At 48.5% G+C, this 72089-nt stretch overlaps 2 protein-coding genes across 2 annotated transcripts in view; both read left to right on the forward strand.

Annotated features, from left to right (window-relative positions):
- Positions 1 to 8659: 8659 nt before the first annotated feature.
- Positions 8660 to 26229, forward strand: LOC139229784 (zinc-binding protein A33-like). The gene is made up of 6 exons (XM_070861368.1): positions 8660 to 9070; positions 9154 to 9249; positions 13463 to 13696; positions 14285 to 14307; positions 14407 to 14522; positions 23964 to 26229. Exons 1-6 carry the CDS (start codon positions 8660 to 8662, stop codon positions 24527 to 24529), a joined length of 1446 nt encoding a protein of 481 aa, XP_070717469.1. The 3' UTR covers positions 24530 to 26229.
- Positions 26230 to 47496: 21267 nt separating this feature from the next.
- The window catches only part of LOC139229785 (interferon-induced very large GTPase 1-like), a 35792-nt gene continuing 11199 nt past the window's right edge, over positions 47497 to 72089 (forward strand). The window contains exon 1 of the mRNA XM_070861369.1: positions 47497 to 48451. Within this exon, the coding sequence (XP_070717470.1) occupies positions 48418 to 48451 (34 nt within the window). The 5' untranslated portion in view covers positions 47497 to 48417. The remainder of the gene's footprint in view (positions 48452 to 72089) is intronic.

The following is a 72089-nucleotide window of genomic DNA, read 5'->3' on the forward strand; positions in this document are numbered from 1 at the left end:
TCCTGTCTGCCAACGAGTTCTCTATCTATGTCAGTACACTACCCCCAATACCATGTGCTTTAATTTTGCACACCAATCTCTTGTGTGGGACCTTATCAGTACAGATACAGTCAGTAGCGCAGTGCTGGGGGAGGGGTTACTGAGTGACAGTGTGAGGGAGCTGGATTAACATCAGTACAGATACAGTCAGTAACACAGGGTGCTGGGGGAAGGGTTTCTGAGTGACAGTGTGAGGGAGCTGGATTAACATCAGTACAGATACAGCCAGTAACACAGTGCTGGGGGAGGAGTTACTGAGTGACAGTGTGAGGGAGCTGGATTAACATCAGTACAGATACAGTCACTAACAGAGTGCTGGGGGAGGGGTTACTGAGTGACAGTGTGAGGGAGCTAAATTAACATCAGTAGAGATACCGTCAGTAACACAGGGCGCTGGGGGAGTGGTTACTGAGTGACAGTGTGAGGGAGCTGGATTAACATCAGTACAGATACAGTCAGTAACACAGTGCTGGGGGAGGGGTTACTGAGTGACAGTGTGAGGGAGCTGGATTAACATCAGTACAGATACAGTCAGTAATACAGGGTGCTGGGGGAGGGGTTACTGAGTGACTGTGTGAGGGAGCTGGATTAACATCATAGGAACTTAGAAAATAGGTGCGGAAATAGGCCATTTGGCCCTTCGAGTCTGCACCACCATTCAATAAGATCATGGCTGATAATTCACCTCAGTACCCTGTTCCTGCTTTCTCTCCATACCCCTTGATGCCTTTAGTCGTAAGGGCCGTATCTAACTCCCTCTTGAATATATCCAATGCACTGGCCTCAACAACTCTCTGCGGTAGGGAATTCCACAGGTTAACAACACTCTGAGTGAAGAAGTTTCTCCTCATCTCAGTCCTAAATGGCTTACCCCTTATCCTTAGACTGTGTCCCCTGGTTCTGGACTTCCCCAACATCGGGAACATTCTTCCTGCATCTAACCTGTCCAATCCTGTCAGAATTTTATATATTTCTATGAGATCCCCTCTCATCCTTCTAAACTCCAGAAATAAAAGCCCAATCGATCCAGTCTCTCCTCATATGTCAGTCCTGCCATCCCGGGAATCAGTCTGGTGAACCTTTCGCTGCACTTCCTCAATAGCAAGAACGTCCTTCCTCAGATTAGGAAACCAAAACTGAACACAATATTCCAGGTGAGGCCTCACCAAGGCCCTGTACAACTGCAGTAAGTCCTCCCTGCTCCTATACTCAAATCCCCGAGCTATAAGGCCAACATGCCATTTGCCGCCTTCACCACCTGCTGTACCTGCATGCCAACTTTCATTGACTGATGTACCATGACACCCAGGTCTCTTTGCACCTCCCCTTTTCCTAATCTGCTGCCATTCAGATAATATTCTGCCATTGTGTTTTTGCCACCAAAGTGGATAACCTCACATTTATCCACATTATACTGCATCTGCCATGCATTTGCCAGCTCACCTAACCTGTCCAAGTCACACTGCAGCCTCTTCCGTCCTCCTCACAGCTCACACCGCCACCCATAGAAACATAGAAACATAGAAAATAGGTGCAGGAGTAGGCCATTCAGCCCTTCTAGCCTGCTCCGCCATTCAATGAGTTCATGGCTGAACATGCAACTTCAGTACCCCATTCCTGCTTTCTCACCATACCCCTTGATTCCCCTCGTAGTAAGGACTTCATCTAACTCCTTTTTGAATATATTTAGTGAATTGGCCTCAACAACTTTCTGTGGTAGGGAATTCCACAGGTTCACCACTCTCTGGGTGAAGAAATTCCTCCTCATCTCGGTCCTAAATGGCCTACCCCTTATCCTTAGACTGTGTCCCCTGGTTCTGGACTTCCCCATCATCGGGAACATTCCTCACCTGTGCCGATTTCCTTACCTGTGCCGATTTCCTCACCTGTGCCGATTTCCTCACCTGTGCCGATTTCCTTACCTGTGCCGATTTCTTTAACTCTCCAGAAGGTTTTTCTGCAGAGCCCACATACGCTGGCCTAAGCAGAACTGGAGTAAATGGCCAGAATTGGCGCTGGTGGGCAGGTTATGCCCCAAAAGACTCGTAACTAACTGAGTTATGCTGGTGAAAATTGATTGGGGAAACTGTGTTTTTTTTAAACAGGCCAAAAAAATCAGACTGGTACAAAAAAACAGCGGAAATCACTCGCAAAATTGAGCCCCAGACCTTTCAGCCAATGTCCCAAACTCCTCCATCACCAGCCCTGGCAGGACAGACCCACCAGGGGTGGCAGCACAGTGGTACACAGTCGGAACGGAGTGGCCCTGGACGTCCTCAACATTGACTCCGGACCCCAGGAAGTCTCATGGCTTCAGGTCAAGCATGGGCAAGGAAACCTCCTGCTGGTCACCACCTACCGCCCTCCCTCAGCTGATGAATCAGTACTCCTCCATGTTCAACACCACTTGGAAGAAGCACTGAGAGTAGCAAGGGCACAGAATGTACTCTGGGTGGGGGACTTCAATGTCCATCACCAAGAGTGGCTCGGTAGCACCACTACTGACCGAGCTGGCCAAGTCCTGAAGGACATAGCTGCCAGACTGCAGCAGGTGGTGAGAGAACCAACACGAGGGAAAAACCTACTTGACCTTGTCCTCACCAATCTACCTGTCGCAGATACATCTGTCCATGACAGTAGTGGTAGCAGTGACCACCGCACAGTCCTTGTGGAGACAAAATCTCGCCTTCACACTGAGGACAACCTCCATCGTGTTGTGTGGCACCACCACCGTGATAAATGGGATAGATTTAGAACAGATCTACAGCTCAAAACTGGGTATCCATGAGGTGCTGGGGGCCATCAGCAGCAGAATTGTATTCCACCACAATCTGTAACCTCATGGCCCGGTATATCCCTCACTCTACCATTCCCATCGAGCCAGGACAACAATCCTGGTTCAATGAGGAGTGTAGAAAAACAAGCCAGGAGCAGCATCCAGCATATTAAAAATGAGGTGCCAACCTGGGAAGCTGCAACACAGAACTACATGCATGTTAAAAAGGTGGTAATAGCATGTGATAGACAGGGCTAAGTGATCCCACAATCAACGGATCAGATCAAAGCTCTGTAGTCCTGCCACATCCAGTCGTGAATGGTGGTGGACCATTAAACAACTGACGGGAGGAGGAGGCTCCATGAATATCCCCATCCTCAATGATAGCGGAGTCCAGCACGTGAGTACAAAAGACAAGACTGAAGCATTTACAACCATCTTCAGCCAGAAATGCCGAGTGGGTGATCCATATCAGCCTCTTCCTGAGGTCCTCACCATCACAGAAGCCAGGCTTCAGTGAATTCGATTCACTCCACGTGATATCAACAAACGGCTGAGCGCACTGGATACAGTAAAGGCTATGGGCCCCGACAATATCCCGGCTGTTGGGCTGAAGACTTGTGCTCCAGAACTAACCGCGCCTCTAGCCAAGCTGTTCCAGTACAGCTACAACACTGGCATCTATCCGACAATGTGGAAAACTGCCCAGATATGTCCTGTCCACAAAAAGCAGGAGAAATCCAATCCAGCCAAAACCGCCCATCAGTCTACTCTCAAACAAGTGCCAGGCAATGAATATCTCCAACAGCGAGAGTCTAACCACCGCCCCTTGACAATCAACGGCATTACCGTCCCAGAATCCCCCACCATCAACGTCCTGGGGGGATCACAATTGACCAAAAACTTAACTGGACCAGCCACATAAAGTGTGGCAACAAGAGCAGGTCAGAGGCTGGGTATTCTGTGGTGAGTGTCTCACCTCCTGACTCCCCAAAGTCTTTCAGAGCAACATAGAAAATAGGTGCAGGAGTAGGCCATTCGGCCCTTCGAGCCTGCACCACCATTCAATAAGATCATGGCTGAACATGCAACTTCAGTACCCCATTCCTGCTTTCTCACCATACCCCTTGATTCCCCTCGTAGTAAGGACTTCATCTAACTCCTTTTTGAATATATTTAGTGAATTGGCCTCAACAACTTTGTGGTAGGGAATTCCACAGGTTAACAACACTCTGAGTGAAGAAGTTTCTCCTCATCCAGTCCTAAATGGCCTACCCCTTATCCTAAGACTGTATCCCCTGGTTCTGGACTTCCCCATCATCGGGAACATTCTTCCCGCATCTAACCTGTCCCGTCCCGTCAGAATCTTATACGTTTCTATGAGAACCCCTCTCAACCTTCTAAACTCCAATGTATAAAAGCCCAGTTGATCCAGTCTCTCCTCATATGTCAGACCCGCCATTCCGGGAATCAGTCTGGTGAACCTTCGCTGCACTCCCTCAATAGCAAGAATGTCCTTCCTCAGGTTAGGAGACCAAAACTGTACACAATACTCCAGGTGTGGCCTCACCAAGGCCCTGTACAACTGCAGTAAGACCTCCCTGCTCCTATACTCAAATCTCCTAGCTATGAAGGCCAACATACCATTTTGCCTTCTTCACCACCTGCTGTACCTGCATGCCAACCTTCAATGACTAATGAACCATGACACCCAGGTCTCGTTGCACTTCCCCTTTTCCTAATCTGCCGCCATTCAGATAATATTCTGCATTCGGGTTTTTGTCCCTAAAGTGGATAACCTCACATTTATCCACATTATACTGCATCTGCCATGCATTGGCCCACTCACCTAACCTGTCCAAGTCACCCTGCAGCCTTTTAGTGTTCTCCTCACAGCTCACACCGCCACCCAGTTTAGTGTCTTCTGCAAACTTGGAGATATTACACTCAATTCCTTCATCTAAATCATTAATGTATATTGTAAAGAGCACTCCACTAGTCACTGCCTGTCATTCTGAAAAGGACCCGTTTATCCCGACTCTCTGCTTCCTGTCTGCCAACCAGTTCTCTATCCACGTTAGTACATTATCCCCAATACCATTTGCTTTAATTTTGCACACCAATCTCTTGTGTGGGACCTTGTCAAAAGCCTTTTGAAAGTCCAAATACACCACATCCACTGGTTCTCCCTTGTCCACTCTACTAGTTACATCCTCAAAAAATTCCAGAAGATTTGTCAAGCATGATTTCCCTTTCATAAATCCATGCTGATCCTGTCACTGCTTTCCAAATGCGCTGCTATTTCATCTTTAATAACTGATTCCACATTTTCCCCACTACCGATGTCAGGCTAACCGGTCTATAATTACCCGTTTTCTCTCTCCCTCCTTTTTGATGAGTGGTGTTACATTAGCTAACCTCCAGTCCATAAGAACTGATCCAGAGTCGATAGACTGTTGGAAAATGATCACCAATGCATCCACTATTTCTATGGCCACTTCCTTAAGTACACTGGGATGCAGACTATCAGGCCCTGGGGATTTATCGGCCTTCAATCCCATCAATTTTCCGAACATAATTTCCCGCTTTATAAGGATACCCTTCAGTTCCTCCTTCTCACGAGACCCTCGGTCCCCTAGTACTTCCGGAAGGTTATTTATGTCTTCCTTCGTGAAAACAGAACCGAAGTATTTGTTTAACTGGTCCGCCATTTCTTTCTTCCCCATTATAAATTCATCTGAATCTGACTGAAGGGACCTACATTTGTTTTCACTAATCTTTTCTCTTCACATATCTATAGAAGCTTTCACAGTCAGTTTTTATGTTCACAGCGAACTTCCTCTTATACTCTATTTTCCCCTCCTAATTAAACCCTTTGTCCTCCACTGCTGTATGACAAAATTCTCCCAGTCTTCAGGTTTGCTGCTTTTTCTGGCCAATTTATATGCCTCTTCCTTGGATTCAACACTATCCTTAATTTCCCTTGTTAGCCACGGTTGAACCACCTTCCCCATTTTATTTTTACTCCAGACAGGGATGTACAATTGTTGAAGTTCATCCATGTGATCTTTAAATGTTTGCCGTTGCCTATCCACCGCCAACCCTCGCCAGTCTATTCTAGCCAATTTATCTCTCATACCATCGAAGTTACCTTTCCCCAAGTTCAGGACCCTAGTCTCTGAATTAACTGTGTCACTCTCCATCTTAATAAAGAATTCTACCATATTATGGTCACTCTTCCCCAAGGGGCCTCGCACAACAAGATTGTTAATTAGTCCTTTCTCATGATACATCACCCAGTCTAGGATGGCCAGCCCTCGAGTTGGTTCCTCAACATATTAGTCCAGAAAACCATCCCTAATACACTCCAGGAGATCCTCCTCCACGCATTGCTACCAGTTTGGTTAGCCCAATCAATATGTAGATTAAAGTCGCCCATGATAACTGCTGTACCTTTATTGCACGCATCCCTAATTTCTTGTTTGATGCTGTCCCAATCCTCATTACTACTGTTTGGTGGTCTGTACACAACTCCCACTAGCGTTTTCTGCCCTTTGGTATTCTGTAGCTCCACCCATACAGAGTCCACATCATCCAAGCTAATGTCCTTCCTTACTATTGCATTAATTTCCTCTTTAACGAGCAACGCCACCCCACCTCCTTTTCCTTTCTGTCTATCCTTCCTAAATGTTGAATACCCCTGGATGTTGAGTTCCCAGCCTTGGTCACTCTGGAGCCATGTTTCCGTGATGCCAATTACAACACATCCGTTAATTGCTATCTGTGCAGTTAATTCGTCCACCTTATTCCGAATACTCCGCGCGTTGAGGCACAGAGCCTTCAGGCTTATCTTTTTAACAACCTTTGACCTTTTAGTATTTTGCTGTAATGTGTCCCTTTTTGCTTTTTGCCTTGGGTTTCTCTGCCCTCCACTTTTACTTTTCTTCTTTCTATCTTTTGCTACGGCCCCCATTCTACTTCCCTCTGTCTCCCTGCATAGATTCCCATCCCCCTGCCATATTAGTTTAACCCCTCCCCAACAGCACGAGCAAACACTCCCCCTAGGACATTGGTTCCAGTCCTGCCCAGGTGCAGACCGTCTGGTTTGTACTGGTCCCACCTCCCCCAGAACCGGTTCCAATGTCCCAGGAATCTGAATCCCTCCCTTCTGCACCACTCGTCAAGCCACGTATTCAACTGAGCTATCCTGCAATTCCGACTCTGACCAGCACGTGGCACTGATAGCAATCCTGAGATTACTACTTTTCAGCTCCTACTTTTTAACTTAGCTCCTAGCTCTCTAAATTCGTCTTGGAGGACCGCATCCCATTTTTTACCAATATCGTTGGTACCTATAGGCACCACGACAACTGGCTGTTTAACCTCCCCCTTCAAAATGTCCTGCACCCGCTCCAAGACATCTTTGACCCTTGCACCAGAGAGGCAACATACCATCCTGGAGTCTCGGTTGCGGCCGCAGAAATGTATTTCTATTCCCCTTACAATAGAATCTCCTATCACTATAGCTCTCCCACTCTTTTTCCTGCCATGGACTTGGCTGCTGCTGCCCTCCCCTGATGAGTCATCCCCCTCAACAGTACCCAGAGCAGTGTATCTGTTTTGCAGGGGGATGACCGCAGGGGACTCCTGCACTACCTTGCTTCCACTGCTCTTCCTGTTGATCATCAATCCCCTATCTGGCTGTATCCACCATCTACAAGGCACGAGTCAGGAGTGTGATGGAATACTTTCCACTTGCCTGGATGAGTGCAGCTCCAACAAGACTGAAGAAGCTCGACACCATCCAGGACAAAGCAGCCCGCTTGATCGGCAACCCATTCACCACCTTAAACATTCACTCCCTCCACTACCGGCGCACCGTGGCTGCAGTGTGTACCATCTACAAGATGCACTGCGGCAACTCGCCAAGTCTTCTGCGTCTCGCTCGGTCCATGCAGAGTGGGTTGTTCCACAATGCACTTGGCAGATAATTGTGGTGGATCCGGTTGTAAGGGACACACACCGGGACCTGCACAATTGGAGAGAGGGGGATACAGTCATTCGGGGTTTAATGGAGGCAGTCACCAGCTGTAGGAAGCACATACCAACATCTGCACGGATAAAGAGAGGGGCTTTAGGGATTCGATAGTTCCAGGTCTGTACAAGCGCTCCTGTAGCACGGCCGTGCCCGGACACCACCAGCTGCAGTGAGAATTGAGCACAAGAATGTGTTTCCAGCAGTTAGGAGGCTGCCTTCTTCCCCCCACCCGATGTACCCCACTCCCCGGGAATTCAGCAAGACTCCGCCCAGTCCGCCCACCTCTCACTTTCAGATTGCCCGGGCCTGAAATATGACCAGAGGTGGCTCCAAACTTCAAATCTGGGCCAACATGTGGAGCAACATAACGGCACATCCCCAAAACCTCACATTAAATCAATAAACTGTAATAAAAAGCACATCAATGTATGGAGGGTGGTGCAATTAAATAGTTTAACAAATCCAGGATAATTATCAGTTTCTGACATATTCACATCACCTGCAAAACATTTGAAATTAGAGCAATTATTTCTACACCTTTAGAGCATGTTTCCTGGCTCCATACAACATTAAACTGATGCACAGAGTAAATCGGTTTGTTTAATACGGCCCTTCACTGTACAGAAAGCAAATGTGTGGTTTTCCCGCAACAAAATCTTTTTCAGGAAACTTACAAAAATCCTTGGTTGAGAAATATTGTCCAGCAGCGCCACCTAGTGACAGGATCCAGCTGGAGCTCAGCAACATTGAGACTGAAAGTGGGTTGAATCAGGAAGTGCTTGAATCAGGAAGTGCTGAGTGTGAACATGGTTTCCAAGCAGCAGCTCGAGATTTGGACTGAGGAGGTAACTTGTCCCATTTGTCTTGAATTCTTCACTGATCCGGTTTCACTGGAGTGTGGACACTACTTCTGCCGCTCCTGTATCACACGGTGTTGGGAAAAGAAGGAGACAAACTCCTGCCCGGAATGTAGAGAGGAGTTTCCAGAAATAAACCTCAGGACCAGTTGGGCCTTAGCCAGTCTGTCGGAGAAAGCTCGAAAATTAACCCTGACTCCGAGAGAGAAGGAAAATAAACTTCACTGTGAGGAACATCAGGAAGAACTGAAGCTGTTTTGTGAAACTGACAAGAAACTGATCTGTTTGATTTGTAGAGATGCGCGGGAACACAAATCTCACAACTTCATGCCGATTAAAGAAGCTGTTGAAATCTACAAGGTAAAATGGATTTTATCACCTGATTATTTTATCACATTTTCATAGTCCAGCCCTTTCATTCTGTGATTTTCTCCCAATCCCAGGAACAGCTGAAATCCTCTTTAGAATCTCTCACAGAGAAGAAATCGGTGGTTCTAGAAACGGAACGGAAACAGAAACGGCAGATTTCCAAAGTTAGGGTAAGGTCTCTGTCATGTATTCAACCAGCATTGTAACCCATGTATAAACTGACCTAAGTTGTACACCGTGAGAACACTGACCACTAGGTGGGAGACACTCCTAACCTGGACCTTCAGGTATAAAAGGGGAAGCTCCACCCACCTTCATCACTTGAGTGCTAAGGAATAAAGGACAGGTCACAGACTGACCTCTCAAGCATGGGCCTCATGTGCATTTATACTGTGTAGTAAGGACGTATCAATGGCGACAAGAAACTGGGATTTAAACCACCCGAGCATGGCCACTAGCAGAACAGACGAGAGGTACTGTGTTAAGGAATGGTTGGGACAGAGATTCAACATTGTTAAAGCAGCACACAGTTCTCCAGGCAGACAAGGGCAGTCAAGCATGCCCCAACATGTAGTCGAACCCAGAGGGGGAGTTCGACAGAGACAATGGCAAGCTGAACAGCGATTCACGCCATTGCAAGGGACAATGTGGCCAATAATGGGGCCATCAACACCTGTTAATGGTGCACTCAAGGACAATAACAGGGGCAGTCAGGGACGATCGACTGGCAAGGGACCTTTTGTTTCAAACTGCAACTCATGCTGGAGGCGTGGAGGCATACATTCAGCCGGAGTTTGCAGAGATGAGCAAAATACCTGCAGAAATTGCAGAAATGGACACTGGGGGATATCGCTGGAAGCTGAAGTTCAGCGAGTTCATGTGGAGCACGTATACAGTTCATACACCAGGACGCCACCGATAATGATGAAAGTGCTCCTCAATGGCATCCCAGTATCAATGGAGCTAGACACGGGTGCCAGCCAGTCCCTGATGGGTATCAAACAGTTCGAAAAGTTGTGGACATCCAAGGCCAGGAGGCCAAAATTATCGGCGATTGACGCACAGCTACGGACTTACACAAAGCAGATCATTCTGGTGCTAGGCAGCACCACGGTAGTCGTGACCCACAAAGATTCGGAGAACAGGTTGCCACTCTGGATTGTCCCAGGGGACGGTCCCGCACTACTGGGGAGGAGTTGGCTTGCTGTCATGAACTGGAAATGGGGCGATGTCAATGCAATTTCCTCTGTGGAGCGAGTATCATGCTCACAGGTCCTGGACAAATTTGACTCATTATTTCAACCTGGCATTGGCACTTTCATGGGGGCCAAGGTAGTGATTCACATAAACCTGGACGCCAGACCAGTACACCACAAGGCCAGAGCGGTGCCTTACGTGATGCGGGAAAAGATAGAAGGCGAATTGGACCGCCTCCTGAGGGAAGGCATCATCTCGCCAGTCGAATTCAGTGACTGGGTGAGCCCGATTGTGCCGGTGCTCAAGGCGGATGGGTCGGTCAGGATATGTGGCGATTACAAGGCCACCATCAATCGGGTGTCACTCCAAGACCAGTACCCGCTACCGAGAGCGGAGGACCTCTTTGCGACGCTATCCGGTGGCAAACTTTTTTCAAAATTGGACCTGACCTCAGCTTACATGACCCAGGAGCTGGCGAGTGAGTCGAAGAAGCTGACCACCATCATGACACATAAGGGGTTGTTTGAGTACAACAGATGTCTGTTCGGGATTCGCTCGGCCGCCGCAATCTTACAATGAAATATGGAAAGCCTCCTCAAGTCGATTCCAGGGACGGTGGTTTTTCAGGACGACATCCTCATTACGGGTTACGATACTGCAGAACACCTCCACAACCTGGAGGAGGTGCAACACAGACTGGACCGGGTAGGTCTGCGACTGAAAAAGGCGAAGTGCGTCTTCTTAGCTCCAGAGGTAGAATTCCTGGGGATGAGGGTAGCAGCAGACGGGATCAGCCCTACTGCATCCAAGACGGAAGCGATCCAGAGAGCAACCAGACCCTGTAACACGACGGAGCTGAGTTCATTCCTGGGGCTCCTGAACTATTTTGGTAACTTTCTTCCGAAATTGAGCACGCTGCTAGAGCCGCTACATGTGCTCCTATGCAAAGGCCGCGAATGGGTCTGGGGGGACAGCCAGGAAAGGGCTTTTAATAGAGCACGCAATTTGTGATGTTCCAACAATCTGTTAATGCTCTATGACCCATGTAATAAACTTGTGTTAACGTGCGATGCGTCGTCCTATGGTGTCGGGTGTGTGTTGCAGCATGTCAATGCCAAGGGTCAGTTACAGCCGGTAGCTTATGCCTCCAGGAGTCTGTCCCAGGCAGAAAGGGGCTACGGGATGGTAGAAAAGGAGGCGCTCGCATGTGCATATGCGATAAAGAAAATGCACCAGCACCTGTTTGGCAGGAAATTTGAGCTGGAGACAGATCATAAACCCCTAACGTCCCTTTTGGCCGACAACAAGGCCATAAATGCAAACGCATCGGCCCGCATACAGAGGTGGGCACTCACGTCAGCTGCCGATGACTATACAATTCGGCACAGACCGGGCACCGAAAACTGCGCCGATGCACTCAGCAGGCTCCCACTAGCCATCACTGAGGGGGCTACCGAGCATGCTGCTGAGATGGTCATGGCTGTTGAAGCTTTCGGAAACGAAGGCTCACCCGTGACAGCCCGTCAGATTAAAGTCTGGACAAATAGAGATCCGCTATTGTCTCTAGTCAAGAAATGTGTCCTGAATGGGGACTGGGCAGCCACGTACAGGGCACACCCTGAGAAATTTAAACCATTTCACAGGCGCAAGGATGAACTCTCGATTCAGGCTGATTGCCTACTGTGGGGAAACAGCGTAGTCATGCCCCAGATGGGCAGAGAGGTGTTCATCAGAGAATTCCACAATGGGCACCCGGGCATTGTCACGATGAAGGCAATTGCCAGGTCACACGTTTGGTGGCCAGGGATAGACGCAGATCTGGAACTTTGTGTTCGCAGGTGCAACACGTGTGCCCAGCTGGGCCATGCGCCCAGGGAAGCCCCCCTTAGCCCCTGGCCATGGCCCGCCAAGCCTTGGTCACGCATCCATGTGGACTACGCAGGTCCTTTCATGGGGAAAATGTTTTTGGTTGTAGTAGACGCCTACTCCAAATGGATCGAGTGTGACATTTTAAATTCAAGCACATCCTCTGCCACAATAGAAAGTCTATGGGCAATGTTCGCCGCCCACGGTCTACCGGACATCTTGGTCAGCGACAATGGCCCGTGCTTCACAAGCACTGAATTCCAGGACTTCATGGCAGGCAATGGAATTAACCATGTTAGAACGGCACCGTTCAAGCCGGCCTCAAACGGCCAGGCAGAACGAGCAGTGCAGATAATCAAACAGGGGATGCTCAGAATCCAAGGGGGTTCCCTACAAACCCGCTTATCATGCCTCCTGTTGGCCTATAGATCCCGACCACACTCGCTCACAGGGGTTCCACCCGCAGAGCTACTAATGAAAAGGATGCTCAAAACCCGATTATCCCTTATACACCCCACCATGAAAGAAATTGTCGAGAGCAGGCGCCAGTCACAATATCACTACCATGACAGGAATGCAAGGGCGCGATGTATTGATGTAAATTATCCTGTTTTTGTCCTCAACTACGCTGCAGGGCCCAAATGGCTCGCAGGCACTGTGGTTGCCAAAGAGGGAAATAGGATTCTGGTAGTTAAACTTACCAATGGACAAATCTGCCGCAAACATGTGGATCAAACAAAAAGGAGGTTCAGCAACCCCACAGAAGAAGCAGAGGAAGAACACGATGTAGAGTTCACTCCACCACAGGTGACCGAACACCGGAACCAAGTGGAGGAGAGCCCAGTCACTGGGCAGTCCGGACAGGCCTGAGGCACCGCAAACAGCAGACACTCAGGCCAGCGCCCAACAACCGGAGCCCCAACTCAGATGCTCTACAAGGGAGCGTAAACCACCAGAGAGACTCAACCTGTGATCCCAATAAGACTTTGGGGGGGGAGGTGATGTCATGTATTCAACCAGCATTGTAACCCATGTATAAACTGACCTAAGTTGTACACCGTGAGAACACTGACCACTAGGTGGGAGACACTCCTAACCTGGACCTTCAGGTATAAAAGGGGAAGCTCCACCCACCTTCATCACTTGAGTGCTAAGGAATAAAGGACAGGTCACAGACTGACCTCTCAAGCATGGGCCTCGTGTTCATTTATACTGTGTAGTAAGGACGTATCAGTCTCCCTGTGCTGATTTTCTGGGATCTCGGTGAGTTTTGTTCCCTCTATCGCGGTACATGATTATTTTTCACCTTTCATTTGGTAGGAACAGTCGAGCAGTCTGCAGACCCACATCACATCCGAGTTCACTAAAATGCACCAGATTCTCACTGAGAAAGAGCAGCGTTTAATCAGAGATCTCAGGGGAGAAGAGGAGAGGATTGTAGATACAATGGAGAAAAACCTTCGAGAAATTCAAGAGAATTTAAATTCTATTGAGGAGCAGCTTTCAAAGTTGCAGAAACAGATGGAGCAACAAGACGGGCTGACATTTCTGAAGGTGAGGATTATATTGCGGGTTAGTTGTAAAATAACCGACAATGTTGAAATAAATGCAGCATTTGCTGAAAAATTCTAAACTGATTTAAACCGATTGTTTTGTCTATTCCGGGTGGATCTGCTTTGTGACTGAACTAACCGGCTCCCAAACTGTCTGCAGGATCCGGGAACGAGTTGCCCTGATCTTATACTTAGCCTGTAATTATTTCTGTATTCCCCAAGAGGTTAATATTCTCCTGGAGCTCACATTACATTCCTGGTCCAGTTACATTGTGTGAGTGTGTGGGTGTGTCTGGTACGGTGGGTGTGAGAGTCACTGTGTCTCTGAGTGAGACTGGTGTTCAGTTCCACAACCTGACAACACAAATCAGATTTTCCAACTGCATCCTTTTTCTATCAGATGCTTTTAATATTTTTTGGTGAAATTTCTACTGTCTGGTTTTCAAATACATCCTCTTTCTATCTGTGTGGTCCCGGCAGTGAGAATTGGGAATTATCAGCATCTTGTAACAATGTGGGTGTAATTTCTGCTGTCCGGATATAGACGGTCAGTCTCCGTCAACTCAGATTTGTGTTTTATTGATTTCAGGAGGAAACGTGTCAGAAGAGGAGGTAGGACAAACTGTTTACTGAAACTCTGCACAATTTAGTAAAATAACTCAGCAAAGTGTTTATGGTCAATTTATAACATCAACTGTTTAATATTTACAGGACTGGTGAGGATTATTATAAACTATCATTAGCAGATGACAAGCTGTCGATCGGAAAGTTTAACGGCCCTTTACAGTACACAGCGTGGAGAGAAATGATAGACGCCATTAACCCCGGTAAAACTCTTATATTCCTTTCCCTGATTTATAAACCCAGATGAGAGGAGCCTAAACCGGCTCCCAGACCCCAGATTAAATGATCACTGATGTCCGTGTCTCGTCTGGAGGTCAGGACCTTGGCCAATATTTTATAGTCAGCATTAAGGAGTGTGTATGGTGACCATGTGGGGATAACCTTACTTTTCTTATGTATTGACATGATTGTGATGAATTTCAGAGTATCTGGTTCTGTGTCTCCAGTACAGGGTGTGGGAGGTTCAGTCGGAGGGGAGAAAGCTCTGGGATTATGGGATGTTAACCTTGGTAGGGTGGGTGTCAGTTGGTGTGAATTTTTCAGGTTAGGGCTCACTGTCTGAGATTAGGGCACAGAGTGACCGTGTGCAATAGTTCAGTCCTGCATTTTCCACCTTAGGGTATATGTGAGGAGATGAGCTTCGCCCAGAGGTAGGCAGGAACTCTGAGTCATGTAGGAGGGAAGGTTTGAGGCTCTGAGGATTGAATGGAGGATAATTGGTGCAAGTCCTGTTTACGTCCTATCACAACAGGTTAGGCGGGATAGATGGGATGCTACAGGGAGGAGTAGCTGATCCTGGAGTGTGTCTTGTGTGGGTTGAAGTAGAAGGTGAATTCCTTCTCTTTGGGGTGTGGGCCCACCATACATCCTCTAGGCCCAGGACACCACAATGATCTCGGATTGCTCCGGCTGCTGGTCTCGTGTCCTGTGTCCGCTGGGAGCTTGTCCTGTTTGGAGTGAAGAGCACAGTTTGGGTCTCCACTCCTGGTTCCTGTGCTGTCCATAGGTGGGGCAAGTGTGAGGAATGCTGATGTGGGGACTCCTCATTCGGGACACTGAACTGAAGCATCACTTTGGGTTCTCCTGTTCATCAAATTTCATTAGGATGGAGCGGTCTCCTTCTCCAGGAATGTGTATCTCCAGAGTAATGGGGAGGTTGCTGGTGATTAGTGTGACTGTCCTCTGCTCTTGGCTGAGGAGAAGGCGGCCAGCATTTGTCCCATCCACTCACTCATAAACGTGGTGTGTTCTGAGGGCGATGAGGAGGGTCTCCTGTAGAAATGCCGCTTCCACCTGTCCTTTTATGTCCATCAGTTTAGTTTTGCCGGATTGTGTGTTGAGTCTATTGTGATTTCATCATCATCGGCAGTCCCTCGAAACGAGGATGACTTGCTTCCACGCTAAAAAAGGATGAGTTTATAGGTGTTTCCATGAAGAACCTAATATTCCAGGTCCTGAACTACATCCTGAAGAGTGGAAGATGCCTGTACGTGGATTTTTTGTACGTATGGTGGCCGTTGCACACCAGCCACCACACGGGCTTGATAGAGCTAGGTCTAGGTCCAGTGGTAAGGGTTAACCAAGTCGACTGGAGACCAGCTCTGCTGCATGGACCTCGTACACAGACATATCGCAGTGTGGGCTAACTCACGCCTCTCCTGGGCCCTGATCACATCCCTCCACAGTCTCTCACCGCTCCTGCTGTATCTGCCCACGCTCCAATCAGCGACCTGGACCTTGATGACGTCACTCTTCGCTGCCGTGTCCTTCCTGCACCAGCTCGCACTGCTCCCTGAAGTGGTATACCTCCACACTGCTCCAGGGCCGCTGCACCTCCGCTCCTTTTATGGCCCTGACCTGCCGCTGGTGTTCTCACGCAGCTCGGGGCCGAGACGTAAATTGGGATTTATGGATATAATGAAGTTGGTTTGCTGTGTCCAGGCTGCTTGTTTCATGTTGTGTTTCTGAATCTGGGACTACCCGGTTGTTGTGAGGTTGGGGACAGCATCAAACAAGAAATAAGGGATGTGTGCAATAAAGGTACAGCAGTAATCATGGGCGACTTTAATCTACATATTGATTGGGCTAACCTAACTGGTAGCAATGCGGTGGAGGAGGATTTCCTGGAGTGTATTAGGGATGGATTTCGAGACCAATATGTCGAGGAACCAACCAGAGAGCTGGCCATCCTAGACTGGGTGATTTGTCATGAGAAGGGACTAATTAGCAATCTTGTTGTGCGAGGCCCCTTGGGGAAGAGTGACCATAATATGGTAGAATTCTTTATTAAGATGGAGAGTGACAAAGTTAATTCAGAAACTAGGGTCCTGAACTTAAGGAAAGGTAACTTTGATGGTATGAGGCGCAAATTGGCGAGATTAGACTGGCAAATGATACGTAAAGGGTTGACGGTGGATAGGCAATGGCAAACCTTTAAAGATCTTATGGACGAACTTCAACAATTGTACATCCCTGTCTGGAGTAAAAATAAAACGAGGAAAGTGGCTCAACCGTGGCTAACAAGGGAAATTAAGGATAGTGTTAAATCCAAGGAAGCGGCATACAAATTAGCCAGAAAAAGTAGCAAGCTGGAGGACTGGGAGAAATTTAGAATACAACAGAGGAGGACAAAGGGTTTAATTAAGAGGGGGGAAATAGAGTACGAGAGGAAGCTTGCCAGAAACATAAAAAATGACTGCATAAACTTCTATAGATATGTCAAGAGAAAAAGATTAGTGAAGACAAATGTAGGTCCCTTGCAGTCGGATTCGGATGAATTTATAATGGGGAACAAAGAAATGGCAGACCAATTGAACAAGTACTTTGGTTCTGTCTTCACAAAGGAAGACACAAATAACCTTCCTGATGTACTCGGTGTCCGAGGGTCTAGTGAGAAGGAGGAACTGAAGGATATCCTTAGTAGGCGGGAAATTGGGTTCGGGAAATTGACGGGATTGAAGGCGGATAAATCCCCAGGGCCTGATAGTCTACATCCCAGAGTACTTAAGGAAGTGGCCCTAGAAATAGTGGATGCATTGGTGATCATTTTCCAACAGTCTATCGACTCTGGATCAGTTCCTATGGACTGGAGGATAGCTAATGTAACACCACTTTTTAAAAAAGGAGGGAGAGAGAAAACAGGTAATTATAGACCAGTTAGCCTGACATCAGTAGTGGGGAAAATGTTGGAATCAATCATTAAGGATGAAATAGCAGCACATTTGGAAAGCAGTGATAGAATTGGTCCAAGTCAGCATGGATTTACGAAGGGGAAATCATGCTTGACAAATCTTCTGGAATTTTTTGAGGATGTAACTCGTAGAGTGGACAAGTGAGAACCAGTGGATGTGGTTTATTTGGACTTTCAAAAGGCATTTGACAAGGTCCCACGCAAGAGATTGTTGTGCAAAATCAAAGCACATGGCATTGGGGGTAATGTACTGACATGGATAGAGAACTGGTTGGCAGACAGGAAGCAGCGAGTCGAGATTAACGGGTCCTTTTCAGAATGACAGGCAGTGACTAGTGGAGTGACGCAGGGCTCAGTGCTGGGACCCCAGCTCTTTACAATATATATTAATGATTTGGATGATGGAATTGAGTGTAATATCTCCAAGTTTGCAGATTACACTAAACTGGGTGGCGGTGTGAGCTGTGAGGAGGACGCTAAGAGGCTGCAGGGTGCTTTGGACAGGTTAGGTGAGTGGGCAAATGCATGGCAGATGCAGTATAATGTGGATAAATGTGAGGTTATCCATTTTGGGGCCAAAAACACGATGGCAGAATATTATCTGAATGGCGGCAGATTAGGAAAAGGGGAGGTGCAGCGAGACTTGAGTGTCATGATTCATCAGTCATTGAAGGTTGGCATGCAGGTACAGCAGGCGGTGAAGAAGGCAAATGGTATGTTGGCCTTCATAGCTAGGGGATTTGAGTATAGGAGCAGGGAGGTCTTACTGCAGTTGTACAGGGCCTTGGTGAGGCCCCATCTGGAATATTGTGTTCAGTTTTGGTCTCCTAATCTGAGGAAGGACGTTCTTGCTATTGAGGGAGTGCAGCGAAGGTTCACCAGACTGATTCCTGGGATGGCAGGAGAGACGAGATCGACTGGGCCTGTATTCACTGGAGTTTAGAAGGATGAGAGGGGATCTCATAGAAACATATAAAATTCTGACGGGACTGAACAGGTTCGATGCGGGAAGAATGTTCCCGATGTTGGGGAAGTCCAGGACCAGGGGACACAGTATTAGGATAAGGGGTAGGCCATTTAGGACTGAGATGAGGAGAAACTTCTTCACTCAGAGAGTTGTTAATCTGTGGAATTCCCTACCGCAGAGAGTTGTTGATGCCAGTTCATTGGATATATTCAAGAGGGAGTTAGATATGGCCCTTATGGCTAAAGGGATCAAGGGGTATGGAGAGAAAGAAACTGAGGTGAATGATCAGCCATGATCTTATTGAATGGTGGTGCAGACTCGAAGGGCCGGATGGCCTACTCCTGCACCTATTTTCTATGTTTCTATGTTGCAGTGTTTATCGTGTCCCTGGTCAGGTTGTTGGACAGATCGAGTTGTGGGCCGTAGCCTCTCTGTCCAATTCTCTCTTCTCTTTCGTCTACTTTTCTCATTTTCTCTCCTTGAATTCTTTATCTCGCTCTTTCCCTTTCCCCCTGCGGCAGCTCCTCTCCTCCCTTCCTCTGTCCAATCTCCTCTTTCTCTGCCTCTGCTGAGTATTTTTATATAAAGTTATTTTCCCTCCTCCTCTGGGTTCTCTCTTCCCCTCTGCAGCAGTTCCCCCACTTTTGCTTCTTTTCCCTTTTCCCCTTCCCTTCTCTCTTCCCTTCCGGTGCCTGTACCTTTCCCCCTCTTCCGTTCGGAAGCCCCGCCGTAGCCTCTGGTGCCGATTCCTTGTGTGTTTCTGAAGGTCCCTGGGTCACTGTGCAGCCGCTGAGAACAGCAGGGGACCGGGGGCCGCAGAGTTCCTGGTCAGATCGCAGTGGTCAGCAGAGGTCAGAGTGACCCCAGGAGTGTAAACCCCCGGGTCAGAGCAGATTCCAATAACAGAACCTGGAACCCTTTGACACACCGCAGTTCCCGGGTATTATGTATTTAACCCTTTGTAACCTGCATCACACCTGACCACCAGAGGGCCCAGCATCCCTTGGGAGCACAGTATATAAGCAGGTCACCCATGAGGTACCTGCACTCTGAAATTGTAATAAAAGAGCTAAGGTCACTCACACAGTACTCAGTCTCACCATTTATTATGAGTGTAACAATTGGCGACGAGGTAACGAACAACCGCGCGAAAATGCAAAGACCAGTCGGCATCCTGGAGAAGTTCTCAGAAGGGGACGATTGGAAGGCCTTTGTGGAAAGACTCAGCCAATACTTTGTGTCCAACGAGTTAGAAGGGGATGAGAACACCACCAAACGAAGGGCGATCCTCCTAACTGTGTTTGGGGCAACAACCTATGGCCTCATGAAGAATCTCCTGGCCCCGGCAAAACCAACAGAGAAATCCTACAAAGAACTGTATACGCTGGGAGCACCTAAATCCTAAGGACAGCGTTTTGATGGCGAGATATCGGTTCTACACGTGTCAATGATTGGAGGGCCAGGAAGTGGCGAGCTATGTCGCCGAACTGAGGCGCCTCGCAGGACATTGTGAGTTTGAGGGATTCTTAGAACAAATGCTCAGAGACTTTTTGTAATGGGCATCAGACATGAGACAATCCTTCGCAAACTGTTGACTGTAGAAACTCCGAATCTGAGTAAAGCCATAACGATAGCCCAGGCATTTATGTCGACCAGCGACAACACCAAGCAGACTTCGCAGAACAAAGAAGTTTCAGCCAGTACTGTGCATAAAGTAACGTCGGTTTTGAACAGAAATGTACACGGCAGAACGTACACGCCGGCTGCTGTGGCCCGACTCAATCGACCCAGAGTCCGCCATCATCTGTTAATGTGAGGCAGTTAACACCCAGTTGGTGCTGCGGGGGTGATCATCGGCCCCATCAATGCCGCTTTAAGCACTATGCGTGCAATGGTTGCAGAACAATTGGACACCTCCAACGAATGTGCAGGCGAGCTGCAAACCTGCAAACCACCATGTTGTAGAGGAAGATCGATCTACAGTGGCTCAGACTGAATTGGAAATTTGTACTGAGGAGGCAGAAGTGTACGGGGTATACATGTTCACGACGAAATGCCACCAATAATGTTGAAAGTTGAACTGAACGGTATTCCAGTATCTATGGAGCTAGACACGGGGGCAAGTCAGTCCATAATGAGTAAAAAGGGCTTCGACAGGCTGTGGGGAAAGAAGGCACAGAGGCCCAAGCTCAGCCCCATTCACGCTAAACTAAGGACTTACACCAAGTAACTAATCCCTGTAATTGGCAGTGCTGAAGTCAAAGTCTCCTATGACAGAGCAGTACATGAATTCCCGCTGTGGATTGTGCCAGGGGATGGCCCAAGTTGTTTGGCAGAAGCTGGCTGGGAAAAATCCGCTGGAACTGGGACAACATCCAAGCGCTTTCGACGACACCTCATGCACCCAGATTCTGAGCAAGTTCCTGTCGTTATTCAGGCCTGGCATTGGAAGCTTCTTGGGGGCGAAAGTGCAGATCGATTTGGTTCCCAGTACGCGACCCATCCACCACAAGGCTCGGGCGGTCCTGTACATGATGCGTGATAAAGTGGAAATCGAGCTGGACAGGCTGCAACGCAAAGGCATCATCGCGCTGGTGGAATTCAACGACTGGACCAGTCAGATTGTCCCGGTACTCAAGGAGGACGGTACGGTTAGAATTTGTGGGGACTATAAAGTAAAGATTAACCGTTTTCCCCTACAGGACCAGTACCCGCTAGCCAAGGCAGACGACCTATTCGCAACCCTGGCTGGAGGGAAGACGTTCACCAAGCTGGACCTGACCTCGGCCTACATGACGCAGGAGCTGGAGGAGTCTTCGAAAGGCCTCACCTGCATCAACACGCACAAAGTTCTGTTTATCTACAACCGGTGCCCGTTCAGGATTCGGTCGGCCGCAGTGATCTTCCAGCGGCACATGGAGAGCCTGCTAAAGTCGGTTCCTTGCACAGTGGTCTTCCAGGACGACATATTGGTTACAGGTTGGGACACCGTGGAGCACTTGAAGAATCTGGAGGATGTTCTTAGTCGGTTGGATCGCGTGGGGCTCAGGTTGAAACACACAGGATGTCGAATTCTTCGGAAGGAGAATCGCTGCAGACGGCATCAGACCCACCGACGCCAAGACGGAGGCCATCAAGAACGCGCCGCGACCACAGAACATGACGGAGCTGCGGTCGTTCCTGGGACTCCTTAACTATTTTGGTAATTTCCTACCTGGGTTCAGCACCCTGCTAGAATCCTACATGTGCTATTGCACAAGGGAGACGACTGGGTATGGGGGAATTCACAAGAGGCTGCCTTTAAGAAAGCCAGAAACTTATTGTGTTCTAACAAACTGCTTGTCCTGTATAACCCATGTAAACGATTGGTGATAGCTTGCGATGCGTCATCATACGGGGTCCAGTGTGTGTTACAACAGGCTAATGATTTTGCAACCGGTTGCATATGCATCCAGGAGTTTATCCAAAAGGGCCTACAGCATGGTTGAAAAAGAGACTCTGGCTTGCGTTTACAGGGTAAAAAGAATGCGCCAGTACTTATTTAGCCTCAAGTTCAAGCTTGAAACTGACCACAAGCCGCTCATAGCGCTATTCTTGGAGAGCAAAGGGATTAATATCAATGCCTCTGCCCACATCCAAAGATGGGCGCTCACACTGTCGGCATACAACTATGTAATCCGCCACAGACCGGGCACAGGGAACTGCACAGATGCTCTCAGTCGGCTACCATTGCCCACCACCAGGGTGAAAATGGCACAGCCAGCAGACTTGCTCATGGTCATGGAGGCATTTGAGAACGAAAAGTCGCCCGTTACGGCCCGCCAGATCAGGACCTGGACCAGCTAGGACCCGTTACTGTCCTTGGGGAAAAAACTGTGTCCTCCATGGGAACTGGTCCAGTGTCCCAGTGAAGATGCAGGAAGCGATTAAGCCGTTCTACAGGCGCAAAGACGAATTGTCCCTTCAGGCGGACTGTCTTTTGTGGGGCAATCGTGTGGTCTTGCCCAAGAAAGGCAGAGACACATTTATTTACGAACTGCACAATACCCACCCAGGCATCGTAATGATGAAAGCCATCGCCAGATCTCACGTGTGGTGGCCTGGCATTGACTCAGATTTAGAGCCATGCATGCGCCAGTGCAACACTTGCTCTCAGTTGAGCAATGCACCCAGAGAGACACCGCTAAGTTTGTGGTCATGACCATCCAAACCGTGCTCAAGGATCCATGTAGACTATGCGGGGCCATTCCTCGGCAAAATGTTTTTGGTTGTCGTGGACGCTTACTCAAAATGGATTGAATGTGTAATAATGTCTGTAAGCACATTCACGGCCACCATTGAAAGCCTACAAGCCAACTTTGCCACGCACGGCTTGCCTGATGTCCTAGTCAGCGACAATGGGCCGTGCTTCACCCGTGCTGAATTCAAGGAATTCATGACCCGCAACGGGATCAAACATGTCACATCTGCCCCGTTCAAGCCCTCACCCAACGGCCAGGCAGAACGGGCAGTTCAGACCATCAAGCAAAGCTTGAAACGTGTGTCGGAAGTCTCCCTGCAGACCCGGTTGTCCCGAGTACTGCTCAGCTACCGCACCAGACCCCACTCACTCACCGGGATTCCCCCGGCCGAGCTGCTCATGAAAAGGGCACTTAAAACAAGGCTCTCTCTTGTCCACCCTGATCTACATGATCAAGTGGAGGGCAAGAGGCATTAACAAAGTGTGTACCATGACCGCAGCAAATTTGTCACGCGATATTGAGATCAATGATCCTGTGTTTGTGCTCAATTATGGACATGGTCCCAAATGGCTCGCTGGCACGGTCACAACCGAAGAGGGGAGTAGGATATTTCAGGTCAAACTGACCAATGCACAAACACAGAAAACACTTGGTGAACCACAATTTGATTTGGTCCAACAGCTACAAACAACCTGAAGAGGACACCACCAACTTTGACCCTCCAACACACACACAAGTGGCAACTGACATCACAGTTGACCACGAAACAGAACTCATTAACCCCAGCAAGGCCAGCTGCCCAACAGCCCAGTGAAGAACTGACCAACCCACCCACACCCTCATTTGTACCGAGACGGTCGACAAGGGAGCGTAAAGACCCAGATCGTCTCACCTTGTAAATAAGGGTAAAGTTGACTTCACGGGGGAGTGATGTTATGTATTTAACCCTTTGTAACCTGCATCACACCTGACCACCAGAGGGCCCACCTGTTGGAGTCCCAAGGTGACCCAGCATCCTTTGGGAGCACAGTATATAAGCAGGCCATTCACGAGGTACCTGCACCCTGGAACTGCAATAAAGGAGCAAAGGTCACACTTGCTCATTGCACACAGTACTCAGTCTCACCATTTATTATGAGTGTAAAACCGGGAATCCCCCGAATGGCCACTTTAAATAGGGAAAGTGTTTGAATAAATCACAGCAACAAACTAAACCACTCACTGTGTTATTGTAACTTTCCCCCAGCTCCAGCCTCTCTGACTCTGGATCCGAACACAGCGAATCCCTGGCTCATCGTGTCTGAGGACCGGACCAGTGTGAGAGATGGAGACAAATGGCAGGAGCTCCCTGACACCCCGGAGAGGTTTGATACCTGTCTCTATGTCCTCGGATCGGAGGGATTCACATCAGGGAGACACTACTGGGAGGCGGATGTGGGGAACAAGACTGAGTGGGAGGTGGGAGTGGCCCGAGAGTCTGTCGACAGGAAAGGGGATATCGACCCGACACCTGAGACCGGATACTGGACTGTGGGGCTGGAACCCGGAAGTGTCTATGTTGCCTTCACCTCCCGCTCTGATACCCCCCTCACCCCGAGTGGGGATCCCCGGAAGATCGGGGTGTTCCTGGACTATGAGGGGGGACAGGTGACATTTTACAATGCGGACAACATGTCCCATCTCCACACCTTCACCCACACTTTCACTGAGACACTCTTTCCCATCTTCAGTCCGGGACAGAGTGATGACGGGAAAAACTCCGCCCCGCTGACAATCTGTGGGTCAAAGGTCACTAACCTGTCCATCCCATAATTTCACACCACCTACCTGCCTCCTGCCAGTTGCAAACTGATGGTCGTCGGTCTCAGTCACAGGTGGTGCGGATGGTCCCAATGTCACCTGAGGTCAGGGCGGGTACAACCGAGTGACAATGGGGGGAATTTTAACCCAAAAACGGGTGGGTTGTGGTCGGGTGGGAAGTTAAAGTGTTAAAATCTGAATCCTGACCAGAACCCGCCTCCAACCCGTCTACTTCCGGTATTAACGGAGGCGGGACGGGGCCGGGCAGCCAATCCGCTCCCAGGAGGCGGGGCAACATTTAAATATTATAATGAGGCTGGCGTGCCTCAGATTTAACCTCCATTTTAAATGTAACTGCAGCTGGTTGGGTTTTTCAGGCCTGGTGAAAGCCGCCAGCTAATGGAAGGTGAGTACTGCTGGATCCAGGAGGTAAGCACCTTTACACTTACCTCCTGGATCCAGTGTCCCTGCCTCACCCCCTCCCCACGATCGGACAAGCCCCGAGGCCTCCGATCCCCCTCCCCATGTTCCTCCCATCCTCCGATGTCGCCTGCCTCCTCCACCCCCAGCGCCCCCAGTGCCCCCATCTCCCACTCCTGGTCCTCCCGGATATTCCGAATCCTGCCCCCGCAACACTCCCTCCTGCCCCCATCTCCCACTCCTGCTCCTCCCGGATATTCCAAATCCTACTCCCCCCGACACTCCCTCCTGCCACCAATCCGCTCCTCCTGCCCCCGATCTGCTGCTCCAGACCCCTGCTTCTCCTCTGCTCCCCGGTCATTCCAGACCTCTCCCCCCCCTCGCCCCACACACCCACTTCCAGCTCCCAAGACCCTGCTCCACACCCTGATCGTTCACTGCACCCCCACCCCTCCGTCGTCCGATCATCTACACCGGCCCTCCGATTGTTCCTCACTCCAGCCCCGCCCCCACCGCTCCTCTAACCCCCCCCGATCGTTCCCGACCCTACACAGCACACAGTACCCCCCCCCCCCCCCCCCTCGCTTCTCCAGCCATCCAATCGTCCCAACCGCTGCTCTGACCCACGATTTGCTCCTCTGGCCCAAATCAGTCCTGACTCCAGCCCCTCGATCCCCCGACCCCCCCGATCGTTACCGACACCCCACCTCCCCCTCGATCCCCCGACCCTCCGACCGTTACCGACACCCCTCCTCCCCCTCGATCCCCCGGCCCTCCGATCGTTACCGACACCCCTCCTCCCCCTCGATCCCTCGACCCTCCGATCGTTACCGACACCCCTCCTCCCCCTCGATCCCTCGACCCTCCGATCGTTACCGAGTGCGATATGGGAACAGGACGGTTAAATGTGAATAGAATTACTGGTTTTGGTGGAGGGTAAATGCTGACATGGACGGTTTGGTCAAATGGCCTGTGTCCATGTTGTAACTTCTATGTTTTTCTCTGTATACTCACTCAGACTCTGTACACTTGGGAATATGTTGTGCTCAAGGTGTGAACCAATAAAAAAAAGGTGAAGTGTGTGAGGTGGTGAGGAATGCTGTTATTTGTGGTACATTTCTTGTTCTTCCTGCCTATAGGCAACTCCTTCCTGCTCACAAAGTGCTGAGATACAAATATGGAAAGTGAAGAGAAAAAGGTTAACGGTTCACTAACAACCCAGCGCACTCACTTTGTTGGTTTACTTTGGACAGAATGACGCTGGGCGCACAACTCATCACTGTGTGCAACACCTTTCATTTAACTGCACTTTCATTTCCTGTCTCCCAATAATTGGGCCTTGTTCTTGGGTGGGGAAATAAATAGAGCAAAACTGGTATTTGGGATCCACGGGCAAAGTACGGAAAATGCCCGTCAGAGAGCTGTATAAATCGATCAGGGACCAGATATCTCCAGAGATATTCGGGGAGGGGCGGGGAGCGGGTTCTGTCGGTGTCCAGGGAAGGGGGAGACAAGTTGGTGTTTGGGTTGGGGGAATCCTTGGTCAGACCACAGTGCTGGGGGAGGTAGGCTGTGCCCTCCCTCTTCACCTGTTCTGTCCCTTCTCTGGTCCGCTGTACTTTACCAACTTGTGTTTTAGTTTAAAAGTGTGTTTTAAATTCACCCTTTCTGTCCGGATGTTTCCTGTTTCCCATCTCTGCCATTTTCTCCCCTTTGCCTCAGGGCTCTCGCTGCTTTAGTTTTCTACGTCCTTTGTCCATTTTGGGGCCTGGACTTTCCGTCTGTTGCGCTGGTTTGTTCCAATATATGCAAATGAGTTTGAGCGGGAACTCGAGAAATAAAACTTCTCAAAACAGACGCAATTTGGGCCCGGATTGCTGATTGCGTTCAAAGCGGAAATTCTTGGGCAATGTACTTTATTTATTTCTGTTACTTGCCTTAAAAGGTGAAGTAATGGTTCAGTTGTATAAGGCTCTGGTCAGACCACATCTGGAGCACTGCGCTCAGTTCTGGGCCCCACATCTCAGGAAGGATATGTTGGCCTTGGAGAGGGTGCAGCACAGATTGACCAGAATGATACTTGGGCTAAAAGGGTTAAATAATGGGAACAGGTTGCATAGACTTGGCTTGTATTCCGCTGAGCATAGAAGATTAAGGGCTGATATCATTGAGATGTTTAAGATGATTAAAGTATTTGATACAGTAGATAAGAGTAAAATTATTTCCTTGGTGGGGGATTCCAGAACAAGGGTCATAACCTTAAAATTAGAGCCAGGCTGTTCAGGGGTGATGTCAGGAAGCACCTCTTCACACAGAGGGTAGTGGAAATATGGAACTCTCTTCCCCAAAAAGCTGTTGAGTCTGGTTGTTGTTTGAAAATTACACAACTGACTTTGACAGATTTTTGTTAGGTGAGAGTCTGAAGGGATATGGAACCAAACCAGATAAATGGAGTTACGATACAGATCAGCCATGGTCAAAGTGAATGATGGAACAGGCTCGAGAGACTGTCTGTCCTCTTCCTGTTCCTATGTCCCAATGTACTTTTATCCGAACCTGATGTTGTTACATTTGTTGATCAGATTGTTCTTGTAGATTGTACCCGATATGCATGGACAGAAACAGAAAAGCATGGGTTAAGGGGTGTGTCAGCCCGGTAAAGTGAGAGGCTGCCAGCAGATGACAGACAGCATGCCGTGTTGACTATTGGTGTCTTTGGTCGTCTCCACAGATATAACCAGGTGCTGAAGGGACTCATTTGGTCACCAGCCGGCAGTGTGGTTCTGCCAAGATGTTGACCTGGTATTGCACAGCTTCCCAATCTCCAACCATGGAAGTTCACACACACCTTTACATTGTTTCAACATTGGTGGTCATGTTTTGAGAAAATATCTACTGGTGAAAATGTCCCATTTACTGTAATACGCAATGAAGGTGTCCTGATATCCAATGATAGGTCAAAAGTGGGGGTTCTTTTCCATTCCCAAAGATATTGTAACTCCCTGAACACCAGGTTTCAATTGCTGCGAGTTCTAAGTGTCAATCACACAATGAAAAGCAAAATTTCATACACTTAAGTTAAATAAATAATTGTTTCCTCTGTAACCAACAGTACCACCAGTTCTGTCCCTTGTAATTGGAGGCAACAGCATTTATGGTCACAGGAAGAATATATTCTCAAATGACAATGGGTGCATTTGAAAAGTGACTTTATTTGAACAGGAATTTTAAATATAATTTACACATATATAAATATCCAAACACCATAGAAAACAAAGCAGTCAGCTTGATCAGCAGCCCATTCAACAGCTTAAACACCCACTCCCTCCCCCACCTTAAACACCCACTCCCTCCCCCACCTTAAACACCCACTCCCTCCCCCACCTGAAACACCCACTCCCTCCCCCACCTTAAACACCCACTCCCTCCCCCACCTTAAACACCCACTCCCTCCCCCACCTTAAACACTCACTCCCTCCCCCACCTTAAACACCCACTCCCTCCCCCACCTTAAACACCCACTCCCTCCCCCACCTTAAACACCCACTCCCTCCCCCACCTTAAACACCCACTCCCTCCCCCACCTTAAACACTCACTCCCTCCCCCACCTTAAACACCCACTCCCTCCCCCACCTTAAACACCCACTCCCTCCCCCACCTTAAACACCCACTCCCTCCCCCACCTTAAACACCCACTCCCTCCACCACATGCAACAACTCACCAAGCATTCTACAACAGAACCCCCCTGACCCCTGACCCCTGACCCCCACCACCGAGAAGGACAAGAGCAGCAGGTGCATGGGAACACCACCACCCCCAAGTTCCCCACCAAGTCACACCCCATCTCCACTTGGACATATATCGGTGGTCCTTCTGTTGAATGAAAACAAAATTGTTTCCAATAATGATGACACACATTTTGGACCAACATGCAGCAATATTCCTTCAGGATAACACCCAGTAGAAATCGGTAAAATTGAGTTCAGTTTATTTTAACAGGTTGAATTTGTGGCACTGGGGCGATTTGTCTTCACAGCTCCGAAACTTGGCTCAGAAACCAAACCGTATTCGTGACGTGAAACCGCCTGATATTTCCATGTATCAGTGTGGGAAGCCCAGCCAGGAGCCAGTCCCACACACAGAGTTTCTGGGATAAGTACCGGAATGTTGGGATGAACTTTGTGTGGTCAGCTGGCGGGACCCCACTGGGAACACAAGACAAGGATGGTCCAGGGAAAGGGTGTTGGGTTCATTGTTGCTCTTAGAGAGAGAGAAAATGAAAGAACTAGTGAAAGAAATAGATAAAAAGAGAAAGACTTGCATTTCTATAGCGCCTTTCACAAACTCAGGATATCCCAAATCACTTTACAGCCAATGAAGTACGTTTGAAGTGTAGTCACTGTTGTATTACATAAGAACATAAGAAATAGGAGCAGGAGTCGGCCATTTGGCCCCTCGAGCCTGCTCTGCCATTCAATAAGATGATGGACTCAGCTCCACTTCCCTGCCCACTCCCCATAACCCTTTCCTCCCCGAACACTCAAAAATCTGTCTATCTCGCCGAAAATATATTCAATGACCCAGCCTCCACAGCTCTCTGGGGCAGAGAATTCCATAGATTTACAATCCTCAGAGAAGAAATTTCTCCTCATCTCAGTGTTAAATGGGTGGCTAAGACCATGTCCCCTAGTTTTAGTTTCCCCTATGAGTGGAAATATCCTCCCTGCATCCACCTTGTCGAGCCCCCTCATTATTGTAACATTCGGCTCAGTTCCCATGGACTTTAATGACAAATATTGTATTTCAGAACAAATCTCTGCTGAAAGTTCAACAGCCTGTTTGTAAAGATGGGAGTGGCCCGGTGAACTTTGATGGACAGAAAATCCCAACCGATCAAGGGGGATTGCTGTTTTAACAGACTACTTTGGGAAACAATGTCCCGAGCAGTCGACTCCCAACTGGTGAATGACAGGAGATGTCTGGCCCGTTGTCTGTGTGGAAATGAGCCAGTTAACTAGATCGGTTTGGAGATCAAAACCCATCACCTGCTATTAAGGACATTCTCTAGAAGGGCAAACCACTCAAACAGAGCCCAAGGCAAGGGATTGATCAGCCCAGCCGCGAAAGGAGACTAGGGTTTTTTGGGGGATAAAAGGAAGCTATCTCTTCCTACTTCGCTCACCTCATTGCCCTCACCAAGAAACGAGCATTCCACCATGGGACGGAAGGACGGAACATCACAAAGAGCTGAGCCTTGCTCTTCCACCCCAATACTGACCGCAACTCAAACTGGGACTCGAATACTGCATCAGCGGTACAGAACCAGGAGCCACATCGTACGGGAAGAAGCTGCAAGCAAGTCCACGGGCAATCGGGGTGAGCATTGTCCACACCTACATATCTTTAAGACCACTTAGCCTTGTGAAGGGGCATTGTATGTCCCAGCCAAACCATAGGGGTTTAGTCTGGAAAGGTTATTTTCTTGTGTACTGTATATTATATGTTAGGCCGTGGTAACGTGACACGGCAGGGGCTTGTTGGACAAGCCAGGGTTGTACTTTTGTGCTGTATTACACCACTATGTACTGTTTTACTAGTGGTGCGGTTGAACTTTATTAAACACCATATGGTTGAGCCCGAAAAATGTTGTCCATGCCAGATCTGTCCATAATAATCCCTAACATCCAGAACTTGTAGTAGGTGTGTTTCGTTACACACGAGCAAATGACTTACAGATATTGGCGACCGCGGCAGGACGATAGGTTGGGATTAGCTACGGACAGTTTGGAGGGCAAGAGATCCAAAACGGGGGACAGAATTTCCTCCTGCGTATTTACTAAAGTTGATGTGTCTCAGCACTGGGTGCTGGAGTTGTTACGCTGTGAGATTTCCCAGGATAGGGCCTCTGGACTCCAATTTCTCCAGGAGTTGCCCTGTTTTTTTTGGAGTAAGTAGCTTTTTTTGGAGTAACTTAAAAATCGCAAATTTCCCCATATAACTTGCTCCAGTGTAAGTCAGTTAGTTAGGTTTTTTTCTAGTTTAGTTTTTGCTCTCCAAAAGGGGGTGTGACAAGCCACTTACGCCTCTTTTGGCCATAGAAGCAAATTTGGCCAGCTGAAAGTTACTCCAAACTAACAGGCCAGTGTATGTGGCCACTTCTGTAGGCACAGAAAAACCTTACCTACATTTCAGAAATGAGTGCAGGTAGCCAGAGATAGGAGGGTGGGGGTGGGGGGGCGCAGGGAAGATGAGTTAGAGGATTCTAAAACACTAAAGACTTCACAACATCTTCAGCACAACAGCTGCACAACATCATCAAAAATAAATTAGATAAATCAGCTACAGAAAATAGAGCAGTCCTACCTTGCCGACTGCAGACTGCACCGGCTAGCCCTCCCGCCAGGGCTCGGGGTGGCAGGCACGCATGACTGCAGGGTTGAGGGATTTTTACTTTTTACAGTTGTGCCTCAATGTTGTGTGGTCCTAATGGAACATGATTCAGTTTTAATGCAAAATATCTTTTATTGGATATTTTACAGTGCACTTCAATGATAATAACAACAACAACAGCAAAGAAAGGCTGCACCCATCCCTCACCCACATCTCAGGGATAGTGCACTTCCTCATAGGGTCGGTGATAGTGGTGGGGGGCGGTGTTGGGGGCCCGGCTTGGGTCTCACCGGTGGCTGGTGCGTGGATTGAAGTGGGAGTGACATTTGAGTATCCGGCCTTTGTGCCCTTATTGCAGAAGCTAGCTCCCTCATGGCATCTGCCATCGTTTGCACACCCTCTGAAATGCCCGCCCTCACTTCCCGTCTCAGTGCTGAAATTTCACCCGACAGTGTCACTACCTCATTACGCACCCCAGTGACGGCCGCCACGAGTGATCTTGAAAGGGCATTGGTCTCCTCACCCAATGACAGAACCTGATTAACCTCTCCTGAGGGCTGCATCTCAGGAGAGACTGGTCGGCTTCTCCTTCCCCTCACCGTGGGTCTGCCTAGTGACACCCCTCCAGTGTGAGGCGCAGGGTGGGGCATTGGGTGTCCCAACATGCATTTCACCACCGCCACTGGGACCCGCGACCTCGGAGGGTGTGAAACCATGGAATGTCGCCGAGGAGCTCATGGAGGTTTCTGGCAGTGTGATGCCCTGTACTATCGACTGATCCATATCGCGGTCTGCATCCTCCCGTGAAAACATTTCCATGGACCCCTCCTCCCCCCACCCACCTTGGTCTGGAGCGCACGCATCTGGATCTTCTGGTGGATCTTCAGGATGTTGAGGAGTGTCTTCTTCTGCAAAATACAACAGAACAGTCAAATGGTTAGTAGCACAGGAGGGGGCAGGATGGGTGGCATGAGTAGTCTGACACGTAGCAGGCCAGTCAGCAGGTTGATTTGAAGGGCGACTATGCATTTTAATGACTCACCCTTATCCTCGCGTGTGGGTCCAGCTTGTGCAGAGCTGATTCTTTTTCCGCCGGTGTGACTCAGCAAGGCAGCAACCCTCTGTTCCAGGGGTGACAGTTGGTGCAGATTTGGCGGACCTCCTCCTGTTCAAGTCTCACTTTTGTTGTGGGCCAATTTATTCTACAAAGATGAAAATATTAATTTTCACACATGGTGCGCTTCTGATGGGTGGGACACATACAGATGGTCACATTTTCAATTGCAATTCAATTTAAAGATGAAGATATTACTTACACTCACTGCTTGACCAACGTCCTGCCATTTCTTTTTGCACTGGCTTCCAGATCTTGCGGTATGCACCCCTGCGGAGTATTCTTCTGCAACTAGGTTCCATCTTCTTCTCATTTCCTTGGGTGAAACTTTTGTGGGCCCACACTTGCTGATATCCAGCTCCAGCCATTTCTCCTCAATTACAGTCACGAGTTTCTCCACTTCCTCATGGAGGAAATTCTTTGTTCTTGTTGCACACTCTTGTATCATTCGTGTATTGGACTTACACTCAGGTACAGTTCTCACCTTTCTTCCACCTATCCAGCACTCCTTTCCACGCCCTCAGCCACACAAAAATCATTATTTAGACATTATCTTTATATATGGTCCATTACCAATTGTACTGAGGACGCTCTCCATTTAATTGGCCGATTGCCAAGCTTCCTGCTCCACTGCGCATGCACGCAAGCTGAATTGCGCATGCGCGCAAGCTCAAACGGACATGCGCCCCCCTGCCGGCACTCCACAAGATGCTGGGCCCAAGCCCCGGCCCCCTGCTGGCTGTGCTGAGCAAGCGCGGCCGAAGCTCCGACCCCCCCGCAGGCTCTGCAGCACCGCGCCAATGGAACCCGACGATAAGGGAGCGGCCAAATTAAAGGTACATTTTTGGTGCTTTTTTGCCCCAAAAAGTCGGCGTGCCCCCCCTCACTCCGCTGCTGTAGGCGGCTGGGGAAATGTGGGCCCACAGAGTGCACAGGGAGCAAGGATCACAAGAAGCCCAAAGAGAAAGCGATTTGGCTCTTGTGTCTGCAGAAGCAAGTTCACCTGCTCAGGGAGCAGCTTGAAAAGCTGCAGAATGAGCTCCAGGAGTCTGAGCACAGGTCGGACACACGGGAATAGCAGGGAGCAGGCTTCTAGAGGGATTGTGCGAGGAAAGGCAGGAAAGACGTGGGCAGGAAGAAACCTCCCGTAACACTGGGGAATAGCTGCAGTGCCAGGTTACAGAGGCCAAGCTCAATGAGCAGGCTCTGCGGGAGGAGAACGTGTGATTAACAGGAGGGCTGACAGCTTGGAGGCTCAGCTAAAAGATATTAAAATGGCCTGGCGGGTAGCCAGAAGTCGGGGGTATGAGGATTGAAATCACGGGCCCTGCGAGGAAACAATCCCAAGTTTGACCCAAGCTTTGTCCAAAGCCAGAGGTATGGTTTGTTTAGCCCCACCGGGGGAAGCTCGGGTAGACTGGGACAAGGAGGGCCAGGAAGCTGGGGATTGGGATCAGGACCGGGAAGCTCGACCGGTGCCGGAAGCACCACCGGGACCAGTGTGTCCTCTGAGGCAGCAGAAATACGGCCCGCCTGCACCAAACGGTGACCAGGGCCCGCCGCAGAGCGATTACCTGCTCCCTCTATCAACCCCACAACTGCAGGCCATGGTAGCGAGCGTGCCCAGGCTAAAGAAGGACGGGGACCCCTCCGTTCACTTCACGGAAGTAGAGCAGGTTGGGGGGTATCAACGGGTGTAGTGAGGGCGGGGTTCACAGGCTGCTGCTGTTTTCCCTTGACGGGAAACTATATCAGACCTTGTCCACAGCCACCAAGCTGGGGCAAGGTACCACAGCGGGGCTAAAGGAGGAGATCCTGAGGGCCATGGGGCATACCCAGGGTAGCCCGTTCTCCCGAGAAGAACGAAGATTACAGCTGGCCGGCGAGGCACCGCTGACATTCACAGACAGGCTGTGGCCTGTGTACAAAAAGGGGCCTTAGACCGAGAGCAGCTACCAGGGGAGCCCAGGAATCACTGGCTCAGGGCCCTGGTGGTGAACAGCTTGCCATGGATCAGGGCCAAGGCAGAAGCATGGTTTGACTCCGAAGACCTCGCAAATACGGAGGCCGGCGTGCTCCGAAAATTGAACCTAGAATTTAAGGCTGGTTCTGAGGAGATCAAATCAAAGGGAAGGGTCCATGAAATAAAGGCCAGTGAGGGGGGTAAGAAGGAATTATGTCAGGAAGGGGCTAGTGCCGGAAAGTCCAGGACATGTGTCGGGTGTGGGAAGACGGGACACTGGAGGCGAGTGTGCCCGGCCAAAAAAGGGGGGCCAGGCCGAGGGGGCCCTCCAGTGCCAAAGCCACAGGCCGTCGAGGTGAAGGGGGAGACCGAGGAACCGTTTGATGTTCTGGTGGCCACCCTTCGGACTGTTCTGTTGCAGGACAAAGGGAGGGTACATGCTGCCGTGAGCAGTGTGATCCCGACCACACCCGTATAGCCCCCCACTCTGACTAACGTGCCCAGCCTGAGTACCTGTGTCCCCTTACGTACGATGACTAGGGCAGGCCCTGTGAGGATGGGGGTGGAGATGGTGCAGGGGACATATTTGGTGGACACCGGGGCTTCCAGCACAGTGGTCCACTCAAAGAACCCGACCAATTCACTCAGGTCTAGCAGGGTCCTATTCAGCCTCGTGGGGTTCACGGGGAACGAGCAGGCTGGGGCAATTTCCAGACTCCTGGCCATAGAGCTAGGATCCCTCCATGCCACGTGGAAATGCGTCCTAATAAAATGGGAACAGCCAGGGTCAGGAGTCCTCGGGCCTGACCATGTTAGTCCACCAAGTTATAGTGGATTTAAGGAATCACTGCCTATGGGGAGCAGTGGGTTCCGATAAAGAAGGGGAAGTAACAGTAATCTCCAGGGATGGGGAAGGAAAGGGCAGTATGTGTACGATGAAGCCCAGGGGGATTACGACCTGGAGCAGCTGGTCGGCAATACCCCAGCCCATTATCAGGTGAACCTGTGGGACAACCTCACCTCGTTCACCACTCACAAACGTGACTGTGGCAGGGTGACCGGGGTAGAAGTCAGAGTACAAGGGGACCCCATGTCACCGCCACAGAAGCAGTAAGTTTCCCCAGAGAGGCAGAAACCGACTTGGAGACGGCACTGGGATCCCTGGTGGAGCAGGAGGTATTGAGGCCGATAACCACCCACGTAAACTCACCACTTTGACCGGTTAAGAAACCCGACCAGTCGTGGAGAACCACCGTGGACTATCGGGTGCTCAATAAAAATATCCCAGCCTGCACGCCCACAGTCGCGGCTGTTGCCGATCTTATAGGGAGCATTCCAGCGACCGCAGCTGTTATGTATGTATGTCTATGATGTACTGTAACACTAGACCTGAATGTACCTTCACCCTGTATATACCATACCAATACACCAGAGGGTGCTGCTGCTGGAGACCTAAGAGTCACCTGTACACTGCAGGTAACCCAGTATAAAAGGGAGCTCACCTCTTGGTGTCCTCACTCTAGGAGCTGCAATAAAGGACTACAGTCTGTACAGTTCAAGTGCCATACCCCTGCCTCGTGGAGTCACTAACAGAGTGCTTACATACACAATAACTGGTGACGTTACGAATTCCACGCTAAACATGTCGAATCTCAGCAACTTCCAACAATTCACTGATGGGGAAGATTGGGATGCCTTCGTGGAAAGGTTAGAACACTTCATCGCGAACGACCTGGATGGGGACTCACCGGCCACGCTGGCGAACAAGCGCAGGGCCATCCTGCTCAGCAGTTGTGGGCCCACTATCCACGGCCTCGTCAGGGACCTGCTCGTCCCAGTGAAGACAATAACCAAGAGCTATGAGGAGCTCTGAAACCCAAAGAGCATCCTCACAGCCAGGCACCGGTTTTACACTCACCGGCGGCCCGAAGGACAAGAAATTGCTCGGTATGCTGCAGATCTAAGAAGATTAGCTGCACCGTGTGATTTTGGCGACCACCTCACTGAAGCACTAAGGGACATCTTCGTTATTGGAATTGGCCACGAGGGCCTCCTCCATAAACTGCTCTCTGCAGACATAACGGTCACCCTGCAGAAGACAATCAAAGTGAGCCAGGCCTTCATGATTTCGGTCTGTGACTCCAAACGGATGATGACCTGCACCCAGGACTCTAACCCGACGAGCACAGTGAACAGAATGGTGACTTACAAAGGCAAGATTGCTGCCCCGAGTCCCACAACCCTGAGTCTGCCACATGGGACCAACCGACTAGCACCGTGCTGGCACTGTGGAGAAAACCACAGGGCCCACCAGTGCCGATACAAAGACTGTACCTGCAAAGGCTGCAACGCAAAAGGTCACATTCAGAGAATGTGCAGAAAAAGCTTTACTCACCGCGTCGCTGAAGAGTTGGCCGGTCCCCTGGGCTCCGACACTGATGAAGACAAAGCTGCTCAGCCCCTGGAAGAAGAGTACGGAATATATACCTGCTCCACCGAGAGTTCCCCGCGGAAGATGGAAGTGGACATCAACGGGGTTTCGATGGAGATCGACACATGGGTGAGCCAGTCGTTGATGAGTCAGACGGCCTTTGAAAACCTCTGGAACAATCCCGCCGAACGACCAAAACTGTCCCCAATCCAGGCACAGCTGCTCCACCTATACAAAAGGCACCATCCCAGTCGTTGGCAGCGTGGAGGTCCAGGTGTCCCATGGCGACGTGATGTACAAGCTCCCCTTGTGGATCGTTGCTGGCGATGGTCCAACGCTGCTGGGAAGAAGTTGGATGAAGCAGGTCCAAATCGATCGGAGCGATGGAGGCCTCTGGGCCCCGGCAATCGACATCCCACGCGGCCCCAAACTTGGATCCATCGCAGCACCTAGAAATCCTACTGTCCAGCTCGACTGTGTGGCGATGACACAGACTGCACAACACCGTGGTGAGATCACCCAACCCGAACGTCCAGACCTCACCTTCTGGGCCGTGGCAGGACTCCTAGGGAAGAAGATCGGGGAAAAAGGTGTATTCCCGGTGTCCGTGGCCGAACCTGGGGAGAAAAGGATCACCACAGCGTACCTCGAGGAGAGCGAGAAGATGGTGACCGCAGCACGAGGCAAAGAACCTGGAATCAAAATGGCCGCGACCAGACCACAAGGGGCAGCGTTGGAGGAGCAACACGTGACCCCGAGCGGCGAACCGGATTGGAAGGCCCCCTTAAAGGAGACTGGCAACCCAAGGCAATTAAAGGGACAGTTCCACACTAGGCACAGCGATGCCAAGGACATTAAAGTTAAAAGTGCAGTAAGCGAATGCAGGTATGCAAATGTAATGCTAAATGCTGATGCCGGAGAAACTAATGGAAAAAATGTAATGAATGCTTTTAAAAGTGATGTAAATAATGATGCCAGAAATGTTAATATGATAAATGTAACCCTGTATGGAGACACCGATACACAAGAAAGTGTTGTAAGTGCTAAATGTGATAATGTGAAGAGATATAACAGTGTAAAATCGACTATTTGTGATCGGAGCCAATGTGTCGTGCATGTAAAAAGTAGACAGTTGAAGCGCACTGGGTTCTACAGATATAATGTAAATATCAGAGGAATCCCCCTGTGGGAGACCCCCAGGTCCAGCGGGCTACCTGACCATGTAGCCTGGGCTTTTGGGACCAATGTGATGCCCCAGGAAGGGCTCACACACACCCAGTGGGAGCAGGCCCAGTACACGGACAGCGTTCAATGGGCGGGACAGCGGTCAATGGGCAGCACAGCCACCACCATTGGCAACCTGCCCCAGCTCGGCCCCACACCCCCTGGCCACCAGGGCCAGCACCGGGAGTGAGAGGCCAGAACCCTCCAGCTTTCCTGCCCGGACCCTGGGATGACCAGACTTCCACCACCAATGGAGGACAAGGAGCCCACATAGCCCTGTGGCCCTGCCCAGCACCAAACACCACCACCTACCCATTATACAATGTATGGACCTTACCCATTGCACTGGCTCCCCCACTGAGGGATCCCACAGCAGTGACACACACATGGTCTTTGTGTGAGGTGGGGGGGGGGGGGGAAATGTATGAGGCCAGTCTCAAGCACAGGGATCACACCTGGCACCCACACAACCCTCACCACAACCTTCCACAGCCCACTGCTGATCACCTCCCCTGGTCATGGCAATAAGGACTTGGGAAAGGCTATGGGGGGAGTGTTGTTATGTATGCATGTCTATGATGTGCTGTAACACTAGACCTGAATGTACCTTCACCCTGTATATACCACACCTGTACACCAGAGGGTGCTGCTGCTGGAGACCGAAGGGACACCTGTACACTGCAGGTAACCCAGTATAAAAGGGAGCTCACCTCTTGGTGTCCTCACTCTAGGAGCTGCAATAAAGGACTACAGTCTGTACAGTTCAAGTGCCGTACCCCTGCCTCGTGGAGTCACGAACAGAGGTCTTACATACACAATAACAATTACTTTACAGTGCTGGATATCTCCAATGGGTTCTGGTCCATTCCTGTTAAATGGGAAGACCAATACAAGTTTGCTTTCACGTTCAAAGAGCAGCAGTACACATGGCCATGTCTTCTCCAGGGGTTCCATAACAGCCCCTCCATATTCCACCAATGTATGGCCAACACGCTAAAAGGCTTCAGCCGACCCCAGCAGCTAATCCAGTATGTGGGCGACTTGCTTTTGTTCTCCGCCAAAGGGGAGGAGCACGGGCCACTGCTGGACGAGCTGTTGGGGCTGTTGTGGGAGACAGGGTTTAAAGTGAACTATAAGAAATCCCAGATCGGCCGGGAGGAAGTCAAATTCCTCGGGCTGACCATAAGGGCTGGTGAAAGGGCTATAGATGAGGCAAAGAGGAAGACAGTACAGGAGTTACCTGCCCCCAAGCGTGTAACCAGGGTAAGGTCCCTCCTGGGACTCACAGGGTACTGTCGGGACTTTATAGAGGGTTACGCAGCCACGGCAGCCCCTCTGCTTCGGCTCCTCCACAAGGGAGTCGGGTGGGAGTGGGACCAGAACTGTGAGGAAGGAGGATTTTCAGACAGCACCCGCACTGGGAGCCATCAACGGTGGGGAGACATTCTTTTTGGAGGTAGCAGCCAGCAGGGATAGCTTGAGGGCAATGCTGCTCCAAGAGCGTCACGGCAAGCTGTGACCCGTGGCCTACTCCTCAAAGGTTCTCACAGATGTGGAACGGGGATATTCCAACTGCGAGAAGCATCTCCTGGCCACACATTGGGCCGTAAAGCGCTCACAGCTCTTTACAGGATCATCCTGATAGTTGTACTGACCCACCACACCCCCACTCAGATGTTGTTAGACGGGACAATAAAGGACACAACAGTGAGCAGTGCCCACGTTGCTCGCTGGACTTTATTGCTCTAACAGATGAATCTGAGAGTGCAGCGGTTGACCGAGCCCAAGTTGGCAGCAAATATGATTGACCCAGGGACGGCCCACACATGGACGGTAGAAGGGGCATGGGACCTAGATGTAGGATTCTGGGCCGGGATACACCCGACAGGCCGGGACATTTACGGAGATGGGTCCAGTTCAGTGGTGAAAGGGGAGTGCTTCACCGGGTGTGAGATTTATGACACCAAGGCTAAGGTAGCGAAGGCCATTAAACTCCCCAGCACCCTGAGCGCTCAGCACGCCAAACTGTGGGTGGTGTACGTGGTTCCCCACCCCAACGAGTTCCCCACCCCCTATACCATCTGCTCGGATTCCATGTTCACCTGTAATTTGTGCATCATGTACTTGGCCATCTGGGCTCGACGCGGTTTCAAACCCGCAGATGGGAAGCCCCTAGCAACAGCACCGCTGCTAGGGAGAATTTTAGATGTCACCTGGGGAGATCATTATATGCATAAGGTCAAGGCCCACTCGAAGACAGAGCCCAGAGGGGAAGGCAACCAAAGGGCAGACGAGTTGGCCAAACGGGGCCAGGGAAGGGGTATTCTGGGATCCGTACGGAGCAGGTCCAGTAGTGGCAATCCGGGACAAGGGAGGAGCACAGGGGTCAGCTTTGGCCCCGGACTTAAAGCAAGTCCAAGCACAGGATCCCATCCTGGGAAAAAGGGAGATAGCCGAACCGGTAGAAGGTCCGTTCGGGACAGCGGACATTACCATTAAAGAGGGGATGCTGTTTAAAGGGGATGGGTGGATAGTTCCCGCGCAGCATGGAGAGGAATTCCTCCAGTTGACCCACGGGGGCCCGGGAGCGGGATCCCCAGGGCTGGAAACTACCTGGCGAAGGGGAGAGGAGGCAGGGTGGTGGCCGGGGGTCAGGGAGGAAGTCCGAGAATTCTGCGCCATTTGTTTGGTGTGCGCAGCGAACAATCCCGACCCCCAGCGCAGAAAGGTCCCCATAGGACACACCTGGAGGGTAGAGGGACCCTGGCCCAGCCGCGAAAGGAGACTAGGGTTTTTGGGGATAAAAGGAAGGCGCTTTGAGAGTTCTCTCTCTTCCTACTTCGCTCGTCTCATCGCCCTCACCAGGAAACGAGCATTCCACCACGGGACGGAAGGACGGAACATCACAAAGAGCTGAGCCTTGCTCTTCCACCCCAATACGGACCGCAACTCAAACTGGGACTTGAATACTGCATCGGCGACACAGAACCAGGAGCCACGTCGTACGGGAAGAAGCTGCAAGCAAGTCCATGGGCAATCGGGGTGAGCATTGTCCACACCTACACATCCTTAAGACCACTTAGCTGTGTGAAGGGGTGTTGTATGTCCGAGCCAAACCATAGGGGTTTAGTCTGGGAAGGTTCTTTTCTTGTGTACTGTATATTATATGTTAGGCCGTGGTAACGTGACACGGCAGGGGCTTGTTGGACAGACCAGGGTTGTACTTTTGTACTGTATTACACCACTGTGTACTGTTTTACTAGTGGAGCCCTCCCCCCTCACTGCACTCTGTAGCCCCCCCTCACCGCCCTCTGTAGCCTCCCTCATCCCCTCTGTAGCCCCTCCCCTCACCGCCCTCTGTAGCCTCCCTCACCGCACTCTGTAGCCCCCCCTCACTGCACTCTGTAGCCCCCCCTCCTCACCGCCCTCTGTAGCCCCCCCCTCACCGCACTCTGTAGCCCCCCCCTCACTGCACTCTGTAGCCCCCCCTCCTCACCGCCCTCTGTAGCCCCCCCCCTCACCGCACTCTGTAGCCCCCCCTCACTGCACTCTGTAGCCCCCCCTCCTCACCGCCCTCTGTAGCCCCCCCACCCCTCACCGCACTCTGTAGTCCCCACCCCCTCACCGCCCTCTGTAGCCCCCCCACCCCTCACTGCACTCTGTAGTCCTCACCGCCCTCTGTAGCCCGCCCCTCCTCACTGCCCTCTGTAGCCCGCCCCTCCTCACTGCCCTCTGTAGCCTCCCTCACCGCTCTCTGTAGCCTCCCCCACTGCCCTCTATTCCCCCCGCCCCCCTTCAAGGCCCTCTGCAGCACCATCGCCCCCCCCCCCCTCACCTCCACCTGTCTCACCGCCCTCTGCAGCCCGTATGTCCAAAGACAGCTGTGCTCCCGTGGGAAGGAAAAACAATAAATGTTACAATGGTGAAGAATGTTCATCTCCCACATCACAGAAGCTCAGATGCTGCACGAGCCCATTGATAATTTAGTCTCCTTTTCACACTCTGCAGCGTACAGGTTTAAACACGCAGCTGGGAAAAGCAAGAACGTGAGGCTCACTTTGCCTGACTCCAGGGTCTATTTGGGCACCAGGAACTGAACTGGTCCTGACGCCCTGCAGCTAACTGGCCCTTTCTTTGTGTTCGCTCAGTTCCTTCAGAAAGGCCTCACCACCGATCCCCAACCACTCACGGGCATTGTGGGCCATCTTACTCTACACAGAAATGGCGGACCAATTGAACAAGTACTTTGGTTCGGTATTCACGAAGGAGGACACGAACAACCTTCCGGTTATAAAAGGGGTCGGGGGGTCTAGTAAGGAGGAGGAACTGAGGGAAATCCTTATTAGCCGGGAAATTGTGTTGGGGAAATTGATGGGATTGAAGGCCGATAAATCCCCAGGGCCTGATGGACTGCATCCCAGAGTACTTAAGGAGGTGGCCTTGGAAATAGTGGATGCGTTGACAGTCATTTTCCAACATTCCATTGACTCTGGATCAGTTCCTATGGAGTGGAGGGTAGCCAATGTAACCCCACTTTTTAAAAAAGGAGGGAGAGAGAAAACAGGGAATTATAGACTGGTCAGCCTGACATCGGTAGTGGGTAAAATGATGGAATCAATTATTAAGGATGTCATAGCAGTGCATTTGGAAAGAGGTGACATGATAGGTCCAAGTCAGCATGGATTTGTGAAAGGGAAATCATGCTTGACAAATCTTCTGGAATTTTTTGAGGATGTTTCCAGTAGAGTGGATAAGGGAGAACCAGTTGATGTGGTATATTTGGACTTTCAGAAGGCGTTCGACAAGGTCCCACACAAGAGATTGATGTGCAAAGTTAGAGCACATGGGATTGGGGGTAGTGTACTGACATGGATTGAGAACTGGTTGTCAGACAGGAAGCAAAGAGTAGGAGTAAATGGGTACTTTTCAGAATGGCAGGCAGTGACTAGTGGGGTACCGCAGGGTTCTGTGCTGGGGCCCCAGCTGTTTACACTGTACATTAATGATTTAGATGAGGGGATTGAGTGTAGTATCTCCAAGTTTGCGGATGACACTAAGTTGGGTGGCAGTGTGAGCTGCGAGGAGGATGCTGTGAGGCTGCAGAGCGACTTGGATAGGTTAGGTGAGTGGGCAAATGCATGGCAGATGAAGTATAATGTGGATAAATGTGAGGTTATCCACTTTGGTGGTAAAAACAGAGAGACAGACTATTATCTGAATGGTGACAGATTAGGAAAAGGGGAGGTGCAAAGAGACCTGGGTGTCATGGTACATCAGTCATTGAAGGTTGGCATGCAGGTGCAGCAGGCGGTTAAGAAAGCAAATGGCATGTTGGCCTTCATAGCAAGGGGATTTGAGTACAGGGGCAGGGAGGTGTTGCTACAGTTGTACAGGGCATTGGTGAGGCCACACCTGGAGTATTGTGTACAGTTTTGGTCTCCTAACCTGAGGAAGGACATTCTTGCTATTGAGGGAGTGCAGCGAAGGTTCACCAGACTGATTCCCGGGATGGCGGGACTGACCTATCAAGAAAGACTGGATCAACTGGGCTTGTATTCACTGGAGTTCAGAAGAATGAGAGGGGACCTCATAGAAACATATAAAATTCTGACGGGGTTAGACAGGTTAGATGCAGGAAGAATGTTCCCAATGTTGGGGAAGTCCAGAACCAGGGGTCACAGTCTAAGGATAAGGGGTAAGCCATTTAGGACCGAGATGCGGAGGAACTTCTTCACCCAGAGAGTGGTGAACCTGTGGAATTCTCTACCACAGAAAGTTGTTGAGGCCAATTCACTAAATATATTCAAAAAGGAGTTAGATGAGGTCCTTACTGCTAGGGGGATCAAGGGGTATGGCGAGAAAGCAGGAATGGGGTACTGAGGTTGCATGTTCAGCCATGAACTCATTGAATGGCGGTGCAGGCTCGAAGGGCCGAATGGCCTACTCCTGCACCTATTTTCTATGTTTCTATGTTTCTATGTTTCAGACATGGAAAATAAAAATTAGTCTGTGCATGTTGGTGTGAGAGAGACAGGTTGTGTGCTTTATAAACCAGGGGGCCATAAATTGCGGCCTCTCTGGGTGCGTACAATATGCACAAAGCACATGCACCTAAATCCAGAACTTACGGTCTGTCAAAATGACTTTGGACAGATCACACGGATCCCTGGGAGGAGGGCCTTCGCGGGCGGAGATTTGGGCTATTTGCCCAACCCCTGCCCAGCGTATGTCCTTCAAACTCTTACGCCTGGGAAATAAGAGTTTTAAAAGATAGAAAAAATTCATTTTACTAATTCTTATGTTTAAAAACCCTGCGCATGAAATTACGTTTATGGTTAGCTCTATTAAAACATTTTTTTTTAATTTCCAAAAATTATTTTTTTTTATAAAACATTGAATTGAATTTAATTTCTATTATATTTAAAAAAGTGAAGTCTACTTTTTATTTATTTGTGTGTTTTTTTGTTTTAAAGGGTATTCTCTATGGGCTCAATTTTCCCCAGTGATTTATGCCGTTTTTTTTGAGCAGAATGCTTTTTTTGCGATAACGGAGAAAAACAGTTTCCCCGATCAACTTACACCAGCGTAACTCAGTTGTTACGATTTTTTTAGGAACTTTTTTTTCAGCCAAAAGGGCCGTAACCTTCCACCCGTGTCAATTCTGGCCATTTCGGGAAGTTTGGCCAGCTGAGAGTTACTCCAATTCTTCTTAGGCTGGCGTATGTGGCCTCTGCAGGAAAACCTTCTGGAGAGTTCAGGAAATTGGCGCAGGTAAGAAAATTGGCGCAGGTAAGGAAATCGGCACAGGTAAGGGAATCGGCGCAGGTAAGGAAATCGGCACAGGTAAGGAAATCGACACAGGTAAGGGAATCGGCACAGGTAAGGGAATCGGCACAGGTAAGGAAATCGGCACAGGAAAGGAAATCCGCGCAGGTAAGGAAATCGACACAGGTAAGGAAATCAGCGCAGGTAAGGAAATCGACACAGGTAAGGAAATCCGCGCAGGTACGTGCAGCAGATGCCCGAAGACCAGCAGTAGGAAATGTAAGAGAGAGAAGTGGGTGCTGGGGGCTGGTGGCGGGGGTGGGGGAGGGAGCCTTTTGGGTTTAGTTAGGTGAGGGGACCGGGAGGGAGGAGGACATTCGGCCTGGGATAGGGGCAGGGGAGCGGACCGGGAGGTCACTTGTTTGGGGGAGGAGGGGGGAGCGGACCGGGAGGTAATTTGGCCTGGGATAGGGGCGGGGATCAGCATCGGCGAGGCGGGGAGACACTTTAATAATTGGAGGTAAGTTGCTGCAATGTATTTTAATGTGTTTTTAAGTTGCTGCAATGTATTTTAATGTGTTGGGAGCTGGCTGTGTGTTTCACTTTGCAGCCGCAGCTCGCATTGTGTCCCTGGTTACTGTGGCAACCCGATCTTTTTGGTGCAGATCAAGGCTCCCCCCCCCCCCAAAACTAAAGGACAGGTTAGGCTGTGCCAAAATTAAGAAATCAAACGGGGAAACTTAGAGCATTTTTTTTGGCCTACTTCGGCCCCAAAAAGTGGGGGTAACTCTTTAAATCCGCCAAAAAAAAGCTTTGGGGAACTGGGAGCTCCCATGACTAGGAATGAGAATACTACACTGTGATTGGTGGTCCAGGCCCACATGATCCCAGGAAGCACTTACACTCCTGGGATAAGTGGGCCTCTGCGCTGGGTTGTGTATCTTGGCCTCGGAGCACAAGTGCTCGTTCCTCCGGGATCATCAGGCACTTTCATTAAAAACATTTGGTTGGTTGCAAGTCTAAATCATTAATTGTAACTTCACACTTCAAATCTCTGGAGTAAAGATAAAAGATCTTTATAAGCACGTAGTGAGGTCCGTCTCCAATGGCAACTGAGTTTTATGACCAATTGACATGAGATTGAAGTCTGACCACCCATAAACAAGCTCTTCACTATTCATTACATCAGTAAGAGTAAGAACATTTAACAAATCTTAATTTTAAATGTCTAAAACCAGTACAAACCCTGGCAGATGGCGTTAAGTCATTCAATCTTTTGCCGCACTGTTCCGTTGTGCGTGACACACTGCAGTCAGAACCTGTGCCACCTCCTCCCACACCAACATGCTGACTTTCCATGGCGCCCTACACTTCCCATTCCCCAGAAGCCTCTGACGAATCTCCGTCACCTCATTGAGGAGTGTGCAGAGCTCTGCCTCACCAAAGCTGTGAAACCTCTTCTTCTCATCCAGCTTTTGCCCGAACATCTTTTTCCTGTAAGTGTTCATCTCCAATGGCTTTTTAACAACAGTTCATTGCTTTCCACACCTTTATTAAAACTGCTCATTTTAATTTGCTTTTTAAAAATTGTTAATTTTTACATTACTATGCTTTTTTATAAACTGTTCATTTTACTTTGCATTTCTATAAACAGATTATTTTTAAGGTTATTTACAATTAAACTAACTTTCTATATTAAAGAGGCCATTTGAAGACTCCACGCACTTCTCTTTGACACCCCCGGCTGATTTGGTGAACGGGACTTAACTTCACTGTTTATTGTCCCGTGTGACCAGATTTTTTCATGCACCATTCCAACCGCTGCCCAGATGCCCTATAGAGGGCTCCACACTGTGTGGGCTCCTGATGACAGGAACTTGCCTCACAAAAGCCCATGAAAAGTTTATTGTCAAGTGCAAGAACCCAGTGCTCGCTGACCTACATTGGCTCCTGGTTAAGCAACGCCTCAATTTCTAAAATTCTCATCCTTGTTTTCAAATCCCTCCGTGGCCTTGCCCCTCCCTATCTCTGTAATCTCCTACAGCCCCACGACACCCCAAGATATCTGCACTTCTCTAATTCTGCCCTCCTGAACATCCCTGATTTTAATCCGCCATCATTGGTGGCCGTGCCTTCAGTTGCCGAGGCCCCAAGCTCTGGAATGGCCTAAAGCTCTCCACATCTCTACCTCTCTTTCCTCCTTAAAGATGCTCCTTAAAAACTACCTTTTTGACCAAGCTTTTGGTCATCTGACCTAATTTCTACTAATGTGGCTCTTTGTCAACAAAGAATTCATTTGGGAGGCGATTTCTCAGAAACATTCAGTAAATACTACACGCCATGGACAAGAGCGGAGGTGAACAATTGGCATGGAACTGAGGCAAAAAATCTCTCGCCTCAGTTACAAAGCCAATTGTTCCAACTCAAGTATCTTAGCTCCTTGACATTGATGTTAATTTACGACAATAGAAGGATTTAGAAGCTCATTCAATTGTTGCTGGTCTTCATCCAGTTTCAGCCCCAACTTCTCCATTGATATCTGGGAAGGGGAGGGAGGGGTGGCCATTGCCCTGTCGTCACATCATAAATGGCCCACAGAAGATACATTTTAGCCTGTATTTCATCGTAATTATAATCTTCTTCAAGGCAACATTATTTGGGATTTCACGAGCACCAGAGGAAATCATAAAGGGGTTTATGATATTGCCACACTGAGACAATCCCCCCTCTCTGCCCCCTTATTAGTATATTGTTGCCTTGATCACCTTGCTTGGTGTTTCACTCACTTGAGAGTTTCAGCCCAGACAGATGCAGGCTCGAGATCCCACGGCTGGGCTGATGTGTGCATTGTCCTTCTCCACAAGGCTTCTGTGCCAAGTCTTCCAGCCGTTAAGGACCGACTGTTCACTGGAATTTTATGAATGAACCTGACGTCAAAGGTGCCCCAGCTGGAGGAAGGACCATCAAATGGAAATGTTAACGTGCGGAGAGAATCTATTGCTAATGTGGGACTTCTGAACGGAGGAAGCGATATTTGAACCCCTTGTGCTACAGCCAGCTCTTGGTGAGGTGGAGGTCGGGGGAGGCACAAAACGGATGGTATCGTATCGATCACCCATTATACGCCCGGCCCGATATTCAGTTCCGTTGACGTCAATAGCACTCAGTATTGGGCCTGTGATATAACGGGCACCAAATGCAATTCCACCTGTTTTGTGTCCCCCCACCTAAGTCCAATTCCACCCCTACGGTCTATTGAACAAAGGGTCAGAGCTGCAGCCGTCACAGTTCCGTTGCTCCTCTCTGCTTTCTTGGTCTGCACAGACCGTTGCCTTATTACGGATGGCAACTCAACCCATTATCACCCGATTCATTTTTATTTCAGAATGTTATGACCGTCTTATCTGTATCGTTCCAAAAGAGTCTTATTTGCTTCTTGAGTCCTGCCGTGTCAGATTGTACAAAGCGCTACTTTAGAGCGTCGCAGTGGATTGGACGACCCGTATTGTTCTGTTATGTTGGAAAGTGAATGGTGATCATTTCTACCTTGTACATTGCACAAACCCATCAGGATTTTATATCTCAAGATGCATGGATGGCTTTAACACCCCGCTCACTATAATTGGTAAGGACGTATTTATAATAAAATGTATCTATATTATGTTACACTACAGAGTCTGAATCATGGGCTAAATAATACAGGGCAGGATTTTCGACTGAAGTTGGAAAATGAGTGGTAGCTTCTCAGTGAGAAGGTCGTGGGTTCAAGTCCCACACCAGGGACTTGAGCCCAAAATCTAGGCTGGCACTCCAGTGCAGTACTGAGGGAGTGCTGCACTGTCAGAGATGTCGTCTTTCGGGATGAAATGTTAAACTGAGTCCCAATTTACCTTCTCAGGTGGTCATACAAGATCCCATGGCACGATTTCTCTGATGAGTAGGGGACATCTCCCCGGTGTTCTGGTCTATATTTATCCCTCAAACCAACACCTAAAAAGAGATTATCTGCTCATTTATCTCTTGCTGTGCACAAATCGATCACCGTGTTTCCTACAATGCAACAGTGACGACACTTCAAAAGTAATTCATTGGCTGTAAAGTGATTTGGGACATCCTGAGTTTGTGAAAAGCACGAGAGAAATGCAATTCTTTCTCTTTTTATCTATTTCTTTCATTATTTCTTTCCTTTTCTCTCCCTTTCTCTTTTTCAAAGAGCAACAATGAACCCAACACCCTTTCCCTGGACCATCCTTGTCTTGTGTTCCCAGTGGGGTCCCGCCAGCTGACCACACAAAGTTCATCCCAACATTCCGGTTCTTATCACAGAAACTCTGTGTGGGGCTGGCTTCTGGCTAGGCTTCCCACACTGATACATGGAAATATTAGGCGATTTCACGTCACGAATACGGTTTGGTTTCTAAGCCAAGTTCGGAGCTGTGAAGACAAATCGCCCCAGCGCCACAAATTCAACCGGTTAAAATAAACTGAACTCAATTTTACCGATTTCTACTGGGTGTTATCCTGAAGGAATATTGCTACATGTTGGTCCAAAATGTGTGTCATCATTATTGGAAACAATTTGTTTTCTTTCAACAGAAGGACCACCGATATATGTCCAAGTGGAGATGGGGTGTGACTTGGTGGGGAACTTGGGGGTGGTGGTGTTCCCATGCACCTGCTGCTCTTGTCCTTCTCGGTGGTGGGGGTCAGGGGTCAGGGAGGTTCTGTTGTAGAATGCTTGGTGAGTTGCTGCATGTGGGGGAGGGAGTGGGTGTTTAAGGTGGGGGAGGGAGTGGGTGTTTAAGGTGGGAGAGGGAGTGGGTGTTTAAGGTGGGGGAGGGAGTGAGTGTTTAAGGTGGGGGAGGGAGTGGGTGTTTAAGGTGGGGGAGGGAGTAGGTGTTTAAGGTGGGGGGGGAGTGGGTGTTTAAGGTGGGAGAGGGAGTGGGTGTTTAAGGTGGGGGAGGGAGTGGGTGTTTAAGGTGGGGGAGGGAGTGGGTGTTTAAGGTGGTGGAGGGAGTAGGTGTTTAAGGTGGGGGGGGGAGTGGGTGTTTAAGGTGGGGGAGGGAGTGGGTGTTTAAGGTGGGGGAGGGAGTGGGTGTTTGAGGTGGGGGAGGGAGTGGGTGTTTGAGGTGGGAGAAGGGAGTGGGTGTTTAAGGTGGGAGAAGGGAGTGGGTGTTAAGGGTGGGGGAGGGAGTGGGTGTTTAAGGTGGGAGAAGGGAGTGGGTGTTTAGGGTGGGGGAGGGAGTGGGTGTTTAAGGTGGGAGAAGGGAGTGGGTGTTTAGGGTGGGGGAGGGAGTGGGTGTTTAAGGTGTGGGAAGGGAGTGGGTGTTTAGGGTGGGGGAGGGAGTGGGTGTTTAAGGTGGGGGAGGGAGTGGGTGTTTAAGGTGGGGGAGGGAGTGAGTGTTTAAGGTGGGGGAGGGAGTGGGTGTTTAAGGTGGGAGAAGGGAGTGGGTGTTTAGGGTGGGGGAGGGAGTGGGTGTTTAAGGTGGGAGAAGGGAGTGGGTGTTTAGGGTGGGAGAAGGGAGTGGTTGTTTAAGGTGGGGGAGGGAGTGGGTGTTTAAGGTGGGAGAAGGGAGTGGGTGTTTCGGGTGGGGGAGGGAGTGGGTGTTTAAGGTGGGAGAAGGGAGTGGGTGTTTCGGGTGGGGGAGGGAGTGGGTGTTTAAGGTGGGGGAGGGAGTGGGTGTTTAAGGTGGGGGAGGGAGTGGGTGTTTAAGGTGTTGAATGGGCTGCTGATCAAGCTGACTGCTTTGTCTTCTATGGTGTTTGGATATTTATATATGTGTAAATTATATTTAAAATTCCTGTCCAACTCACTTTTCAAATGCACCCATTGTCATTTGAGAACATATTCTTCCTGTGACCATAAATGCTGTTGCCTCCAATTACAAGGGATAGAACTGGTGGTACTGTTGGTTACAGAGGACACAATTATTTATTTAACCGAAGTGTATGAAATTTTACTTTTCATTGTGTGATTGACACTGAGAACTTGCAACAATTGAAACCTCGTGTTCAGGGAGTTACAATATCTTTGGGAATGTTAAAGGACCCCACTTTTGAGCTATCATTGGATATCAGGACACGTTCATTTCGTATTACAGTAAATGAGACATTTTCACCAGTGGGTATTTTCTCAAAACATGACCACCAATGTTGAAACAATGTAAAGGTGTGTGTGAACTTCCATGGTTGGAGATTGGGAAGCTGTGCAATACCAGGTCAACATCTTGGCAGAACCACACTGCCGGCTGGTGACCAAATGAGTCCCTTCAGCACCTGGTAATATCTGTGGAGACGACCAAAGACACCAATAGTCAACACGGCACGCTGTCTGTCATCTGCTGGCAGCCTCTCACTTTACCGGGCTGACACACCCCTTAACCCATGCTTTTCTGTTTCTGTCCGTGCACATCGGGTACAATCTACAAGAACAATCTGATCAACAAATGTAACAAGATCAGGTTAGGATAAAAGTGCATCGGGACATAGGAACAGGAAGAGGACATACAGTGTCTCGAGCCTGTTCCATCATTCACTTTGACCATGGCTGATCTGTATCGTAACTCCATTTATCTGGTTTGGTTCCATATCCCTTCAGACCCTTACCTAACAAAAATCTGTCAACGTCAGTTATGAAATTTTCAATTAACAACCAGACTCAACAGCTTTTTGGGGAAGAGAGTTCCATATTTCCACTACCCTCTGTGTGAAGAGGTGCTTCCTGACATCACCCCTGAACAGCCTGACTCTAATTTTAATGTTATGCCCCTTGTTCTGGAATCCCCCACCAGAGGAAATAATTTCACTCTTATCGACTGTATCAAATACTTTAATCATCTTAAACATCTCAATGATATCATCCCTTAATCTTCTCTACTCAGCGGAATACAAGCCAAGTCTATGCAACCTGGTCCCATTATTTAACCCTTTTAGCCCAAGTATCATTCTGTTCAATCTGTGCTGCACCCTCTCCAAGGCCAACATATCCTTCCTGAGATGTGGGGCCCAGAATTGAGCGCAGTGCTCCAGATGTGGTCTGACCAGAGCCTTATACAACTGGACCATGACTTCACCTTTAAAGGCAAGTAACAGAAATAAATAAAGTACATTGCCCAAGAATTTCCGCTTTGAACGCAATCAGCAATCCGGGCCCAAATTGTGTCTGTTTTGAGAAGTTTTATTTCTCGAGTTCCCACTCAAACTCATTTGCATATATTGGAACAAACCAGCGCAACAGACGGAAAGTCCAGGCCCCAAAATGGACAAAGGACGTAGAAAACTAAAGCAGCGAGAGCCCTGAGGCAAAGGGGAGAAAATGTCAGAGATGGGAAACAGGAAACATCCGGACAGAAAGGGTGAATTTAAAACACACTTTTAAACTAAAACACAAGTTGGTAAAGTACTGAGGACCAGAGAAGGGACAGAAGAGGGAGGGCACAGCCTCCCTCCCTCAGCACTGTGGTCTGACCAAGGATTCCCCCAACCCAAACACCAACTTGTCTCCCCCTTCCCTGGACACTGACAGAACCCGCTCCCCGCCCCTCCCCGAATATCTCTGGAGATATCTGGTCCCTGATCGATTTTTCCAGCTCTCTGATGGGCATTTTCCGTACTTTGCCCGTGGATCCCAAATACCAGTTTTGCTCTATTTATTTCCCCACCCAAGAACAAGGCCCAATTATTGGGAGACAGTAAATGAAAGTGCAGTTAAATGAAAGGTGTTGCACACAGTGATGAGTTGTGCGCCCAGCGTCATTCTGTCCAAAGTAAACCAACAAAGTGAGTGCGCTGGGTTGTTCGTGAACCGGTAACCTTTTTCTCTCCACTTTCCATATTTGCATCTCAGCACTTTGTGAGCAGGAAGGAGTTGCCTATAGGCAGGACGAACAAGAAATGTACCACAAATAACAGCATTCCTCACCACACTTCACCTTTTTTGTATTGGTTCACACCTTGAGCACAACATATTCCCAAGTGTACAGAGTCTGAGTGAGTATACAGAGAAAAACATAGAAGTTACAACATGGACACAGGCCATTTGACCAAACCGTCCATGTCAGCATTTACCCTCCACCAAAACCAGTAATTGAATTCACATTTAACTGTCCTGTTCCCATATCGCACTCCAACACACAATCCGGCAAAACTAAACTGATCGACATAAAAGGACAGGTTGTCGAGGAAATTTTAGCTTAAATTAACTCAGGCGGAGGCTTTCAGAATCGTGTTTCGAGAGAATTTTATTTTACAAGCGAGATATCTCGGAGACCTTGCTCAGTCCGCACCGAGGCAAAACTCTAAATTTTACAAGAAAACCCGCTCTATCTTTATACAGTTGAAACAGGAATTTTATCTAAAACACACCACACCAGTACATTAATCATACATTCTTGTAAATGCAATCAAAGCAAGAACTTTATCTAAAACACCTCATATGAGCATTAATCATACATCCTGTAAATACAAAGGTCATTTCAGGAGGCAGACTTTTATCTTGTCCTTGCATAGTTTTTCCCTGTCCGTATTCTGATAAGCAGGGTATCTGGAAACTCATGTAAACACTAGATAGTCATGTATTTACAACATCCTTTGTTCCAAGATCTGAGAGGTTTGGGTGTTTTCTTTTCTAGCTCCACTAATTTAATTAACTCAGCAAGAAGTGAACTTAACCCTTTCCTTAAAAATAGGGCTTAGATCATTTTCTTCCACAATTCCCTCCTTGTTGATCTTTTACTAGATCAACACAGTTTCTTATATATTCTTTTCTTGTTCAAAAGGGGGTTCATACCCCTCAGGGTAGGGTCGCATTTTAAGACATTCCTCTTCATTGTAATTCTTCTTCCTGTCTGGCTCTCCTTACTGCTAAAATGATCAGAACGCCCAATGTCCACTTATAGTTTTTCCAAGAGTCCCGCCTCATCTTCCCTTTTCTGTTTACTTCTATAACACTCTTGAACTAATTCGTTACAATAACAACACGCAAGCACGATAGTAACAGTAACCCAAATAATAAAGGCCCAAACTGGCATACAAATGAGTTCTGACATTCGTCCCTGGACTTTTGGGTAACTATAGATACTTTTAAGTCCAAAATACAAAATGAGTGAACACAAAATAAGAGCAGGTACAGTTCTTCAGCGAGAAGATGGCTGTGTTTCTTAGTCGGGCAACCGTAGCTCGTCCTGGTTCAATGCCTTTTCTTTCGGCTGTAATTCGTCGGGGAAATAATATTTACCCAGTTCGGGTGCTTTTCCAACTTCAAAGCGGTTCGTGTTGTGAGAATTATCTGATACGGTCCTTTCCACCTAGGAGAAAAGGATTCTTTATTTAATGTTTTTACTAACACTTGATCTCCAGGCCTGAAAGGGTGCATATTTCCTTCTGACGGGGGCACCTGTGTCTGCCTTATTTGTTCGTGCAGACTCCTCGCTATTTCACACATGGCTTGAGCATACTTTAGTGATTTTTCATCATTCCAAATTAATGCTATTTTTTCAGCCACCAGTGGTGGTTTTACACCGGTAGGCATTGGTCTTCCCAACAAGGCTTCATGTGGTGTCAACCCAGTGTTTCGGTTTTTTTTGGTTTCTAATTGTATACAGTACCAATGGTAAGGCATCTGGCCACTTTAGTCCTGTCTCCTGACATACCTTGGTGAGGGTAGATTTTATTATCCCATTTACTCTCTCTACCATTCCCGAGGACTGTGGTTGATATGGTATATGTAACTTCCACTGGAATCCTAATGCTTCTGCAAGATTTTGCACTATTTTTCCTGTGAAGTGTGTTCCCCTGTCACTGTTGATTCCCATAGGTATCCCATATCTTGGTACTATTTCTTTAAATAGAATTTTTACTACTGTTCGGGCATCGCCTCTCCTAGTGGCGTACGCTTCTACCCACCTTGTGAACATATCTACTATGACTAATAGGTACTTAAGACCTGATACTGGAGGCATGTGGACAAAATCAATTTGCAAATTTTCAAAGGGCATACTTGGCTAGGATAGATGATCATATTCAGCAGGTGTTTTACCTCTGTTATTTTGTTGACAAATTTGGCATGTTCGAGCAACTTTCTCAATTACTACTGTTATTCCTGGTGCATACCACTGTGCATTAATAGCATGTATCATCTCTCCTTTGCCCATGTGAGCCTGACCGTGTGTTAGGTGAGACAGGGGCAAAAATAGAGACCTAGGGCAAACAGTTCGCCCATCAGGGTGACACCAAATGTCAGCCCTCCTATTTCCTACTGATACCTCATCCTCACCGGTTGTGTGAGCTGCACATTTGATAATGGCTACCTTACTTGGCAACTGAATGGCGTCTAATAGATTAAGCACCAGTTGAGAGTGCTTAATATGCTTTCCACCAGAGGTGATAAAGCCTCTGTTTTTCCACAGTTGCCCAAAATCATGGTCCACACCGAATGCATATCTAGAATCAGTATAGATATTAGCAGTTTGATCTTTAGCTATTATACAAGCTCTAGTGAGGGCAAACAATTCAGCAGCCTGAGCCGAGGTTCCGGGAGGCAGGGCAAATGCTTCAACAGTTTTGTGGGGGTTTACAATAGCATAGCCTGCCAAAAGCAAATCATCCGACGGCCTGTACGATGATCCATCCGTATAGAGAATAAGATCAGGATTGTCCATGGGCTCTGTGAGCAGATCGGGTCTTGGTAAGGTGGCTATTGCCACTGTTAACAGACAATCATGCTGGTCTGGATCCTCTACTTCTCTAGTAGGAAGAAAGGTGGCTGGGTTTACTACCGGTGTGCGTCGAAAGGTATAGTTAGGGTGTGACAGCAGTAATACTTCATAACCTGTTCTTCTAGACGCTGTAAAGTGTTGTGTGGCAGCTGAATTCAAAAGTAATAACACAGCATGGGCTGTAATGACAGTACATGGATAGTCCAAAACAACAGATACCGACTTCTCCACCATGACCGCAGTAGCAGCTACAGCACGTAGACATGCTGGCATTCCCCTTACTACTGGAGGCAGCAAAACCGAATAATAAGCAACTGGTCTATTTCCCCCACCATGTTCTTGGGTTAGTACTGCTGTTGCAAATCCTTTTTTCTCATTCACATACATCTGAAAAGGTTATCCATAATTCGGAAGTCCCAACGCCGGAGCATTAGTAATGGCTTTATTTAACTGTTTAAATGCCTCCTCTCTGGGGTCCATTCCACCTTGGGTGGGGCATCATTTAGGGCAGCTGATCTTAGGACCGCATCCCATTCTTGATAATCAGGGATCCATTGTCTGAATTCTTTCTGGTCCTAGCTGCCTCTGCCCTTGAGATATGTGAAAACCCAGGTACTGGACTTGAGTCTGACAAAATTGTAACTTTTGTAACGACACTCGGTGCCCTCTCTCACATAGGTGCTGTAACAGTTTCAGGGAATCTTGCATGCACCTGTATCCGTGGCTAGAAGCCACAAGCAAATCGTCCGCATACTGCAACAGCACAGACTGGTCCGTTAATGAACAGTCTTCGAGGTCTCTTTTTACTGCTGCTGCATACACTGCGGGGCTTTCGGTGTATCCTTGGGGCAACCTGGTCCATGTGTACTGCTGTTTCTTGTAGGTGAAAGCAAACAGATACTGACTCTCTTGATTTAATGGGATGGAGAAAAAGGCTGAACACAGATCTACCACAGTAAAGACAGTTGCTGTTGGTGGGATAGCAGATAGTATAATGTTGGTGTCCGGTACCACAGGGGTGATAGGGACTACTATCTTATTAATAGCTCTCAGATCTTGCACAAATCTCCACTCATTCGGCCTATTAACCTTTGGTATGGGCAGTATCGGAGTGTTACACGGGCTCTGTGTCTTTTCTAGAACTCCTTGTTCCAACAATGCAGAAATGACTGGCTCTATCCCATCTTCTGCCTCTGGAGGCAGTCTGTACTGCCTAATGCTTGGTAACACGGCGTTCTTTATCAATTGTACCCGATGGGGTACTGCAGAATGTACTTGCCCAACATGATTCTTATGCTTTGCCCAAAGTTCAGAAGATACTTGATTCAATGCTATTGGCAGCTTAGGGCTTGGTTGTCCAGGGGGTTGCTGTTTTTCAAAAGTGGAGGCATGACTTTTATCTTTCCACTGGAGAATCCCCCTGGTGCGGGTAATAAATTCTATCTGAACATTCTGCAATTCTATTACTGCCCAAGGTTGATAGCCTTGTTGCTGTTTTTCCTTTTCTATTTCTACAATCATCGGACCCATATCTTTGGGTTTCGCTGGCGGTTTTACAACCAATGTCAGATGGGGTGTCGAGTTCTCTTCTCTAAACCGCTGCTGCTGTAAGGGTGTCAAATCCATGGCTACCCCCAATCCTTCTGGTCCAAAATAAATGTGGGGGGTAGCTTCTACTATTTCTTCTCTATTTAAAAATGATTGTACCAAACACTGGTAAGTTTCAGCTTTTTGTCGAGTGTACCAGGCTGTACAGTGAAGCTGAACTGCCTCAAAGCTTGTCAAAATTATATACATCAATTCTTCAGTATTAGAATCAATTTTAGCTTTAAAATTTTGTATAACTTCATGTATCAAGGGGGAATAGAAGTTGCCATTCAATTGCCAACAATAGAGGGTAGCCTTTTCTTTGTTATCTTCCCTTTTCTCTTCTTCAATCCCATTAAAGAACTGATGGATTTTATTTGGAGGGAGCTCCATGAACATCCCTTCCTTTGTGCAATAAATTCTGGCTCCTAGTTTGCACAAAGTCTGTCTTCCTAATAAAGGGAGAGGTGTTGTTTTAGAGACTATCAAAGTCTCATTATTAACTTGTTGTCCTTCAATTATCAATTTGGTAGGTTCAGATAAAAATTCTTTAATGGGGATACCGGCCACACCCATACTTAAGACGGTGGTGTTGCTTACAGGTAATCCCACAGAGGATGGTACAGAAGACATAGTAGTACCGGTATCCACCAGGAACTTCACATAAGTGTTTCCCACTTTCACTATTGCTAAAGGGTTTTCTTCTATGTCTGCTGATAAGCGGAGGGCTGCCGCCTGTACCACTAAGCCTCCGGGGCATCCCTATGCGGATTGGTGCGGGTTGGGGTTAGAGAATGAAAACTGAGGGGCCAATGAAGGTGGAGGTTCGGGGAAATCCCCTTGTAACCCTCCAAGCTGTTTCGGTGGGCATCTGCAATCTCGAGCCCAATGCCTTTTCCTTCCGCAATTTCTACACTCATCTTGGGAGCGATCTCGTTGGGGCCACTGTCCTCTTCCTCGTCCTCATCCTCCAAACCCTCCTCTATTATTCTGTGCTTGTCCTCTTCCCTTTTGCTGATAGTATTGACCTGTTATTTTAGCCTTGTTGTCTTTATAGGTGAATAGTCCCTCCCTATCCATATTGGCCAGTACTGTAATTGTCTCTTTCCAACTTTTTCCTTGCCAGTCCAAAACCTTTATTTTGTATGTTCTTGCTTGTTGTGGCAACATACAATTTAACAAGGTTTGTACTGCCAAAGGTTCATTTTGATCCATCGGTATTCCTGCATGTTCGTCCCAACTATTTTTCCATCTGCCTGCAAAATCTATCATTGATTCTTCTGCTTTCTGCAAGCAGCGGGTGACTTCCCCTATATCCCCATGCTTTTTAGCCCCTTGCAGAATTGCGTTCTTTCCTCGGTTTTTCAGCCAATAGGTTAATGACTCATTGCCGTCATTCAGCAAGTCATCATTAACTCTCCAGTCTCCATTTTCCCCTGGTGGGATGGGGAACATATCTTTTACTCCCTGCCAGGAAGATCCATAGGCCGTTTGCAATAATAATTTAACATCTCCTGGGAGTGGATGTAAATTGTACACGTTTGCTCAAGCCAGTTGTGAAATGCTACCAGTTTCTTTACCGGATTTGGGGCGGCTGAGATCATATCTCTGGCTTCTCCAGGGGACCAGGGTTTCAGAACTGTCGTAGTTCCTATCATTACCCTAGGATTTTGGTGGACGGTAGAGTCGGCTGCTTCTTTTGCCGTTTGTTGCCTTGTTTGGTGAGGACCTCTCCTCCCTGTGTCCTGGTTTGCTACCCCTCCCTCTACTGCTTCGGCTTCCCCTGATCCTGATGCTCCCGGATCTCCTCCACCGGCTCCTCCATTAGGTGGCTGATCCGGAGGGGCTGCTAGTTCCCTCGGAACTTGATTTCTATGGGCAGCGATTATTTCTATAATTTCCTGCCAACTATCTTGTTTTGGGGGTTCTACACGGGGATAGAGTCCTACTGCTGGTGCTGAGGGGCTAGGAAGGCCCGGAGGACTATAAGAGGGAGGTTTTTCATTTTCCCCTCTTTCTTTTTCTTCTGATTTATTTTTAGGGGGTTGATGCCTCTTAGCAACCTCTGTCCATTTTTATCCATTCCTCAATCAAAGATAACTTAAAACTTCCTCCATATGGCCAATCCCCATCAGACCAACCGTACAAATCGCTGCTAAACGTTACCGCGTATCTGTCGTCTCCTGTTTCTTTAATTACAGTGTCTGCCGGCAAGCCGGGCGGCACAATGGGATCTCCTACCTTCTCTCGTTGCTTTACTACCTTACGGATTCTTTTCTCGGTCTTAGGATGTACTTTCATTCTTTCAGTTGAGAGGTCGTCTTTCTTTCCTTTTCTAGGAGCTGGGCGCGAGCGCCCTGCTCGACTAGAGCCGTTCCCATTCTTCCGGGTGCAACGTCTCGCAATCTTTTCTGAAATGAGAGTTAGGACAATCCTACAAAATATACAGTAATTTACAAAGCGCTCACCGGTGTTCTCTTTTCCGTTTAGCTCGGGGTCTCCTTTTGCCTTTTTGTTACTTTAGCTTCTTTGCGGTAGCTACCTTAAATTATGCCTCACCCCCCAGGGGATCTCGGCGGCTCGTCCCCCTTTTAGCTAGGACGGCCTAGGCACCTTCCTCCTTTCAGCTAGGAAGGTCCTTAAAATTCCTCTTTTCTCTTTAAAAGTTAAATTTAGTTCTTTTGGATCTCGTTTTTTAAGAGATCTTGCCGACTACGCCAGATTCTGTCGAGGAAATTTTAGCTTAAATTAACTCAGGCGGAGACTTTCAGAGTCGTGCTTCGAGAGAATTTTATTTTACAAGCGAGATATCTCGGAGAGCTTGCTCAGTCCATACCAAGGCAAAAACTCTGAGCTTCACAAGCAAACCCGCTCTATCTTTATACAGTCAAAGCAGGAACTTTATCTAAAACACACCACACATAAACATTAATCATACATTCTGTAAATGCAATCAAAGCAGCAACTTTATCTAAAACACCACACATGAACATTAATCATACATCCTGTAAATACAAAGGTCATTCCAGGAGGCACACTTTATCTGTTCTTGCATAGTTTCTCCCTGTCCGTATCCTGATAAGCAGGGTATCTGGAAACTCATATAAACACCAGATAGTCATGTATTTACAACATTCTTTGTTTCAAGGCTGAGAAGTTTGGGTGCTTTTTCTAGCTCCACTAATTCTACAAACTCAGCAAAAAGTGAACTTAACCCTTTCCTTTATAATAGGACATAAATCGTTTTCTTCCACAGCTTGACCTGGAATCCCGTCTCGGTCAAGCCATCGAGGACCTGGCCCTGCGGACGGTGTACGAAGCAAAGAAGGCCGCACTGAAGGACTTGCAGTTCGTCGGGTCCCGAGGCGCGTTCGTGAGGTCGTGGATCCGATTCCTGCGGGATCCGGACCGCGGGTCCACCTTCATCTACTCGCTGGAAAAAAGACAGGGTGTCCGTAAGCAGCTCTTGACGCTGCTGGCCGACGACGGCTCTCTCGTCTCGGATCCAGAGGGTGTCAGCAACAGGGCCCGAGAATATTATGAGGCTCTGTTCTCGCCGGAGCCATCCAGCGAGGAAGCGCGTAGAGTTTTGTGGGAGGACCTGCCGAAGGTCGGCCCGGAGGGAGCCAAAAATCCGGAAGCTCCGCTAAGCCTGGCGGAGCTGACCGGCGCCCTCGACCGGCTCTCGAGGGGAAAAGCCCCGGGGCTGGACGGGCTGACCGTGGAGTTTCACAGGGCGTTCTGGGACGTCCTGGGGGGTGACTACGCGTGGGTCCTGGGGGAAAGTCTGGCGACCGGGGAGATGCCCCTCTCTTGGCGCAAGGCAGTCATCATCTTGCTGCCTAAGAAGGGCAATCTCCGCCTACTTAAGAACTGGCGCCCGGTCTCCCTCCTCAGCAAAGACTACAAAATCTTCGCCAGGGTGATGTCTGCTCGCCTTGGCGCCGTGCTGGACCATATGATCCACCCCGACCAGTCCTACATGGTCCTGGGCCGGACAATCCACGATAACATCCATCTGGTCCGGGACCTCATCCATCACTCCCAGGAGGCTGGTCTGTCGGTCGCCTTCCTATCCCTCGACCAAGAGAAGGCGTTCGACAGGGTGGATCACGTTTATCTGTTCGGAACTCTGCGCGCTTTCGGGTTCGGGTCGCCCAGATCTGACTTTTGTACGCTGCCGCGGAGTGTCTGATTAAGGTTAATGGGTCCTTGACGGCGCCCCTTTGCTTTAGGAGAGGGGTGCGCCAGGGATGCCCCATATCCGGCCAGTTATATGCCATCTGCATGGAGCCTTTCCTGCGCCTCCTGCGGACGAGGTTGACGGGACTGGCTCTGCAAGGACCGGGCGTGGAGGTCATCCTCTCGGCTTACGCCGATGACGTGCTCCTCACGGTAGAGGATCCCGCTGACCTGCGGAGGATGCGTGAGTGCCAGGAGATTTACTCGGCCGCATCCTCCGCCAGGATCAACTGGGAGAAATGTTCCGGACTCCTGGTGGGTCAGTGGTGGGTGGACTCCCTGCCGGAGGAGCTCAGGCCTTTTGCCTGGAGCACGACCCATCTCCTCTATCTGGGAGTCGACCTTAGCCCCGACGAGGAAGCCTGGCCGGCAAACTGGCAAGAACTGGAGGCCAAGGTCGCCGTTTGCTTAGGGCGCTGGACAGGACTGCTCCGAGTGCTGTCCTACAGGGGTCGAGCGCTAGTCATAAACCAGCTGGTGGCCGCTATGCTGTGGTACCGGCTGGTCACTTTGACCCCTCCCCCTGCGTTTGTTGCCAAGATACAGAAGAAGCTGGTGGACTTCTTCTGGAACAACAGGAAGCACTGGGTCTCTGCCGCGGTTTTGAGTCTCCCGCTTAGGGAGGGCGGTCAGTCGTTGGTGTGCGTCAGCACCCAGCTAGCGACTTTCCGTCTTCAGACCCTGCAGAGATACCTTTACGTCAAGCCCCCTCCTAGGTGGCATGCGCTGGCAACGTATTTTTTCCGCCAGCAGCACAGCCTCAATTACGACACGCAGCTCCTGTTTGTGAGCTTGGGGGGCGTCAGGACCTCCTTCCAGGGGCTGCCTGTCTTTTACAAGGAACTCACCAGGGTCTGGAACAAAGTCTCCACCAAGCGCAGCTCTCCACCGGCTGGAGTGGCGGCTGTCCTGCAGGAGCCGCTGCTCGGAAATCCGTACCTCCACGACCGAGGTTTTAGGTGGCAGTCGGATGAGAGGATTGTGGCTGGCGAAGTGACCAGGGTCAGGGACCTGCTCGATGGCGGAGGAGCGGGCTGGATGGTGCCAGACACGCTGGCGCGGCGCCTAAACTCGGCCGACGTCCGCCGCGCGGCCGATGCCATCGAGTCGCTGAAAATAGCTCTGGGCCCTGACTCCGTTAGGTGTGTCGAGGAGGCTCAGGCATGTGGGGAGATCCCGTCCGAACTGACCCCCGTCCGGACGGAATTCCTCATCGGCGCAAAACCCCAGAACCTCCCTCGGGAGCCGGCGCCTCACAACTTGAGCCGCCTCGGGGAAATCCCCTCCGTGCCTTTCAGTTCTGCGTGGAGAGGTTTCCTGTATGGGCTGCTCCTGCACACTCTCAACTTTGCCATCCTCATCTGCCGTCCGGACACGCCATGGCGTACCATCTTGCCGTCCGGAGGAGACGGGGTGTCCCCGATGGAGTGCACTCTACGCGGGAGTCCTCCCACTATTTATCAGGGACATGGCCTGGAGGGTGGTGCACAGAGCAGTCCCGTGCAATACATTTTTAAGCCGGTTCACGGGCTCCCAGGCCGCCTGCAATTTCTGCGGTCTGGAGGAGTCTGTGTTCCATGTTTTTACTGAATGTGCGAGGTTGCAGCCTCTGTTCCAATATTTAAAGGGGCTGCTCCTGAAATTCTGGCAGCACTACAGTCCCACACTCCTGATCTTTGGGCACCCTGTGCGGAGGGGAGCGGCTAGGTCCGAGGGCCTCCTTGTAGGACTGCTCCTGGGCACGGCCAAGGGTGCCATCAGCTGGTCCAGGCAGCGGGCGGTCGATGGGATCGTTCAGCCTGACTGCCTGCCTCTCTTCCGCGCTTACATCCGGGCCAGGGTGTCCCTAGAGATGGAGCACGCGGTGTCCACCGGTACGCTCGCGGCCTTCTGCGAGAGGTGGGCGCCGGAGGGACTGGAGTGCGTTATCACCCCCGGCAACCAAATTTTAATTTGATTTTACTTGTTTCAAAGTTTATGTTGTTTTAAATGCCGGTTTTAGTGTCCCCCTCCCCTTTTATAGGGGGCACTTGAAAAATTATGATTTTAGTGCCCAAAAACCCCCCCCACAAAAAAAACCAACAAAAAAAAAGGGCACGTGAAAAGTGTTTGGAGTGTCCCCCAGATCGGTGGGGGGCACTTGACTTAATTTATTATGTTTTCCCCAAGAGTTGTGTCAGTGGCCCAGGCTGTTGAGTGCAGACACACCCAAGTGAAATTAACCTTTACTGTTGGCTCGGTGCCTCCCTGCAAGATGCGTCCGCCCACTGGGACAAAGTATTGTTTCTGCTGTTACTGATATTTATCTTGCCGGCGTGTGTATCGGTTTCTATTCTTGAAAATCATGAAAAAGTTCAGAATACAAGTTTCAATTTCATTTCCCCGCGGTGGGGCTTTGCAGTCGGTGCTGTGAGTGCCTGCCTGCAGAAAGTGCTAAACTCACAGCACATCAACAACAGAAACCGAGACAGCCCATTCAGCAAAGAACTGTGAGTGCTTTTGTTTTAATGTGCAGAGACTTACACTGTGTGCGTTCAGTTTGATGGTTGCTTATATTGAGCATTTTCATTATTTGGAGATTCGTGTTGCTGTGACTGCTGTGAGGCTCAAAGTGATAAAATGTAATGGTGGGGAAATCTTTGCAATCTATGCGTCCTATATACCGAGATATTTACAGCTCCACAAAAGTTCACACGAGGAAGTAAAGTGCTCCCACTTACTTTAAATCACAGGGTAAATAAGTTATTAATGCGGTTTACTTTTTCAGCGCGATTTGCTGAAGCTCTGCATTGTCTGAAAGGGCTGTGGAAGCAGGTTCAACGATAATTTTCAAAAGGGAATTGAATAAATACTTGGGGCGGGGGGGGGGGGGGGTGATTTGCAGGGTTCTGGAGAAAGGACAAGCGAGAGGGATTAAGTTGATCGCTCTTTCAAAGAGCCGGCACAGGCATAATGGGCCGAATGGCCTCTTTCTGTGCTGTAATAGTCTATGATTCTATGATTTTATTTATCTCTGCATTTCTTTGCAGGACTAGAGTGTCAGATTTTCAGTGCTAATTATACCTCACTATAATAATCTCTGCTTGAGATCTTCATATTCTGTCTCTGATCAGCTAGATTGCATCCGTCCTTTCTATCTCTTTCAGCTAAAATTTCCTCAGACTGGATGGGTACTTTTAATAGCAACATGCTCCCATTGCATTGTGATAGTCTGGCACTCACGATGACAGCATTAACTTAATTCAAGTGTAATATTTGGTGAGGAACTACAGTCCTTGTGAACTGCATTTACTAGTTTTCATTTAAAATGAATGGATGGAAATGTGTGGGTTGTGTGTGCTGTATTTTTCCCATATGTGTGTTTGGCACTGGGTGCAAGCAAAAGGAGAAGCCATATGTCAAATGACTGTTAGTCAGGAACTGCCCCTATAAACTCTGAGAAATAGGCACCATTTTCCCATAGCTCTACCCCCTGTTAGTCACACACACTGAAAAGCTGCTGGCAACTTGTAAACCTTGGAGACAGCAGCTTAACTCTGTACTAGTTTTGTAAAACAATACAGAATTTTAACTCATCTGCAGAGGTAATGTTTGGCTCATGAAAAGCCTTGCTCCTTCACTCAAAACACTCCTGATGCACCCTGACTTTCATGGTGTAACTGCGAAACGCTGTCGTTCGCAACAGTGAATGACCGACCAGCCACATTATTTTGATATAGCAGATGGAGGTTTAGGGCACAATTTCCAACTCTTGCCCCTCTTTTCACGGTGAGCAATGACCAGTCTTCCTCAGTTAGAAACTTAGAAAATAGGTGCAGGAGTAGGCCATTCGGCCCTTCGAGCCTGCACCACCATTCAATAGATCATGGCTGATCATTCACCTCAGTACCTCTTTCCCGCTTTCTCTCCATTCTCCATACCCCTTGATCCCTTTAGCCGTAAGCGCCATATCTAATTCCCTCTTGAATACATCCAATGAACTGGCATCAACAACTCTCTGCGGTAGGGAATTCCACAGGTTAACAACTCTGAGTGAAGAAGTTTCTCCTCATCTCAGTCCTAAATGGCTTACCCCTTATCCTAAGACTGTGTCCCCTGGTTCTGGACTTCCCCAACATCGGGAACATTCTTCCCGCATCTAACCTGTCCCGTCCCGTCAGAATCTTAAACGTTTCTATGAGATCCCCTCTCAACCTTCTAAACTCCAGTTGATCCAGTCTCTCCTCATATGTCAGTCCAGCCATCCCTGGAATCAGTCTGGTGAACCTTCGCTGCACTCCCTCAATAGCAAGAATGTCCTTCCTCAGATTAGGAGACCAAAACTGTACACAATATTCAAGGTGTGGCCTTACCAAAGTCCTGTACAACTGCAGTAAAACCTCTCTGCTCCTATACTCAAATCCTCTCGCTCTGAAGGCCAATATGCCATTTGCCGCCTTCACCACCTGCTGTACCTGCATGCCAACTTTCAATGACAGGTCTTGTTGCACCTCCCCTTTTCCTAATCTGTCACCATTCAGATAATATTCTGCCTTTGTGTTTTTGCCACCAAAGTGGATAACCTCACATTTATCTACATTATACTACATCTGCCATATATTTGTCCACTCACCTAACCTGTTCAAATCACCCTGCAGTCTCTTTGCATCCTCCTCACAGCTCACACTGCCACCCAGTTTAGTGGCATCTGCAAACTTGGAGATATTACACTCAATTCCTTCATCCAAATCATTGATGTATATTGTAAAGAGCTGGGGTCCCAGCACTGAGCCCTGCGGCACTCCACTAGTCACTGCCCCCCATTCCGAAAAGGACCTGTTTATCCCGACATTCTGCTTCCTGTCTGCCAACCAATTCTCTATCCATGCCAGTATATTACCCCCAATACCATGTGCTTTGATTTTGCACACCAATCTCTTATGTGGGACCTTGTCAAAGGCCTTTTTAAAAGTCCAATACACCACATCCACTTGTCCACTCTACTAGTTACATCCTCAAAAAAATTCCAGAAGATTTGTCAAGCATGATTTCCCTTTCATAAATCCATGCTGACTTGGACCGATCCTGTCACTGCTTTCCAAATGCGCAGCTATTTCATCCTTAATAATTGATTCCAACATTTTCCCCACTACTGATGTCAGGCTAACAAGTCGATAATTACCCGTTTTCTCTCTCGCTCCTTTTTTAAAAAGTGGTGTTACATTCGCTACCCTCCAGTCCATACGAACTGATCCAGAGTCGATAGACTGTTGGAAAATGATCACCAATGCATCCACTATTTCTAGGGCCACTTCTTTAAGTACTCTGGGATGCAGACAATCAGGCCCCGGGGATTTATTGGCCTTCAATCCCATCAATTTCCCCAAGCACAATTTCCTGCCTAATTAGGATATCCTTCAATTCCTCCTTCTCACTAGACCCTCGGTCTCCTAGTACATCCGGAAGGTTACTTGTGTTTTCCTTCGTGAAGACAGAACCAAAGTATTTGTTAAATTGGTCTGCCATTTTTTTGTTCCCCATTATAAATTCACCTGAGTCCGACTGCAAGGGACCTATGTTTGTCTTCACTAATCTTTTTCTCTTCACATATCGATAGAAGCTTTTGCAGTCAGTTTTTATGTACCCGGCAAGCTTCCTTTCGTACTCTATTTTCCCCCTCCTAATTAAACCCTTTGTCCTCCTCTGCTGAATTCTAAATTTCTCTCAGTCCTCTGGTTTGCTGCTTTTTCTGGCCAATTTATATGCCTCTTCCTTGGATCTAACACTATCCTTAATTTCCCTTGTTAGCCACGGTTCAGCCACCTTCCCTGTTTTATTTTTACTCCAGACGGATGTACAATTGTTGAAGTTCATCCATGCGATCTATAAATGTTTGCCATTGCCTATCCACCGTCAACCCTTTAAGTATCATTTGTCAGTCTATTCTAGCCAATTCACGCCTCATGCCGTCGAAGTTAGCTTTCCTTAAGTTCAGGACTCTAGTTTCTGATTTAACTGTGTCACTCTCCATCTTAATGTCTCCCAGTTTTAATAGTAAGTTCCGACACCCAATCCTACCAGTAAATCACCATGGGACATTTCTCCCTTGACCAACCTATGCATTAGTGGATGATTTGTACAGATCCATCTCCATTCTCTCGTCCTTCATCCAGAGGCCTAGAGCATGGTGAAAATCTATATATCATTGCCACATATCAATAATTTGAAGACCATTCAATATTTGATGTGGCTTCAGCACGTTCGTATACTAACATCGCAATCACGTTCCTCCATTAAAATTGAGGACCAAAAAATGTGATGGGAAGGGGTAGCACCTGTTAGGTGAACTAATTTCTCTATCTTCCCACTTTACTGATATTGGGGAGTACATAAAAGGCTGATTCTGAAAACTGATTCTTATTAACAAGCGTCTTATAACAATCAACTAGAATAATTACATTTTTGATTTTTTTTTAAGGTAGACGCAGAAATGCAGGTGAAGTAAAACCACCAATGAATAAGGATACTGAAGGGGAATCAGGCACAAACTGTGGGGCAATGAGAGAAATTGCTGACATTGAAAATACAGGGGTCAGAATAAAGTAACAGGCCGTGGAATTACAGAGGATCTACAGCACAGAAACAGGCCTTTCCGCCCAACTGCTCTATGCCGGTGTTGATGCTCCACACAAGCCTTCTCCCACTCTACTACATCTCACCCTATCAGCACACCCTCTATTCCTTTCTCCCTCATGTGCTTAGCTAGATTCCCCTTAAATGCATCGATGCTATTCGTCTTAACTACTCCTTATGGTAGCAAGTTCCACATTCTGACCACTCTCTGGATAAATAACTTTTTCCTGAATTCTCTATTGCATTTATTAGGGACTATCTTATATTCATTAACCCTAGTTTTGGGCTCTCCCACAAGTGGAAACATCTTCTCTACGTTTGCACTATCAAACCTCTTCATAACTTTAAATGCCTCTATTAAGTCACCTCTCAGCTTCTCTTTTCTACAGAAAAGAGCCCCAACTTGTTCAATCTTTCTTGACAGTTCTGGTATCATCCTTGTAAATATTTCTCGTACCGTCTCCAGAGTCTCTATATTCTGTTTATAATATGGAGATGAGAACTGCTCCCTTTAAGCTGTGCAGCCACCCAGCACTCTGCAGCTCACCCTCAGCCGGCTCACGGCCTGTAAATAGGCAAACCGTGCATGCGCGGTATATAGAATAGGCCACAAAGTCCCTTAAAGGGCCACACACCCACAATAATTAAAGGGAACATTGGTGCACAGTACCCTTAATTGCGATCTAACCAGGCTTAACATAATCTCTCTGCTGTTCAATTCCATTACTCTAATATTAACCCCAATGCTTTGTTTGCATTTTTATGCTTTGTTAACCTGCATTGCTACTTTTAATGATTTGTGAATCTGTACCCAGAGATCCTTTTGTGCCTCATAAGAAATAGGAGCAGGAGTCAGCCAGTCGACGCCTCGAGCCTGCACCGCCATTTAGTAAGATCATGGCTGAACATCAACATCAACTCCACTTTCCCGCCCTACCCCCATATCCTTGATTTCCTTAGTGCCCACAAATCTATCAGTCTCAGTTTGAATATACTCATCGCGATCAGCATCTACAGCCCTCTGGGATAGAGAATTCCAAAGTTCCACAACCCTCTGAGTGAAGATATTTCTGTTCATCTCAATCTTAAATGGCCAACTGCTTATCCTGAGATAATGAGCCCTAGTTCTAAACTCTCCAGTCAGGGGCAAACAGCCTCTCAGCATTTACCTTGTCAAGCCGTCTGAATTTTATATGTTTCCATGAGATCATGTCTCATTCTTCTAAACTCTAGAGAATATCGGCCTATGCTACTCAATCATAGGACAATTTCCCCATCCCACGAATCAGTCTGGTGAACCTTCGTTGCACCCGCTCCAAGACAAGTTTATCGTTCCTTAGGTAAGGAGACCAAAACTGTACACAGTACTCCAGGTGTGGTCTCACTAAAGCCCGATATAATTGCAGTAAGACTTCCTTACTTTTATACTCCAACCTCCTTTCAATAAAGGCTAACATACCATTTGCCTTTCTAATTGCCTGCTGTACCTACATGTGAACTTTCTGTGTTTTGTGTACAATGCCTCTAACCCATATAGACTCTTATTTTCCAAGGAATACATGGCCTCCTTATTGCTCCAAACAAAATGTACCACCTTCCACTTTTCCATATTGAAATTCATTTCTAATGTACACACCCATTCTGTAGGTTTGTGAATGCCTTCTTGTATTTTGTCGAAGTCGATATTAACTTTATCCCTCAATTTGGCGTTGTCCGCAAAGTTTGAAATTGTACTTCTGATTCCCAAGTCCAAATCGTTTATGTAAACAGTGAACAACAGAGTTCCCAGCACCGATCCCTGTGGAACACCACTTCCCACCTTCCACCAGTCTGATGCTTCGTTTTAATCGAAGAAATGCAAAAAATTTATAGCTTATCCTCTTGTCACTCAATTTCTAGTTCCAATGTATTACATTAGCAATGGGAAATCATCACTGATGTCAAAGATCTTGGAAGATGTGATTTATTAGCAATATATGAATACCTTAATAATGTCCAAAACAATGAGTACATGACACATAGAATCATAGAATTTTGCGGCATAGAAGGAGGCCATCATGTCTGTGTCGGCCAAAATGGAGCTATCCAGCCTAATCCCACTTTCAAGCTCTTGATCCCTGGCCTTGCAGGTTACAGCACTTCAAGTGCCTATCCAAATACTTTTTAAATGTGTTGAGCGCTCTGGCCTCTACCACCCTTTCAGGCAGTGAGTTCCAGAGCCCCGCCTCCCTCTGGATGAAAAAAGTTCTCCTCCACTCCACTCTTAATCCTTCTACCAATTACTTTAAATTTATGTCCCCGGTTATTGAGCTTGCTGCTAAGGTAAAATAAGTCCTTCCTATCCACTAGGCCCCCCATAACTTTATAAGCCTCATTTAAATCTCACCTTAGCCTCTTCTCTTCCAAAGAAAACAACCCCAGCCCATCCAAACTTTCTTCATAGCTAAAATTCACCAGTCCTGGCAACATCCTCATAAATCTCCTCTGTTCGCTAGTGCAATCACATCTTTCCTGTAATGTGGTGACCAGAACTATACGCAGTACGCTGGCTGTGGTCTAACTAGTGTTTTATACAGTTCAAGCATAACCTCCCTGCTCTTATATTCTATGCCTCGGCTAATAAAGGCAAGTATTCTGTATGCCTTCTTAACCAACTTTTCTTCCTGTCCTGTAGATTTGTAGACATTGATTCCAAGGTCCCTCTGTTCCTCTACATGTCTTGGTCCTGGCACTATGATGAATTTTCTAATAGTTTTTTACCAGGGCTAGAGTTGTCAGACACTTAGCGCCCTTAACTTCTTAAGGATCTTCTTAAGGCAATGCAGGGTTTTCTGTGAGTCAGTGTGTAGTTTTTCATAGTGAACACAGATTTGGGTGGTCTTGCATTTCCTAGGGATCAGTACCATCAGTGAAGCCCATGGGGTCTGGGACAGTTCCTTCACCCTATTTATAACACCTGCTGTACTGCCATAGAAAAGTGTGAGGCATTGATAGGTGTGTTGGCGCACTGCATTGAAGTTCCTTTGTTTACCTCGTACATACTCTGCTTGACATAGCCTACGCAGTCTGTGAACTGTGACCGAGACCCCAGCAACATCTCTGTAGCTTGCTGTTTCTGTGCAAGAGATGTCTGAGCTGCTGGAGCAATCTAGTCCACAGAGGATCCTGTTTTATTTTCAGCCAAGAGGTCTATGATTTGCCATACTCTGGGATAGACATGACACATTGGGCCCTCTTATCAGGCGTAAAGTAAGTCCACCATCCACCCTTCTGTACAGGGACAGGTAATTGCACCTGCAAATAGTCAAATACTCCTGTATGTGGAGACTACAAAGCCTGAGGAAACTGTCATGAAACCGTTTATACACTCGCAAACAGACTTAGAAAGGAATTCCACAATCTGCCCCTGTGCAGTGCTGTACGATTATCTGCCAAATCTCCCAAACTGCATTACACAGTTGCAGTTGTATCATTTAGGTCACTGATCCCGTGTTTTCCCAGGCCAGTCAATTCATGTATTTCCCAAAGGAAAGGTGCTGTAGTAGGAGCAAGTCATGCACTTCTACCACCTGCCTGGATTCTCCGAAGGGTAGGGCATTATTGATGGTATACATGCAGCCACATGGGCCCTACTCACAAGGTTACCTGTTATATGAACAGAAGGAGGATCCACTCCATCAGTGTGCATCTGCAGTGTGACTGTAGGCACAGAATCACACATTCAAATACCCAGGACATTGCCTAACTGGACCTTCCCTGTCATTGCCTTAGCCTTCCCTGAGGATTCACCAATGCAGCAGCATTTTTACACATCAATCATATTCTCTATTGAGTGGCCATGTGTTATTTCTGTGCTGTCACCCAGAGAGGCACCATCAATACCAGTTCTTGCCTTTTCCTGTTCTTGGGCAATCCCTCAACATGATCATAGATATATGTGGAAGACCAGCACTGGGCAGGAATAATGTTGCTGAAGCCTTACGTTGTGGCTGCCAAATTCTGATTCCCAAACATCGTAAATTCGAGTGAAACAGAGTGTGGAGATCAATGTGTTGAGCCCAACCAAAAGCCTTTCATTTTTGATGGTAGCGATGCACCTCCGCCTGA

The sequence above is a fragment of the Pristiophorus japonicus genome, chromosome 19, assembly GCF_044704955.1.
Source record: "Pristiophorus japonicus isolate sPriJap1 chromosome 19, sPriJap1.hap1, whole genome shotgun sequence".
Lineage (NCBI taxonomy): Eukaryota > Metazoa > Chordata > Chondrichthyes > Pristiophoridae > Pristiophorus > Pristiophorus japonicus.

Bases quoted from the DNA above. Each gene is read 5' to 3' on its own strand.
- LOC139229784 (XM_070861368.1), top strand. From the start codon at position 8,660: ATGGTTTCCAAGCAGCAGCTCGAGATTTGGACTGAGGAGGTAACTTGT. The intron at 9,071-9,153 runs GTAAAATGGATT...TCCCAATCCCAG, and splicing joins AAGCTGTTGAAATCTACAAG to GAACAGCTGAAATCCTCTTT. The intron at 14,523-23,963 runs GTAAAACTCTTA...ACTTTCCCCCAG, and splicing joins GATAGACGCCATTAACCCCG to CTCCAGCCTCTCTGACTCTG.